This window comes from Lagenorhynchus albirostris, chromosome 11, assembly GCF_949774975.1.
Source record: "Lagenorhynchus albirostris chromosome 11, mLagAlb1.1, whole genome shotgun sequence".
Taxonomy (NCBI): domain Eukaryota; kingdom Metazoa; phylum Chordata; class Mammalia; order Artiodactyla; family Delphinidae; genus Lagenorhynchus; species Lagenorhynchus albirostris.
In genome coordinates this window covers 59,871,495-59,941,699 of record NC_083105.1, presented here as the reverse complement: position 1 = coordinate 59,941,699, position 70,205 = coordinate 59,871,495, and the positions used below count along the sequence as shown (strand labels likewise).

At 53.3% G+C, this 70,205-nt stretch overlaps 4 long non-coding RNA genes across 4 annotated transcripts; 2 read left to right on the top strand and 2 right to left on the bottom strand.

Moving 5' to 3' along the window:
- Nucleotides 1-18,947: 18,947 nt before the first annotated feature.
- On the bottom strand, nucleotides 18,948-26,239 carry LOC132529530 (uncharacterized). The gene is made up of 4 exons (XR_009543493.1): nucleotides 26,178-26,239; nucleotides 25,544-25,638; nucleotides 19,971-20,336; nucleotides 18,948-19,090 (listed from the first exon to the last, which is right to left on the bottom strand). It is a non-coding gene; the product is annotated as an uncharacterized LOC132529530 (long non-coding RNA).
- Nucleotides 26,240-28,635: 2,396 nt separating this feature from the next.
- LOC132529476 (uncharacterized) lies at nucleotides 28,636-40,751 on the top strand. Its single transcript, XR_009543477.1, has 3 exons — nucleotides 28,636-29,059; nucleotides 40,005-40,093; nucleotides 40,453-40,751. It is a non-coding gene; the product is annotated as an uncharacterized LOC132529476 (long non-coding RNA).
- Nucleotides 37,550-41,223, bottom strand: LOC132529475 (uncharacterized). Its single transcript, XR_009543476.1, has 3 exons — nucleotides 39,979-41,223; nucleotides 38,949-39,154; nucleotides 37,550-38,005 (listed from the first exon to the last, which is right to left on the bottom strand). It is a non-coding gene; the product is annotated as an uncharacterized LOC132529475 (long non-coding RNA).
- Nucleotides 41,224-57,541: 16,318 nt separating this feature from the next.
- On the top strand, nucleotides 57,542-59,382 carry LOC132528863 (uncharacterized). Its single transcript, XR_009543315.1, has 3 exons — nucleotides 57,542-57,638; nucleotides 58,058-58,168; nucleotides 59,173-59,382. It is a non-coding gene; the product is annotated as an uncharacterized LOC132528863 (long non-coding RNA).
- Nucleotides 59,383-70,205: the final 10,823 nt, after the last annotated feature.

Sequence of the window (70,205 nt, the reverse complement as noted above, 5' to 3'; positions counted from 1 at the left end):
ATCACCAGCTCAGGGCTGTACTTGAGGAGACTCCCCATCTCTCTTCTGTCCCCCGTCATCCCTCCTCCCTGACCCATATTCTCAGGTTTCACGCCCTAAGAACAACTTCCCCTCAGTGTAACAGCGCACTTAGTGCCAGGATTATTTATAACAGTTGAGATGGCAACAGGCTACGGGGAACAGCCCAGCCCATGGACACCGTCTCTTGCAAAGCTCAGTAAATGGACCTGGATCGCTGTTTACCACCTGGCGTCTCGGCCTTCTCTGTGTTTCCTGCTGGCTTCAGGGGGACATGGGTGGTTGGGGGAACAGGGGCCTGGATAAGGTCAAGGCTGTCCTCAGAGGTTATTATAAGCCAGGCCCCAAATAAAGTGACCCCCTCGCTCTCCTTCTGTCCCCCGCCTCTCCGTTCTGGCCTCGGGCCAGCTCTCCTCTTGAAAATGAGCTGCTCCTAAGAGCTTGTTCTCTAGCAGGGATCCCACCACCTCCCCAGGAGTCAAGCTGGGGAAGGCATCTAATCTGGATTGGAATGGGGGTGGGGGAGGCTCTGGGGTCTTCTTCCAAGGAAAGGTTTGAATTGGCTCAACTCGGGCTAGAGTGGAGGCAGGGGGTTGGATGAATTCACTTCCTGAAGACGGGAAGCTTTCCAACCATCTTCCTCCTCCCCAGCTGTAACAATTCACTAGTCGTCCTAATCTGAAGGCTCTGCTCGTGTTTGGGGCTGGAGGATCCGAACCCGTTGAATGGCTCCTCTCCCAATTTCATTTATTTGGCTAGAGTCACTTGAAGGAAAAGCATCATTAGATCTCCTAGTCCTTCCCGCAGGCCTGATCCAACCCCTCCCCAGACACTGGGGCACCTCCACCTCCTTCCCTCCACACCTGTGACCACTCACTGCACTGGGGAGGCTCCCAGCTGAGTTCCAGGGAGAGCCCAGGTGAGAAGCTTCTAGAAGGTAGGGAGGGATCAGGGTTAAACCCAAGGCAGGGCAGGCAAGGGAGCAGCCCCTGTCTTTGGGGGTCAAATAGTATCCCTTTACAAGCCAAATGAAGAAAAAAAGTTCTAAGGGGAACACATGACTCCATAAAATAAAGGGACATAATTGGGAGTGATATCTAATTTATCTATTGAATGCCTCCTACGTACTCTTTTATCACTTAGATGGACAGAATATAATTGGTGAGCTGAACGCCATCCATCTCAGGGCCTGGGCTTCCTGTGCTGGCTACACCTATTACTGTCAGATTATGACACTGTAATACCAAGATCAATGACATTTTAAATGTGCTCCAGTTATGGGCAATTGCTGACAATAAAAACAGTGACAAATTGATGAAACTTGGGCAGCGATGATCTGGTGTCAAAAATAAACCATAAATAATCTGCTTTCCAAACTGGAAGAGGTGCCTGGGACTCCAGCTTAGGGGGAAAAGGCCCAGGGAGAACAGAACCTTCCCACTCACAGCATCTTGGCCACTCAGGAAGCCCCACCTGCTTTGGCAAACTCCCTGCAGGCTGCGAGGCCCCGACCGGAGATGCAGAGGCAGTCTTGGGTCAAAGCCTGGAGTACCTCTAGAGAGAGTGCCCATCACCGAGACTTTGGGAAGTGCCTGTGTGTGGCTGCCAAGACAGGGGCCACACAAGTCCTCCAAGACGTCAGCGAGTGGCCTTGCGGGATCCCGCCCACACTGAGGGATTGGTGGCCGAGTCACAGAGTTGGACTTAGTTAACATTAAAGCTGGGAGACACTTTGGTCTTTCCTGGTGGCGCAGTGGTTAAGAATCCACCTGCCAATGCATGGGACACGGGTTCGAGTCCTGGTCCAGGAAGATCCCACATGCGGAGCAACTAAACCCGTGCGCCACAACTACTGAGCCTGCGCTCCAGAGCCCGCGAGCCACAACTACTGATCCCGCATGCTGCAACTACTGAAGCCCACGCGCCTAGAGCCTGTGCTCCGCAACAAGAGAAGCCACGACAACGAGAAGCCCGCACACCGCAACGAAGAGTAGCCCCTGCCTGCCGCAACTAGAGAAAGCCTGCACTCAGCAACAAAGACCAAACCCAGCCAAAAAATTAAAAAATAAAAAAGCTGGGAGAAACTTTGAGTCTCTTCCTGTGGAGGGTCTGACTTTGTCCTCCAAACTGGCTGGCAGAGGGGGTGCATCCTCCCTACTCCTCCTCGACCTGCCCCAGGCATTCTTTCCCCAGGCCACCATCCACCCTGCTCATCTCTTTCCAGAGAGGTTTGGTGTCTTTCCTCAGGGGAGGCCTTTACGCAGACGTGTTCTGGGTGCCCAGGACCAGTGCAGCAGAAATGAGTTAGAAGCGTGTTCCTTTTGGGATCATGAAGAAGAGATGGAAAAATAACATGGAAAAAAACAAAACCCAAAACACCCCCAAGCCATGATGTGTGTCTCCTTCTCTGGTTTTGACTTACGTTAAAGGTTTCTTAATGAAAGGGAGCTCCAGGCCTGCAACCAGCAGAACTTTTGGGGGGGGGGTGCATTAAGACAGACCCTTCTCCAGTTCCTTATTTTTAAGGGATTGCCTTACTTTGTGGTTTCGCTCTCACACATTTCCCTCATTTTAATAATCACAACTTCTTAGTATGGATACTACCACCAATACTATTACAAGGTTTACTATTGGAAAGCATTTATTGAGCAACTACTGCATGCCGAACTCTGTCCCAGGTGTTTTACACCTAGGGTTTTTAATTCCCATAGCAGTCCTATGAGGTGGATGTCATTTCCACATTTAGAGGCTTAGAGATTTGGTGACTTCCCTGAGATGACGTAGTGGGTAAGCAGCAGAACAAGAAAGGAATCTAAGATGTAGACTCTAAGGCTCATCTTTTTTCCAATGTCCTCCTCACAAACCATTTTCATCCCATTTTACAGATGAGGCCCCAGAGGCTAAGGGGCTCCCTTAAGAACCTAGCTAGTCACGGACAGAGCTGGACCTAAACCTATCTTTTCTGACTCCCTCTATACCATATCCACGCTCTTTCTAGATGTCCCACAGCTGTCTCCTTCTTCAGGAGGCTACTACTCACTTGACCAGGTGCTCCAGCCTTGGCCCCTGGAGGTGGCAGGTGGCCACAGTCTGCCTGACTCCAAGCAAGCAGAGTGAATCCTCACTCTGCCACTCGACAGCCGTGTGACCTTAGAGAAGCCGCTTCACCTCTCTGAGTTTCAGGTGGTTGTGAGAATTTAAGTGACATAATCCGTATAAAGCATTTGACACCAAAGCCTAGCACATAATAAGTGCTCACTAAATGTAGTCATTAGAGATATAACCTGGGACAATGGCAAGGAAGTTTGATAAACGAAAAAGGCAAATAGAGAAGGGACTTACCGGGAGAGAGGGGCACACACGGAAGCGTTCCTCACCTGGGGTACAGAGGCCGCATAGTGGGAGTCTCACAGGATGCGTAAGAAGCCTCTCTGAGGACCACAGAGGTTCTTTGATGGCAAACATCAATTTTTATATGAAGCCATAAAAAATATACTACGTAATAGAATGCAAAATATGCATAATTTTAAAGCTAAAACTTAAGGTCTCAAAAGAATTTGGTCCTCAGCGAGGGCCCTTCAAGCTGAGCCCCCAGACCACTGGGGTCCAATTCACTCCTCTCTCTCTAATATCAAAGGGACTTTGGGAGAAAAGTTTGAGAATCTTTATGTCAGGGACAGAGCCTGGACAAGGGCCAGGATTTCCGACTTGGTCATGCTTTAAAAGAGCAAAACAAACAACACCACCACTATTTCCACTGTTTAACCCTCAAGTTTATCATTAAGAACATGAAGTATCCAATGTAAATTTATGATAACTTATTTCTGATTCCTTCCTGTTTAATAATTACTAGCTGAACCACTAACCATCAACCCAGTGAATAGTCACACTTTATAGAAGGTAGCAAAGCAGAATACTTAAAATTGGTTGGATTCTTAAGGAAAAACCCAGAGACTGCCTGTCACTTAGATGGACAAAAGCCTTTAAGTTTTGTGACCGTGGGAGGGATTTGCCCATCCAGGTCTCGTGGACTCTTTCCTCTCTTGACCCCCACTCTAGTCCTCTGTAGGTGCCCTCTGTTGGCCCGGCCTGGGGGCTGCCCAGGGTTCAAGGCTTTCATGCTCCCAGAGGGCCTTGGAGTGGCCCTTGACTCGTTAGAACATCCACAGGACACACCTACCTAGGGCTCTGTAACCAACCCAGCAGTAGCCACTACCATGGTTAACTTCTGGTCTTTATAAAATTTTGTTTTCTTCTTAATTGTGTAAGTAATACATGCTGACTGTAGAGAAATGTAAGAGTCCAGATAGGTGAAAAAGAAGAAGAAAGAAAGTCCCCAGAGCTTCCCCACTAAGGAAGATCCTCAATTTGCCTGGCAAGTTACAGGACTTTGGGAACCATGCTGAGTCTCCCCCTGTTTAAGGTGGAAGTCTACATAATGTGACCCTCTGTTCAGGGTGGGGATTCAGGGAGGTGGTATTCTGCAGGGTGTGTTGCTCTGATAAAAATCAGAAGCCTGCCCAAGTTCATGGTGGAAGGGGACTGGTCACAGCCCAGTTTGAGGATCGTTAAATTGGTCCTTGGGTGACTCTAGGGGTTGGATACAGGGGACGGGGGGCCTTCCCAATGGATCCCACCACCCCTTCGAATGGCAGGCTCATGGAGAATTGGACAGACCAGACCCTGGCCAGCCCTTCCAAGACTTTTCCCTACACTTATTCCACTACTTCATGGCATTAAAAATTCCTTGAATAAAGAGCAAGTCTAAATTGCAGGTACTCTCAGGAAAGGAAGTCGAGTGACTTAGATCCATGACAGCTCCATTTCTGAGAGAAGGAAGTGCTTTACTCCACCAGACCAGACAAAACTAAAATGACTCTTTGGTCCCAACCCCCAAGAGAGGGGCAGTGGGGTTGGTAAAATCATTCCTGCCCCCAAACCCAGGAATGATGGGGGGAAATGCCGCATAGCCATACCCAGGTCCCAAAGAACTCTGAGGCCAGGTGAGGGGCTGAAGAGAGGAACAGAGACAGATAAGGATGGAGCCATGAGCTGCCAGACTTAGTTCAGGAGACTGGTGCTAGGGCAGGGAAAGGGCGGGGCAGGGAAGGCTTCCAGGGGAGGGGAGTGTGTCAGAGGAGGAGAAAAAGAAGACTGAGCAGGGGACTGGGTAAAGGTGAATTGGCAGCAGAGGGTGGGTGATGGCTGGGACTGGGGCAGGGGTGCCGGCTGAGGAAGGCAAGGGGTGGCAGCGGCTTTGGGAGGGTAGCCTTTCGAGGTGATGGTCAGAACTCTGGGTCTTAAGAGCAGGAAAGCAGGTTATATTTCACAGCCTTCTCCAAATATCGAGATTAGATCTGGTCAAGAATAAGTCCCTAGGAAGCAACTGTGAATGCCCCGCCCACCCATCTTTTTGATGAGTATGGAGTGAGAGCAAAGTTAGGAGTGTGGGCATCTGACAGGCCTTTACGATTCTAGAAGCACTTATTACACCTTCTTCCTCCTCCTCTGCCTTGGTTAATGGGCTGTGGGTACCCACTGCGCACAGGGCAGTGAGACTCTTGTGGGTAATGCAGAAGCTGGGTCCTGCCCTCCTGGCCTTCTGAGGAAACTGCTTTTCTAAAATTTGGTTTGTTTTTTCAGCCCCAGCAGGACTGAACCCTTCCCCCCTCCAATCTCTGGGTCCCTCCAAATCCTTCATAGCCTTCAATCCTGAGAACCGGAAGTCTGGCCTGCTTCCTCACATCAGCCCTCCTGTGCACCGCAACCTCATTGCCTCTGGCCCAGAAAGACGACTCCTGGATACATCTTTCCCTGCAATCCAGCTTCTCCTCCTGGGACCCTCGTCTTGGAGGCTGGCACCATTATTGGGTCGGTCACGTTGGGCCAGGAATCTGGGAGTCATCTTGGGTTCTTCTGCCCCTAAAACCTCTCTGATTCGATATTTATTGAGCATCTTCATGGAGGCAGGCCCTGTTCATGGTGCTGAAGACCAACGTGTACAAAACAAATCCCTGCCCTTGCTGGCTTGCAGATCAGTGACCTAATGTGTGGGTTCTACCTTCGGAACATCTGTTACCCTCTTTCCCACTGTTATCATCCTCGGTCGTCCGCGTCACTTGGAATCCTCTGCTTGGTCGCCAGAGTGATCTTACAAACCCAGATCTACCCTTGTAATGCTTTGCCAAAAACCTCAAATGAAGACTTAATTTTTAAAAATTCAGAGTGCAAATCTCAAGTTGTAAATTATATCATAAGAGTTGGATAGTTTTTCAAAAAGCAGTGAAGCAATATAATATGCTATTCTTGGATCTGTGTGTGTGGTAAAAAATACAAAAACAAATTCATGATGGTGGGGCCTTTGATAGGAAGGAGAATGGTACTGGGAGTGGGGTAAGGGAGCTTCAATTTTATCTGTCATGACCTGTTTATTTTCTTTTTAAAAACTCCAGAGCAGGGCTTCCCTGGTGGCGCAGTGGTTGAGAGTCCGCCTGCCGATGCAGGGGATGCGGGTTTGTGCCCCGGTCCGGGAAGATCCCACATGCCGCGGAGCGGCTGGGCCCGTGAGCCATGGCCGCTGAGCCTGCGCGTCCGGAGCCTGTGCTCCGCAACGGGAGAGGTCACAACAGTGAGAGGCCCGCGTACCGCAAAAAAAACCCCACAAAAAAACAAAAACAAAAAAACAACTCCAGAGTAAATTTGAAGAAATGTTGATAGTAGCTTAACAAAACCTTAAGTCTGGATGGTGGGTACAAGAGTGTGACATTATTCTATTTTTTGTGTTATAAAAAAACTTGTCAAAATTTAAACCATAAAATCCTCAGGGGTCCCTCACTGTCCCCACCTGTTTAGCCTAACATCTTGGGCCTTCATGAGCTTGTGCCAACCTCCTCTCTACAGTGAAGGCAGTTCCCCAGAGATGCCACAGGTGCCCTGGCCCCTGGGCCTTCACCCAGGCCTCTCTCTTCTCCCAAATGGCCTTTCCTGATTTGCTACTTCACTTCTGCCCCATAGCAAGCTGGTTAGGACTGGGGAGGTAGAAACATTATGAGGAGGATAATTCTTTCTTGTCCTGGTTTGTATTTAGCTGCAGCTGGAGAGACAGATCACCTGTTTCTTTTTATTTAAAATCTGGTTTATTTCAAAACTGTTATCAGTGAGGGGGAGGTGGAAAGAGTAAGACCCTCCACAGAGCCTTCCCGCCCTCCAGGCTTCCCAAATAACCCAGCCCGGAGGCAGAAGCTTCCCAGTAGAATAGAGAAAAACTGATAACCTCATTCCCGGGTCTGTCTCTGTTAGGATTATCATCTGGCGTTCCCTGCTGTTGGAAGAGCTTCTTCAGAGCAAGCCAGTGCCATCCCCTGCCTAGAGGGAAGAAACTCAGCCTGAGCCTGATTTGACCACAGCTCCTGGTGGGCTGCTGAACAGGCACAGACTGGCCCAGAACACCCTCCCGCGCCACCCTGCCCCAGACTGCCATGCATCCTTTGGGATACATTTGGTGTTGCCTCTCCCACATCCTCCTTGCTTCTGCCTCTCACAGATCAGGGTAAGTGTCCCTCATATGCCTGCTCTGGATCCCTCCCATGGCAACTGTCCTTTCCCCTTCATAGCACACATCGTCCTGAATTCTAACTGCCTGTTATATACCTGCCTCCTGCATCAAGTCTTGCTCTCCGAGAAGGCAAGGATCAAGTCTGTCTTGTTTGCAGTTGCATCTCTAGCACCTGCAACTCTGCCTGGCTCATAGTAGGTGCTCAAGAATTTTTTTGAGTGAGTGAATGGTCTCCCTCACTAGACTGTGAGCATCTTGTTGGCAAGGACTATGCCCCGATCATCTCTGGATCCTCAGCGCCTTACATAGTGCGTGGCACATAGTAGGTGCTCAATAAAGACTTCCCCATTTGAGTGACTGGACCTTGGTCTCTCCCCTTACAAGCTGGGTAGAGGGAGAGAATCTTTTCTTCTCTCTCTCTCCTCCCCCAACTGTGTCAGGGCTGGTGGTTAAAGCTGTGGGGCCCTCCCTGCCTTCAATGACCATATATTCAAACATTCTAATGGTACAACAGAAAGTGGTGGCTGAGTCCCTGGATCCAGGCATCTCTCCCACAGCCCATCCCAAATAGGGATGGACTCCTTCAGAGAAGGGGTGCTTCAGGGCCCCTCCCCCCTCACTTCAATCTCCTGTATCGTCGAAGAGCCCACTGTCTACCCAGAATTCTTCCTGCTACCACACACGTCTTGTTTCATCTATTCTTGGGGAAGATGTGCTGTATCCAGGTGTATCTATCTGCTCCTCAAGGAGAAATAAAATATATTGGGTTGGCCAAAAATTTCCTTCAGTTTTTAAGTAAAAATAAAAGACACAATTTTTCATTTTCACCAAGAACTTTATTGAACAACGTAGTCACTGTTTTGTGCCACTACCTTCTGCCATTTTTCAGGCAACTTCATAATTCCATCTTCCCAAAACTTTTTATCTTTTTTGTGCAAAGAACTGTTCCAGGTGCCTTTTACAGTCTTCCAGGGAATTGAAATTTTTTCCACTAAGAGAATTTTGTAAAGACCAAAATAAATGGAAATCCAAAGGTGCAATGTCTGGTGAATACAGCGGATGAATCAGAACTTCCCAGCCAAGCTGTAACAGTTTTTGCGTGGTCATCAAAGAAACATGCATTCTTGGCCTTATCCTGATGGAAGATTACGCGTTTTCTCTTGACTGATTCTAGATGCTTTTCGTCGAGTGCTGCTTTCAGTTGGTCTAATTGAGAGCAGTACTTGTTGGAATTAATCATTTGGTTTTCCGGAAGGAGCTCATAATAGAGGACTCCCTTCCCATCCCACCACATACACAACATCACCTTCTTCGGATGAAGACCGGCCTTTGGTGTGGTTAGTGGTGGTTCATTTCGCTTGCCCTACAATCTCTTCCATTCCACATTATTGTACAGTATCCGCTTTTCATCGCCCATCACGATTTGTTTTAAAAATGGAACATTTTCATTACGCTTCAGTAGAAAATCGCATGTAGAAATACGGTCAAGAAGGTTTTTTTCGCTTAACTTATGTGGAACCCAAACATCAAAGCGATTAACATACCCAAGCTGGTGCAAATGATTTTCAACACTTGATTTGGATATTTTGAGTATGTCAGCTATCTCCCGCGTGGTATAACGTTGATTGTTCTCTAGTAACGTCTTGATTTAACGCTGTCAACTTCAACTGGTCTACCTGACTGTGGAGCATCGTCCAGCGAGAAATCTCCAGCACGAAACTTCGCAAACCACTTTTGACACGTTCGATCAGTCACAGCACCTTCTCCATACTCTGCACAATCTTTTTTTGCTTTTCAGTTGCGTTTTTACCTTTCTTGAAATAATAAAGCATAATATGCTGAAAATGTTGCTTTTTCTCTTCCGTCTTCAATATTAAAATGGCTACACAAAAAATTCACCAACTTTGATTTTTTTTAAATGCACGCTGATATGACAGCTGTCACAATACAATCTAACAAAATTGTTTTGAAAGAAGCTAAAGACAACTAAGCGCTATTAGAGCCATCTTACGGAAACAAACAAACAAACATTTTGGCTAACCCAATACAATCTGTCTTACCCTAGGACCAGTGTTCCCCCATCTGGAACTTTCTTTTCACATTTGCATCTCCATTCTACTTCCAAATCCAGTCTCTTCCAGGAAGTCTTCCCTGATTAAGCTAAACATGTTTTAATTTTCACCCCCTTCTTTCTATATCCCAATAGCACTTGCAGTTTGTACTTGTTCCCTATACTGTTTGTGTGAGTTTTGTCTCCCTAACCATACTGCATAATCACGCACTATTTTAAGCAAGTCTAGTAGATGATCATCGCAAATAGACAAGAAGAAAACAATACATATGAAAAAGAAAGCAGAGGGCTTCCCTGGTGGTGCAGTGGTTGAGAGTCTGCCTGCCGATGCAGGGGACATGGGTTCGTGCCCCGGTCCGGGAAGATCCCACATGCTGTGGAGCGGCTGGGCCCATGAGCTATGGCCACTGAGCCTGTGCGTCCGGAGCCTGTGCTCCACAACGGGAGAGGCCACAACAGTGAGAGGCCTGCGTACCACAAAAAAAAAAAAAAAAAAAAAAAGAAAGCAGAAGAGGATTTTCTTTTTCATTTTTTGTTTTAACCTAGAATTTGTCATCTGGTGTTTGCGAGCTCCTTAGTACAATGAGAACAGCACTTGATTTCTGTAAAACATGCGAGGATGCATAAAGTCCCTGTAAACACACTGGAATAAAGACCATGTCTTTTATTTGTATTATTTTTCTAATTCCTCCACTCTGAAGAGTTTGCCGAAGTCCTCGGTTTAAGCCCTGAGTGTTAATTGGTTGATTTAGCTTTGGATTGTAGTCCACTGAGATCCCTGGATCCTTTTAAGCCAAAGAGTTATTGTGCCCTGCGATGGAGAGATAGGTAGCAGAAGGGCCTTTAAATGTGACCCGTGTGAGGAGGTGGTTCTCCTAGGCCTCAGGCTCCAGGCTCTGTGTGTAAGGTTGGGGCGGCGGGGAGGAGAGACAAAACATATATACTGAGCTGGCAGCTATGGGCAGGGTTGGGAGGAGTGGGGAAAGGGGAAGAGGGGAGTCTGGGCCAAGGCCAGAGGTGGCTCCCAGGGGAGTCCTCAGAGCAGGCAGCTGCACGTCGCTCCGACCTAACCTCCTGACGGATGGGTCTGCCGCTGAGGCACAAGCTGTCAGGCCAGGCCGCTGCCAAGGCAGAACAGTGGCGCTTCTGTGCGCGCTACTCAGCGCCTGGAGAATGCGGCCCTCCCGGGAAACCGGGGAGTAATGGAGAAAGCAGACGTCCCGGGACAGGAGCCGTGAGGGGCGGGGGCCCGGAGCTGCTGGGTCACAGGAAGCGTATCTGCCTCCCTGAAACAAGGGCCACAGGAAGCCAGCAGAGGTGGGGTGGTAGACAACCCTGGGGGGGAGGCGGGCGGGGTTGGGGTGGGATGGGGATACTGGAATCAGCGCTTGGGATTGCTGTAGCTGGGAGTTGCTGCTGGCCGGAAGAAGAGAGGCAGAAGGAAGGACGCTGAAGGAGGGCTGGGGTGAAGAACTCAGTCGTTTGGCCAAAAGCGCCCTCCCCTTTAATAACAAGTGCTTTCAGTTGCACGATGTTAGTTTCCTGGTCAGACGCTCAGAAACCTTCCCACCTCTTCCCCCACCCCTCCGCCTCCGCCGTCTCTGCTGGCATCTTCGGCAGCCTCGCCGGGCCCTCCACACGCGCGGCATCCCTGCGGCTCACGCTCGGGACCTGGGGATCCACGAGGCTCCGCGATCCGCCCCTGGCCCGGCCCCGGCCCCGCCCGGCAGCCGCCTCCCCCGCAGCGTTAATTAAAACTTGCGAGATGGAGAGGCTGGCGCGGGCGGCTCCGTTTTATTTGCAGCATCTTTCATGCTGCTGACGATCGTAAAGGGCTTTAATATTGAAATATGGGCCATTTTCCCAGCTCCAGCCCTCGCCGCGCGCTCCCCACACCCCCACGCCCAGCCACCCTGCGCTTGATGAAAGAGCCCCTACAAATCCATTAAGAAGAGATAATTGAAAATTCCGGGATAATATTTAAGGCCGCGCGCCGATGCGGGGCGGAGGGCCCGGCTGCGCCCGCGGTGCCCGTCATTGCCGGTGCACGCCTGTTTCGCGCTCCAGGCCGCCAAGGCCCCCGCGGCCTTCGCCTCGGTGAGGCCTCCTCACTGTGCTCGCCTCCCTCCCAGCTCTCAAAGGGTCCTTGGCTCTGAGGAAGACTTGCCTCGAGAGACTCCTAGTTCCACCAAGAGTGACAAGTCACACTTGCGAAAGATGGCTCAGGGGCACGAGTGCTGCGACACAGCATCTTGCCCCACTGGTCCAGCCCCGATATGACGCATCGGCCTGAGGCACTGCTTGGTGGCTCTGGGCATTGCATTCCCTTCTGTCTGTAACGTCCCTCCTGCATTTGCTGTTCCTCCATCAAAACCAGCCCAGCTCCATCCAAAGTAACGGTGCCCCACGGAGTGGAGTGGGCCAGAGAATAGTCACACCAAGACTGAACTGGAACTGACTGATCATCGCTGCAGCTGGTGATGAGGATACACGGGTTTATTATACTGTTCCATCTTCGTGTATGTTCTCAATGTTCCACAACAAAAATTTTTAGAAAGCAGCTCAAGTGTTTTTTTTGTTTTTTTTTTTTTTGCGGTACGCAGGCCTCTCACTGTTGTGGCCTCTCCCGTTGCGGAGCACAGGCTCCGGACGCACAGGCTCAGTGGCCATGGCTCACGGGCCCAGCCGCTCCGCGGCATGTGAGATCTTCCCAGACCAGGGCTCGAACCCATGTCCCCTGCATCGGCAGGCAGACTCTCAACCACTGCGCCACCAGGGAAGCCCAAGCTCAAGTGTTTTCCTTTTACCCTTCCCTTTCCGTCAAAGATGGGCTGGCTACCTGTTGTCCTGTACTTTACTGTCCCTTAGCACATTGTGTTCTCATTACTGTTGAAAGTCTGTCCCCCTACTATGCTATGGCATCCTGAGCACTGGGATCAGGTCTAATTTCCTTCCTTAGTCCTTGCTCCTGGCTCAGGGCCAAATACCTAACATGTGCTCAGTAAACGATATTGAATTGGCTGCTGTCTGGGTCCCTAGAAGTCTCCAGGGTTTCCAGATCAGGATGGGAGGGGGAGTACAGAGCATGGAAGAGGGGCAGGATCTGTGACGCTGGGTTGGGGTTAACGTCTGTTTCCACAGTGACTGGCTCCAGGATGTACCCAGAGTGGGAGGAAGGGATGGGAGAAGGGCTGAGGACCCTGCTGTGCACTGTGGCATAGGAATCCTTATGTTTCTACCCACGTCCTTTGGGTGGTGGGTGTTCTCAGACGCTGTGGTCAGACGCTGTGCGAGTCTGGTTCTGCTGTGAGGTAGGTTCTACTGTGATTATGAGTGCCTGTGTGTGCACACACGCCTGCGCACTCGTGTGTGTCTTGGGTGGGAGAAGAGAAGAGGGGAGGAGGTTATTTTGTGCAACAGGCATGAGTGGTTCAGGCATTTCCATCAGTCCCCACTTGGCTGCCTGCCTTCTGCAGGGCCCTTTAGGGCCTTTCACACCTCTTGCCCCAGGGCTCCCGACCACCACGACCATGGGGTGGTTGGCCAGGGATTGTGCTCACAGGAAGGCACCCCTGAGGGAGGGGCTGTTCCTGCCCCGCTCCCACCCCCACCTTGGCCCCTAGGTCTGCAGTGGCAGGGATACCCTCCGTATGGCTAAGATGAGGCGCCTCCTTTCCAACGCTCCATTTCCAGCTCAAGGACTCCTTGTTAGAACCACGAAACATCAAAGCTGGAAGGTGCGAAAAGACATTGGGTCTAGTCCTCTCTTAATACCTCTGGGACAGCTGAGGCCCAGAAAGGTTATGCGTGGGAGGCCACTGGGGACAGAGCCAATGCTAGATGGAACCCCAGCAAATTAGTGGCAGAGCTGGAATCCCAATCCCTTGACCTACTTAAATGCACACAATTAGTATCTGAAGTGCCTTTTGCAAATATTATCTCACTGAATATTCACAAACCTATGGGGCTGTATTATAATTCTCACCTACAAACGGGCAAAACGAGGCTCAGGGAGATTAGCGATTTGTCTTAAGTCACACACTGGTAAACAACAGGGCCAGGATTTGAACCCCAGCTTGAATGGCTCCAATTCTGGTGCTCACTTCTCCAATGACCACTCCACCACCCACCACACACACACACACACACACACACACACACACACACACACACACACGGCCACACCGCACTGGTTTCCCAGACACTCACTCTTCGTCCCTGGGACACCTAGAGTCAGAGGTCATTTCTCTCTACAGCCCACCTCCCCTGCCCAGGCCAGTGCTCTTTGCCGCAAATGAAGCAGATGGTGGTGTCCCCACTATGGTCCTGGGCATAGGACTCCACCAACTGAATCCATGCAGAGCCTCGTCTCCTGCACGCAGCCCTGCTCCTGTCTGTGGCCATTGAGGCCTCCGCCATAAATCCCCAGGTCTCAGCTCATAACCATTAGCAAGCAATTGGGCTCATCAGGCTGCGTTTATGAGATTCAGGGCAGATAAATGGATTGCCGGAGGTCAGGAACAAGGGATCTCCTCACCCTGCCTTGCTCCAGAGGTGTCCCCACCATCCAAAGGCTGGCAGGTGCCACTTGCAGCTGCAGGAAGGAGAGGGGGCATTGCCACAGTGGAGTAAAGACGTATCCCCCGGCAATCCACGTTCACAGGAAGAAAATGGCCTGGAGATGTAAAGCCTCAGATGGCTCACAGCCATTAAGGCTGGAGTTACACACACACACACACACACACACACACACAGAGGCACATCCACAAACATGTACACTCTCACACTCCATCTCTGATTCAAATCCAAACTCTTCAGCAACTGCCCCCAACCCCGCCCACTCCAGTGCTGGCCTCCTGTCCCACCTTTTTTTTTTTTTTTTTTCTGTCCCACCTTTGGCGTGTTCTCTGGGTCAGCGCTTCTCAAACACCCCTGCGCCTACAAATGACTAGGGGTCTTGTTCAAATGCAGATTCTGACTCCGTAGATCTCGACTGGAACCTGAGATTGTTTTTCTGACCGGCTGCCAAGTGAGGCCGCTTCTCCAAGGGTTTTAAACCATGGTCCTCCCATATCGAAGGGGTAGGAGTGGAGGAGATGGAAAAGCTACCCACCCCCAGCCCCTGGAGATTCTGCTATGCACACCCGGGCGCTGAGCCACTTCTGGAATCCTGTTCTCCTGCTCTTCACATGTCTCCTTCTTCCCCTTCAAATCTCAGCCCAAATTCTCTGCTTCCCCTGAGAAACCTTCTCTGACCCCACCCCGATGTAATGGGGCCCCACTTACCTTAGCTCTCTTCAGAGCAGTTATCTCAACTTGCATTTATGTATTTACTTACTTATTTTGGGGGGGTCAGTCTCACCCCCTGAAATGCAGGGTCCCAGAGTTCAGGGATCATGCCTGCCCTCTTCACCCATGAATTCTCAGCACCCAGTGCTAGCATGTAGTAGATACTCAGTCTATCTTTTTTTAATTTTATTTTTGGCTGCTTTGGGTCTTTGTTGCTGCGCGCGGGCTTTCTCTAGTTGCGGCGAGCGGGGGCTACTCTTCGTTGCGGTGCGCGGGCTTCTCATTGCAGTGGCTTTTCTCGTCGCGGAGCACGGGCTCTAGGTGCACGGGCTTCAGTAGTTGTGGCACGTGGGCTCAGCAGTTGTGGCTTGCGGGCTCTAGAGCACAGGCTCAGTAGTTGTGACTCACGGGATTAGTTGCTCCGCGGTATGTGGGATCTTCCAGACCAGGGCTCGAACTCGTGTCCCCTGCGTTGGCAGGCGGATTCTTAACCACTGTGCCACCTGGGAAGTCCCCTCAGTATATATCTTAACAAATGAATGAATGAATGGATGGATGGATGGTTGAAGCACTTCCATGATGACAATGGTGTGGGAAAGAATATCTGAGGGGCTGAGGTCATAGGCAATTAGAGAAAGCTTCTGGAAGGAAGGAAAATGGGAGGAAAAGAGCATGGTGTGAAAGACTTGGTAGATATGACCCATGGAAATGGGGGAGGCAAGTGCATCCGGGTAACAGGTTGGCCCCATTGGTCCCAGCTGACATGACAGAAGTGGGGGAGGGTCTGGAGGGAGAAGTCCTGGGGGTGGAGGCCAGTGGTGCAGGGTCTTGAAAACCATGACAGGCAACAGGAAGGCTGTGGTCTTCTCCAGACCTCATGGGCAGGGACCTTCATTTATTTATTCTTTTCTGTGCTTGACAAATCCTTCCTGAGCCTCTGTCACGTGCCAGGCGCTGTGCTGGGTGCCGCACATCCAGGGATGAACACACGGCTCTGATTCCAGCCCTCACGGGGTTGACAGTCTATGAGGAGAGACTGAGGTTAAACAAACTAAACTGTTAGAGTTGGGCTAAGTCCACAGAGAAGTGCGTGATGAGGGACGTGACGGTCGGTGGAGAAGCTTTCCTAGGGAATGACAGCCACCCAGAGTCCTGAGGGGTGGACTGGTCCTCGCCAGCCCCCTGTCAGCCTCAGCACTGGTCCTGGCCTTCCCCGCATTCCACTGCACTGCTCCTTTAAGAGGAGCGCCTCTTTCCCAAGCAAAGGAGGTTCCGGGCACACAGCCGAGCCTGCCAAGGTTATGGGTTATAAATCAACACTGGCATTCCCTTGGCAGTGGGCTCTCCTCTGAGCTGCCCAGATGGCGGACAGGCCTGGGGCTCCAGGGGCAGCCAGACACACGGGAGGGGGAAGGAGGGCAAGGTGGGGACGCAGCTGGGCCCCGGGCCCCAGTGGCAGCTGCTCACCTCTGTCTAAGGGCCTTGGGCCGGAGAAAATGCCAAGGTCCTTCCCTGCTGATCACAGGGACCTTCTGACTCCTGAGTCACAGGCTGGCACGGGCTTCGGGGTCATTGCCCTCACCCCTGCCAGCGACCCAGGCCTCACGGACACCCTCTGAGACCAAGGGCCATGGGTTTTCCCTTTTGGATGACCTCTTGGGGTCCCCGTCTGCTCCAGTACCCAACCTGAAAGTTCTACTTGTGGTCTGACTCTCTTCCCTCTTGCTGTAGCCAAGATGTGCTCTTTTACCTTCTCCAAAAGACAGCGGCTTCCCGTTTGGCGGGGGTGGGGTGGCATTGGGGCTGTGATGGTGTCCCTCCTCAGCCTTCACTTTAAATCTCCCCGAAAAGCAGGATAAGAAGATTTCTCAAGGTCAGCTGGAGAGGGTACAACTCCGCCCTCTTGGGGGTTGCCATCCCTCAGCCACCCTCACAGGTGCTGTGACAGAGGGGACATATGTCACTTCCACCCCAGGGGATGGTGACAACATCTCAGCGCCACAGCCCCACAGAGCTGGGCTCAGCAGGCCTTGACAGAACTGGAAAGGCAGCCTCTCTCCTGGGCCCGGGCCTGGGCCTGGGTCTGGGTTGCATGCGGAGGGGTGGAAGCAGAGCCCGGAGACCCCGCCCACAGAGGGATAGACAGGCTTGACTGCTCTCCCCATCCCCACCCCACCCCCAATATCCAACAGCGTTTCTAGAACAGTGGGAAATTCCTGGGTTATAGAACAATAGAGATTTCCTGGGGTGTTCTTGTCCTCCAATTCTCCTGTGAAAAATTGGAGCTCACAGGGGCTTAGAGACCCTCTTACACACTCTTTGTACAGATGAGAAAACTAGACCCAGAGAAATAAACACAGGCCTTTTAGCATTCAGGTTATTTCCGCTACCCCACGTTTGCCTCCTGAATAGAAGCCCCTGAACCACCACTAAACAGGATACATTAGCCTCCAACTGTAACAGAGCAGATAGAGGTTAGATAACAAGCAGAACTTTCTCAGAATAGTGGATTACAGAGAAGGATGAGAAACAAAATACACGAATGGAGTTCTCCAAAACAGTAGAGTGGGAGCGGGGAGTGATGGAATCAGGAGTTGGGCTGGAATTTTGCAAAAAGGAAATATAGAGAATGGAGGAGACGGCAGCTGGCATGGACCCAGGAGGGGTGTGGGGCTTCCAGGGTTCCTCACTGAGGACCTCCAGCCTCCACCTGTGCCAGGCCTCTGAGTATCTACAGAGTTTAAATTCAGGCCTTACCTCAGCTGATTCTCTGGGCTTATTCCTTGCTCTCCAGGGATGGCTTATCTGGCTGCCAGAGTCATTTGCCTTCTCTAATTTGTGTTTAAATTAAAGTTCCCACAAAACAGGGGCTTAATGTGTTGTTACCAAGAGCTCCCGGGCCCCCTGCCGCTCCGGAAACTGAGGGGGGCTGGAGGGAAGAGGCCGTTGTGCACGCAGAGAAGCTGATCCCACTGGGTGCAGGGACCTGGCGTGGATGACCCAACCGAGTCTGGTCCTTGTTGCTGTCCCCAAAATGGGGACATCTGGGGGCAGGGCAGAGCAAATCATGCTCACAGAGGGCTTGGGAATCAACAGACCTGTCAATGGGCTCCTGGTAGGCGTTCACCCTTTTTCAGGACCTTGGGGAGAAGGCAGGGAAGGCATGCAATGAGAAGAGGGCGGGGGGTAGAACATAAAGAGAAAGCTTAAGGCTCCTTGTTTTTTTTAGCTTATACATCTGGTTTATCTCATTTAGCACGTTTCTGAGGCTCGCTCATGTCATAGCAGTTATAGTATTTCAATCCTTTAAGGCTCAATTTTTTAATCACTTACACATAGTGTTACACTGTGTACCTGCACTTCCTAAGGACCTCATAACCATAAGATCACTTCACGGTCTCCACAACCCTCTCTGGGAGTGTTGTTTTTATCAGCCCCATTTATAGCTGGGGAAACTGAGGCACAGGGAGGTCAAGTAACGTGCCCAAGATCACACAGCTAGTAAGAGGTGGATCCGAGATTCAAATTCTTAGCCTGGCTGCAGATTCCAGCGCTATGCTGACACTTGAGCGGAGATTTGTCTGTTACCCTGCCAAGCCCTTGATCACAAAGTGAGGCTTCTCTTTGACTGACAGAGCAACTGAGGTGGGGTGAAGCTCCTTTCTGCTCCCTCTTTCCCTCTCTGAGCCACAAGCTTCTCACCTGTAAAATGAGGACAGGCACTTGGAGGGATTAAGGAGCTGGGAAGTGTTGTCAGAGGTCACCACAGCGTCGTCGGTCCTCAGTTGTAATATCCTTCCCTTTGGCCCAACAAAAAGCCCTCCTGCACCACCTCTTTTTTTTGTTTTTTTTAACATCTTTATTGGAGTATAATTGCTTTACAATGGTGTGTTAGTTTCTGCTTTATAACAAAGTGAATCAGCTATACATATACATATACCCCCATATCTCCTCCCTCTTGCGTCTCCCTCCCACCCTCCCTATCCCACCCCTCCAGGTGGTCACAAACCACCGAGCTGATCTCCCTGACCTGCACCACCTGATTCTGCTTTCCAGGGAGCTACAGGCGGTGATTCCTCATCCTTCAGTGGAAACCGTCGGTAGAGAGCTGTCCCCCATTCCTTGGTCCAAAGCCTCTCTCTTCCAACGGGGAGCCCCTGGAGAAGAGGAGGAATAAAGCTCACCTGGGGACCCAACCTGCCTGCTCCCCCTCCCCCACCTACACCCAGGTGAGCCAGTCAGGGTCCCAACAGCAAACACGTGACACCTTCAAAAGGGCTCCACTGAAGAGAGTTTAATGACATGGCCATTTTCAAGGCATAGTTGGAATTAAGGGAACCATTCAGGGTTGATGAAGTACCAAAAGGGTTGAAATGGTGCTGACAAAACTGGGGTCGGGGAGAGCAGCCACCCAGCAAAGCCGGGGCCATTGGGGAACCACAGCCCCTGCCAGGACTGCAGGCAGGCCGGTGGCAGGGAGGCGGGCAGGGGACAGGGAGACAAATACCGTGGCTCCTCTCTCCCCTCCCTGCCAGGACCCGTGCTGGCCAGGCCCGAGCACAGATGGGAAGTCGGGAGCCCAGGTGATGCCGTCTGCACAGGGCAGCCTCCAGGGCCAGGGTGGCCCAGAGAACAGAGGAGGCGAGCCACATCACCCAGCCCGCTGCACCTGGGATTCCCTTAGGACACTGAGGCCTTAACTCTGCTGCTTTATGGCCACCTTTGTCACTGCCTGCAGCCCAACAGTGACCCAGCTCAGAAGGAAGATGGGACCCAGGCAGAAAGAAGCTGGAGGGGAGGGGGCTACACTGAGCATAGGGAGAGGCCAGGAGGAGGGCAGCTGTGGGGGGTAGTGATGTCAAGTGGCGACACGAGACTACTCAGCACTTGGTACAGATCACTGTAATCTTGCTCCGGCCTCCCCTCTCCAGACTGTAGCCCCTGTGGGGTGGGGATTTTGTCTTGTCCATCCTATACACCTAGCACGGTGCCTCTTAAGTACATAATCAGAACTTACTGAATAAATAAGGGGCTAACCGGTCAATGAACAAGCCTATTCACAGCTCAGGTGCACACCCTGGGCCCCCGTCGGGGAGCACTGTTGAGTGAGGCACACATAACCCTCCCACAGGAGCTTTATTTCAACCATCCAGCACCTCAGATTTTCCATGCCGCCGCCGTTCAGTCACTGGCCGTCCAAGCCCACGTCTGCCTCTGAACTGGTCAGAGGCTGCGCTTTAATGGCCCCCGTTCAAATGTGCAGTGACTTCATTTAGCTCCTCTTGATGAAGGAATCGGGGAAACAGCAAGGGACTTCATTTCTCACAGCAGCCTTCCTGTGAGCTTTCTCCAGAGGAGTCTTCATCCATAGCAAACCGTCTGTGGTATTCCCGGCTGGAGCCCCTGGCAAGAGACGGGAGGCGAGAATGACAGTGCCAAGGAGGCAGCTGAAGGATAGTCACCCTGGGAGCCACAGCTCTGCCTTGCTTTTTCCAATGGGCCATAAAGACTGAGGAGAAGGGGAGGGAGGCAGACAGGAAAACACACTCGACTTCCCAAGTATAGTCACCGCGCCAAGCCCACCTGGCGGGGCGATGACGCACAGACTCCGGGGCTGGGCGGACGGCTTCGTAATCCCTGCCCTGCCATTTGCCGACTGTGTGGCCTTGGGTAAGATGCTTCATGACTATGCCTCAGTTTCCTCATCTTAAAAAACGTACGTGGAGAATACTAATACCTAGTTCGTATGGTGGTGGAAAAGAAATGAGTTAATAGTCATGAAATAGTGAACAGAGGACATGGTCCGTAGTCAGCCCTACATAAATTTCATTACATGAAATTGAGCAGAACACTTGGGTTCTAGTCTCAGAAACTTTTTTTCTGTAATAAGCCCAGCCTTGGATGCATCTTATGTCTGCTCTGAGAAGTGAACAATTGCATGTGAAAATTAAAACATGTTAAAGTTTGTTATTTGTCGTCAAGCTCGTGTACGTGCCTGATTGAGCAGGGGTTGGTGGGGGGTGGCGGGTGGACGCTAAAGGGCTGTCAGTCGTCAGTTTCTAATTATCTGCCTTGCTGAGGTCCCCTTCTTGTCAACATCATCGTCTCTTTGGCTGGTTCAAGCCTTTGCTTGACAACATCCAGGCCTCTTGTGGTCCCTCCCACACAGCATGGGCTGGAAGGATAAGGCTTTTGAAAGCAAAACTGGTCCTTCCCTTCCTACCCACGAGGCAGGTATAGCCAGTGGACACAAGCTTCCAGAGAGGAGCTGGCAACTCCACCTCAGCCCACTTTGCCTTTGGGCAAAGGGAGGAGAGGGGCCGAGCCAGGGCAGGACAGGGGAGGGTGTCCAGCTCCTCTGTGCTGGGGCCTCAGAAAGAAATGTATCTGTCTTTGTCGTGGAGACCTGGGAATAAAAAACAAATCCATCCCAGAGTCCAGTACGAATGTGCTGCCACTTACTGCTACCAACATGATTTCAAACAGTTACTTCATCTCTTTGAGTCAGTTTTTCTCATCCTCAAAATGGGGATAATCATACCTAATTCAAAGAGGGAAAGGGAATTACCCGGCAGTCCAGTGTTTAGGACTTGGTGCTTTCACTGCCGTGGCCCGGGTTCAATCCCTGGTTGGGGAACTAAGATTCTGTGAGCCAAGCGACAAGGCAAAACCAAACAAACAAACAAACAAAAACACGAGTGAAAATCAGTGAGATATATTACTCCCTTGGTACATGGCTAGTCCAATACTTGGTAGATATTATTAGCTGATGCTTTTCATTGTCCGCACACCATCCCCTCTGAGGGATGGAGAGCAGTGCTGCTTTCCAGACTGGAAAAGCTGGTGGCAGCAAAAGTGACTGACAACTCTGCTTTGTTCACATTTTCTTTATGGAGCACATAATAGGTACATCATTTGTTCATTCATTCATTCAGCAAATGTTTGCAGAACTTGCCGTTATTTTGCTCACTTGTGTTTATCTTACTCTCACCACTAAAACTGCAAGGTTCATGAGGGAAGGGGCAGTGTCTCTTGGGTTCCCTGGATGCTTTGTGCCTACTTGCTAGGTGAGCGGAGGGTGGAGCTCAAAGCCCGTCTGCGACACTGAGATGCACCAGGCAAGGAGGTGGTGGGGGGCAGTGGGGTGGGGGGGCAGGAGGCCTGCATTCTAGGCTCCATCACACCTCCCACAGACCTTGGAGCCTCCACAGACCTTCCTTCAACTGTGTGATACTGGAGGATCGCTGGAGACCAGACTCAGGGAACCGCTTCCCCAGTGGGAAGACATCCATTCATCTACTCTCTGTCTCTGAAACCCCTGGAGAAGGCTCTGAGTCCCCAACTCTGAGGAGCACAGCAACAAGAAAAGAATGAAGAGAGAATGGAAGGAGCAGCGCCCCCTCAGTAACTTACAGAGGGAGGAAAATTCCAGCTTATTATGTGTAATTAACACAAAAGAAGGCATGTTCCCAAGACCCTGCTTTCATGGATATTGGGTATTCCCACGTATAAGACACACCCATTCTTCTTTTTTTTTTTTGCACAACCAAACGTTTTATTTTGTAATTTATTATTTTATTTAGTAATAATTTCAATTTTTATTGTTATCAATAATTAACAATAAAACTAATATCTTTTTTTATGCCTCCACATGTTTTTTTTTTATTGGAGTATAGTTGATTTACAATGTTGTGTTAGTTGTGTTAGTTTCAGGTATACAGCAAAGTGATTAGGTTACAATATATACACATACAAATATATGTATATATACATATACATACTTTTTCAGATTCTTTTACATTAGAAGTTATTACAAGATATTGAATATAGTTCCCTGTGCTATACAGTAGGACTTTGTTGTTTATTTTATACATAGTGTATATCTGCTAATCCCAAACCCCTAATTATCCCCTCCCCTTTTCCCTTCGGTAACCATAAATTTGTTTTCTGTCTGTGAATCCGTTTGTTTTGTAAATAAGTTCATTTGGGGGCTTCCCTGGTGGCGCAGTGGTTGAGAGTCCGCCTGCCGATGCAGGGGATGCGGGTTCGTGCCCCGGTCCGGGAAGATCCCACATGCCGCAGAGCGGCTGGGCCCGTGAGCCATGGCCGCTGAGCCTGTGCGTCCGGAGCCTGTGCTCCGCAACGGGAGAGGCCACAGCAGTGAGAGGCCCGCGTACCACAAAAGAAAAAAAAAAAATTCATTTGTATTAGATTTCACATATAAGCAATATCATATGATATTTGTCTTTCTTTGACTTACTTAGTGTGATAATCTCTAGGTCCATCCATGTTACTGTAAATGGCATTATTTCATTCTTTTCTATGGCTGAGTAATATTCATACAAGCACACACACACACACACACACACACACACACACACACCCCACATCTTCTTTATCCATTCATCTAAGACACATCCATTCTTGCCCACAGACCTCATTCTATGTGATCCAGGCTGTCTAGAGACATAAGAGTTAGGGGAGAATCATAATATCCCAAAGGTAAAAAGAACCCGAACATCCATCAGTGGAAGAGTGGGTAAACAAAAGTACAATGGAATATTATTCAACCACAAAAAAGAATGAAGCGGGCTTCCCTGGTGGCGTAGTGGTTGAGAGTCCGCCTGCCGATGCTGGGGACACGGGTTCGTGCCCCGGTCCAGGAAGATCCCACATGCTGCAGAGCGGCTAGGCCCGTGAGCCATGGCCGCTGAGCCTGCACATCTGGAGCCTGTGCTCCACAACGGGAGAGGCCACAACAGTGAGAGGCCCGCGTAGCGCAAAAAAAAAAAAAAAAAAAATGAAGCACTGATACATACTACAACACGGATGAACCTTGAAAATATTATGCTAAGTGAAAGCCAGCCACAAAAGACCACACAGTATATGATTCCCTTGATGTGAAAGTCCAGAAGAGAGAAATCTATAGGAATAGAGCGCAGATCAGTGTTTGCTTAGGGCCGGCAAGGGTATGGAGGAGTAAAAGGGGGTGGTAACTAAAGGCTATAAGATTTCTTTCAGGGGTGAAGAAAATGTTCCAAAATGGACTGTGGTGATAGTTGCACATATCTGTGACTATACTGAAACCACTGAATGGTACACTTCAGTGGTAAATTGTACAGTATGTGAATTATATCTCAAGAAACTTGTTTTTAAAAAGAGAGAGAGAGAGAGAGAGAAACGGAGACGGAGCAGTTGAGACGGAGCAGGAAGACCAAACAAAGCCCAGGCACAGTCTGTCCTGGCTGCCCCCCAAGCCAAAGCCTGCAAGTCACACAGGCAGTGTTAGGGTAGCCCCCAAGCCATGACTCAGGAAGATAAATTGGCCCCAGAGGTATGGGGCTGGGTCCCTTCTCCCCTGACAGCTCCCTCTCTGTGTTTTTTCTGGCATGAGAAACATTCTGTCTTCTTGTATAAATAGGGGAAATTTATGACAGTTTTCCCCCTTCTCCTCCCTGGTGGGCTACTAGGAAGGGGCTGGATGGGGGGAGGAGGGAGATACAAATGTGGAAAGACTAGAGGGAGGCAGGGAGCTAGGCTCTGGCCCCAGCTCTGCTTTGCATATTTGACCATCTGGGTGAGGAGGCGGCTGGAGCAAAGGTGCAGCCCGGTAGTTTCCAGGCCCAGGGAGGCGGGTCTCCAAGGCAGACATCCAACTGGAGGGACCCAGGGGAAATCAGGGAAACATGGCCTGGCTATTCCAGAGCTTTTTTGGAGGAGACACAGGCCCCCTGCCTGGTTTGGGTTCTTTCTGTCCTTGCGATTTGTTGAGGCAGCTGATATGGTGGTTAGAGAACCCCATATGGGATTCAGAAAGTGACAGAAAAACTAAGTGTGTGACCTTAAGCAAGTCACTGCCTCTCTCTGGGCCTTGGCTGTAATTAAAAAAACAGGAGAGGGGATTGAACTTTCAGGGGTTTTCAAACTGGTTTTAACCACAGGGTCCTTTCTTCAAATAAAACCTTATGTAGCAACCCAACATCTAACATGAGTGTCCTGCTGAGGTCCTTAGGTTGAAGTGAGGGTGGGGATGGGAGATACCCAGGCCCCTGTGGTGACATGAAGGGACTTGGCCAAGCATAGGATGATCTCCAAGGTCCCCTTCATCTCTGTCCTCAGGTGGGAAGGTATATTAGGAAGGATGATAGCAAAACTGCTATTAAAAAAAGGGCCCCGGGCTTCCCTGGTGGCACAGTGGTTGAGAGTCCGCCTGCCGATGCAGGGGCATGGGTTCGTGCCCCGGTCTGGGAGGATCCCACATGCCGCAGAGCGGCTGGGCCCGTGAGCCATGCGTGCTGAGCCTGCGCGTCCGGAGCCTGTGCTCCACAACGGGAGAGGCCACAACAGTGAGAGGCCCACGTATCGCAAAAAAAAAAAAAAAAAAAAGGGCCCCAAACACAGCCACATATAGAAAACAAGGTTATTTTTCACACAACGGTCTGGAAGGGAGCAGTCCCAGACAGCAGGTGGCTCTGTTCCACCTGGTCCATCAGGAACTTGGGTTCCTGTCCTACTCTTGCTCTGCCCTCTCTTAGGGATTTCTCCTCAACTGCATGGTCAAAGCTCAGTCTCAGGCACATCCGGTCCAGCTCATGAAAAGGAGAACTTACCCAATGTCTCAAGGCTCTGATGACATTACTCGGCTCACCTTCCCCTCTGGCCACACCTGGCAGCCGGGAGATGGATTGTCCAGCTCGGAGGTTCTCTACCCTCACAGAACAAGGAGAGAAGGATTAAGTGGACAACTATAGCAGTTTTAATCCAGGGCTCAAACCCCCCAGCTGAGCCGCCCTCTTCTTCTTCCCCTCCCAGAGGAGGAGAACTAGAGTCCACAGTTCAGAAAACACTGATTCCCAATGAGGCCCACCATCCACCCCGAGATCAGAGCCCCAGGAAAGCGATAGCAGGCTTCCTCCAGAGAGACTACCCTTCTATCCACTTTCTTCACAAGGATGTGAGAAAAGTTTCTGTTGCCTCTGCCCCCCTGCCACTCTCTCTCTCAGTCGCACCTCATTCTCTAACCCCTGTTCCCAGTCACTAGGTGTGACCACAAATAAGGGGGAGCAGGACGGTCAGAACTATAGGAAGGGAAGGTGAGACCGGGCTGGAGACCTGTGCCTTGCAGGCAGCCCAGGTATGGTTTTGGTGCCACGCAGACCCAACTGCCAGATGTGTGACCTGAAGTGGGGATTAAGCTCTCAGAGCCTCAACTGACTCTTCTGGATATAAGAATGAGACGCTCACTTGCAAGAGTTGCAGCTCCCCTCTGCCCTCCCCCGACAGCTCCAGCGGGATCAGATGAATTTTCACCTAAAAAGACCATCAGCCAGTCCCCCGTCAGGCCCCCGCTGCACCTGGATCTCACGGCCCCGCCCACCCCAGGAGGCACGGCAGTGGCTGTGCCGGAATCAGAAATAAAACCCTCCTCTTCCTCCTCCCCCGCCCCCACTTCCCATCACTCATCTGGGAATCCAGGGCGAAGAAGGGAGCTAAAGTGCAGAGCGTTCATTTAATATTAACAAATTGAAATGAATTCTTTGAATGCCAATTAACTTGGAGCAGCCCCTTATTAATAGTAATTTAGATTCATACTTGGGAGAAGCGGGTACGGGGGCTGGGCCGAATGTGCCCAGAATGTCAATGTGACGACGGAGCTGGGGACCAAGCGGGGAGGAGCCGTGGCAGTGTTACTTCTGCCGAGTTCGGCTGTTTCCCTCAGAGGAACGGACAAAGTCAGCAGAGGCGGATCTTTGGGAAACAGATTTCTCTCATCATTTGGGTTTTGTACCTGCGATGAATCTGAATGGGCTGAAACCACATCACACCATTTTGATGATTTACTTCACAGTGTCGCTAGAATGTCCTCAGAGCTGGGGTTTACCGCAAACTCTCCTAAACCGGATCCCACTGACCCAAAGTGATCTAGTCTCTAGGCCAGCTCTCTCTCCTTCTTTGTGTCCGTTCAAAGCCAGAGCTGGAGATCAAAATGGGGTCCCCCAACCCCTGCCACCTCCACCTTAATTAGAAATAAAAGAGGGGACTAAACATTGTGTCTCGCTTCTGGGAATCCTCTCCCAGGAGGCAAGAGTCCCAACAGGCTGACCCCGAGCCAGCAGCTTACATTTAAGGGAGCAAAAACTATCTGCTGGTACTTTTCTTAGAATTCAGGGACAAGATGAGAACTAAAAATTCAACTCTGTATACCAAAGACTTCCCCAGAATAGAGCCAAGGAGAAAGAGCTTGGTCCCAAACTAAAAAGTCAAACAGAAATTCTGCTTTCCCTGAATTTGCTGGCTTGGGGAGTCGGACTAGAGGTGCCCAGAACCAGAACCTCGAGTGTAAGCTCTGACCCAAGTAGGACATTTTCTTCTTCCCAGGCGTCCCACCTAGCCTGGATGGGTGAATCGAATTTGAAGCTGGGAACTGTGGAAACTAGGGGTGGGAGGTCTGAGATGGAGGATGCAGGAGGGCAAAGGGGGCTGAACAAGGGTAAGGAAATGTACAAAATGGTGAAGTTTATAAAATTAAAACTTTAAAGATGGTTTAACATACACAAAAGATTAAATTTAAAGAACAGGTCAGGTTTTAAAAGGAGGTAAAATACATCAAAATTGAAAGATTAACATCAACAAAAATTGAAGACAATGCATACAACACTTCAATTGTTCTTTAAAATAGGAGGGATCGAATGAGTCAAAAGAGACCTCATTCACACTCCCATAGTTTCCCAAACAACAAATTCATTTACAAAACAAAAAGAGAAATCAACACAAAACTAAGGCTTGGTCCACACCAGGAGAAAAAACAAAATCGTGTCGATTCAGTAACAGCTGAACAACTAGTGACGGAGGAAAAAAACAAACGAATAAACTTGAAATATGTTAACTTATTATTTGTAAATATTGAAATTGGAAGATGGGATGGAGAAAGGCACGAACTTAACATCATCAGAAAAGTGAAACTTGCAAAAACATAGGGTGTAACTCATCTGCGAACTCTCCTTAAGTAGAATGCTCCTCTCCAAAAGAACAGAATATAAAATTGATCCCAAAAGTACCACTAATCCTCCAAGTAAAGTATATTAATCTGAACTTAATCTTTCCACAAATCTGAAATGATACGAAAAAATACAAAAGGATTATATTTTTTCAACTAAGAGAAAAACAAAACCGGATTTAAATTGTCTAATGGGGCAAGAAGAGGGACGTTTTTTGCAGGTGCCAGAAAGGATGGGGCTGGGGGTGTTTGAGGGATGGAGGACCCGCTTACCTTGCTCTGGAGCAGCGGCTGCCGGACAGAAGTGGGTGCGGGACTCTGCGAGTGCATGCGTGTTGGGGGAAAGGAGGATTCGGGGATCCCGCTGCTCTGAACGAATGAGGAGGGTGGAAGGACTGGGGGTCACCCATTTCCCCACCTCCGCCCGCCTCCCTCCCTCCGGTACCCAGGCCTAGAGAGCTACTGAAAGTTACAAATTGCTTCCATTATTAGCTCATCCCGGGCGGCCTGGTCATTGGCCAACCCCGGACCACGTGGTCCCTCGTACCAATCGATCGAATTTCTAGTTGCAATTCTCTGTCTGTCCCTTGGCTCTGGGCAGGGAAGCGGGGGCGGGGAGCAGTGGCGCGGGCGCTGGGGAGGGGCTAAGAAGAGGGGTCACTTCGTCCCCTCACCCTCCCTCTCTGCCTAGTCCGGGCCGTGAGTGTCGCCCCAGAACGGGTTGAGGGAATGTTGTGGGTTGGGACACACCCGGGAGGGCGCAAACTGGAGGAAGCGAGAGACGTCGCCAGGCACCCAGGGTCCTCTCCTTCCAGTTCCCCGAGCCTGCCCGGTCCCGCTGGCTTCTCCCTCTATAGCGCCCAATCTGCCCCGGGCAGTCCCGGGCTGGCAGCCTGACCCAGTACCCCGGGCGCCTGAGTGTCATGCCTCCGGATCACTGCTAGGGCCCCCACCTTGGGGAAGATGCACGCGAGTACCGCTTCCCCGAGGCTCGCTCTGAATCAGGCGCCTGCGCTCTCAGGGGCGCCCACCCTACCCCGACGGCCGAGTTTGCGCACCTCCTGAGACAGTTTGAGAGAAGGACAAACTTTTGAGTGGATAAAAATCAAGAGGAACCCGTCTGGAGCAGGTGAGCTGGGTCCGGGAGGGGTGCGCTGTAGCCTGAAAGCAATCTGCCTTTCCCCATCTCTGTCTCTCCTTACTCCATCCCGGCTCCCCTGCTGGCAGATACTAATCCCCACCGATCAGAGGAGTGGGACCAGAGCAGCTTTCCTCCCCCGAGTTTGGGGACTAAGGTGGCAGCTGGCAGAGGGACGAGGAGTGTTGCTTCTGAAACTAGGGAGGATGGGAGAAACTGGGGGCCTAGAGACCCATAGCGTCTGAGGGTGATCACTTCTTTCCCCAAACGCAACTTGCGGGAACTTCAGAAAAGTTTATCGAAGAGAGACGGAGAAGGGAGCAGAGTTGGGGTTCTGAGGTTTAAAGTGAGGGGGAGGGCCCCCTGCTTCTTATACTAAAGGAAGGATGAGTTTGTTTCCCAATCAGGGCTGATTACGGGTGTAGGAAAAACCCGGGCACGTCCCAAACCTGCGCATCCAGCAAGCTCTTAGAGACGCTTGGAGATCCCCAAAGGGCTTTCCCAGGAAAGCGAGAGACGTACTAGCCGAAAATAGTAGTTTTCGACTCTGCCGCGGTGGGGGCGGGGTAACGCCCCAGAGTCTCAGCCCGGGACCTCCTGGGGCCCCTGCTGCCCCGGGACCTTTTGCTGATTTTAAGTTAGGAGTGACATGAATTTCTTCTTCTTTTTCTTCTCCTTTTAATTCCAATTTGACTCAGAGACCCATTGCCCTAAGATGGAATCCCGGGAGGGCTCCTCCCCGGCCCCAGCGCAACCACCTTCCAACTTTCTGCAGCTCCCGCAGTAGGGCCAGGAAAAGAGCCCCCTACCCCCTTCCTGGGTCTGGCATTGCCCCCCGCCCCCGTCCCAAGAGAAGTCCCGGGAGGAAGGGATGGAGGAGGCTCTTCAAAAGGGAGTCAAAGAGGGTTGGTTCAGAGGGCGTGACTGAACTTGGGGACCCCGGGTGGAGAGTTGCGGGAGTGGGCAGTCCAAGGCGGGGACAGGGGCTGGCCTGCGGGGTCTGGGAAAGCGGGCGAGGGTCGAGGCCGCGGCAGGTGCACTGGCAGGGCCAAGGGAACTCTGGAGCCCTGGAAAGGGAGGCCCAGCCTGGGCGGAGGGTCTCCGTGGAGCCTGAGGTTTGCAGGTCTGGCCTGAGGAGCCAGGCAGGAGGCGGCTGCAGCATTTGGACGGCTTCTTGGAAAGGGCCGGGAGGGACTGTGGATCCAGGAGAGAAAATTCCCATGTCGAGCAAGTGGTGTCTCTGGCCTCTACTTGGCCCACATCTTTTGGTCAAGAGCGGCCAATCCTCCCAGGCCTTTGTTTCCACTGCGCCTGAGGTTTTGCTGTGAGTAATCCAGGGGCTGCCCCGGCACTGCTCCCGAGGGAGCCCTGGAACTAGGCCCGCCTAGCTGAGAGGTCCAGGAGGGCCGCAGGGGGCACTGCCTAGGGACTCGGAGGTCTCCAGGGCGGGGGCCTCGTCAGGGATGTGTCGAGGGGCAGATGTAAAGGCAACTGATACTCAAATATAAGCCCTTTTCTTTCCTCCCATCCCGAGGCCCTGCGCACCTCTCCAGCCCAGAGGAGTTGGATGGAAGGTCTCATCCTGCCCAATCTCAAAATTAACATGGGAGCCGACTGGGGTTTCTTTTGCAGGCTGCCCCCAGCTCTGGGTGCACTAAGAGAAGGTGCCTGGTTCTGGACTTTGCCTCCTCCCTCTTTGATGAATCCAGTCCGTCTTGCCCCTTCCTCCCCAACACCACGCACACACAGTCTGTGGAGCTGTCTCTCTTTTACTCTTTTCCTCTCTTCCCCTTTCTCTTTTACTAGGATTGATGGAGTGACAACAGCTTGGCAGGTGTCCCCTAAGCCTGTAGTGGGGAGCTGTGGACCTAGCCCTGACTTCTCAGCTAGCAGGGAACAGCCCCATTCCTGGGCCCTTGAAATTGAACCCCACATTGAGGGAAGTTGAGAAGGAATGGCATGAAGGGTGGCTAGGCTGGCACAGGACGGAAGCCCCACCCTGGGGAGGGGGCACTTTTATGCCTTATGCTTGTTGCAGAGAGAGGATTTAGAAACAATGGAAGATGGAAAGGAGGTCAAGGAAACAGCACAAAGGACTGGAAAAGTTGAGAACAACAAAGAGAAACGACTGGTGAGGGAAGAGAAAATTCGAGAAAGCCCCAATACTGGGGGCAGCGGAGGGAACTCGGGAGAGAGCAGGGGAGGGAGATGAAATGAAGGAATGCTGATAAAGGACGGAATGAAGAAGCAAGATTAGTTTGTTGTATGAGAGAAGAGAAGGAAAGAGAAAGAAAAGAAAGAAAGGAAAAATGAAAGAAGGAAAGAAAGGAGAAGTGAAAGAAAGAAAAAAGGAAAGAAAGGAAGGAAGGAAAAGAAAAGCAAATGAATGAAAGGAGCTAGAAAGTAAAAGAAAAGGGAAGGAAAAGAAAGAGAAGTTTTAAAAAAAATAAAAGAGAAATGAATGGGAGAAAGAGAGACGGGTAGGAAAGGAGGAAAGCTAGGAAAAAAGGAAAGAAGGAAGAGAGGAGAAAAAAGTGGAGGGAGGGCAGGAAGAAGGCAAACGAAGGAAGGAAAAATGAGAAATATACAGAGAGAAAGGAAAGAAGGGGGAACTGGGTTAACAGAAAGGGGGTCTAGACGGGAGGAACAGTGGCAGGAAAGGCGCGGAGAGGAGGGTGAGCGGGGAGAGGCCCAGTGGGGCTGAGGCGGGGGCTCCCAGGTATCCTGGCTGCCGTGACCCTGACCTCCCAGGTTCCAGTGCCCACCCCAGGCAGGCTGCAGGCCGGCGCCACAGGAGGGGCGGAGGCGGAGGCCAGCCTCTTGCGACTCACTTCTCTCCGAAGTAGCTGACAGAGCTGGAGGAGTTCGTCGTGCAGCCGCACCTGCCTGGGGCTGGCCTTGAGGCTCTGCAGGTCAATATCTGGCTCCCAAAGCAGTGCTGGAAGCAGAAGCAGCAGTTTCGAGAGGGGTGAGTCGCGGACCCACCCTGGCTCTGTCTCCTGACCTGCCTCCGCTGTCTGCAGACTGGGCCGCTTTGTTCTGCCATGCTCTGGCTCTGTGACCTTGGGCCTCAGTTTGTTCTCTGTGTCAAATGAACCCTTTGCACTGGAGGGTTCTTCTGGCACTTTGGTTAGCCTGCCTGTATGTGTGCAGGTGAGAGAGGCGTGATGATAAGGCCCGGTGCGTTCTGGGAAGGACATCTTCATTTTCTTCCTTGGTGAGAAGAAAAATCTTCCTCCTTTGCCGTACTTATCTCCATCCCTGCCCCAGAAAGTTACCTTCCAGGGCAAGGGATTTCTCTATGCCAGAAGGGGTTGGATTAATCTATAAAGAGCTTGGTGTGAGGTTTATAGATGCTGGAGGAACCAAAGAAAGCATCGCACGCTGAGAGAGAACGAGGACATGCCTTCCTGGGGCAAGCGGACTTTCGGTCTGCAGTGTATTTCACAGAACTCACACACACACAGAGATTAATTGGCAAAATGACTTCAGATTCAGCCTCTAGAGGAGGTTGACTTGGGGTGGTTGTGTGTCTGCAGCCTCTTGGGCCTGTGCTCCCCCATCCTGTCCATGTGCTCCAGCGGCAACCACCCAGTTAAAGCCAATTAGATAGCTCCTTTGTTTCCCCAAAGTGGGATGGGGCAGGTCGCTAAGGTCAGCACATCTTCCAAGGGCAGCATAAGCCTTGAGGATTCAACCCTCAAACCACCGGCCAACTTTAGCATCACTCTGTTAGCTTTCCTCCCCGTTCTCAAGCTCCTTTCCTTCTTTTATCTCTCTCCACACCCCCCCCACCCACTTGCTCCCTTCCTTCCTTCTTCCTGTTTTTCCTTTTCTTTCTCTCTCCCTCTTCATCTAGTCCAGGCTGGGGCTCTTGTACTGTCTTCGTACTCAGAGGTTTTGCTCTGAGACCTTCAGACAAGGTAACATGTGCCCTGACCTCAGGAGTTCATTACCTGGATGCAAATATTAGGAACGGAAGATGAGAGGCAAAATGGGGAGGAAGCTTTGCTAATCAACTGCAGGATGAAGCGACACATTTTCTGTATCAATCATGATTATTGCCCTCACGTTCCCGTGGCTTACCCCAGAAAATCCTTCCCCACCTCACCCATCTGCAGGCCACAGTCGGCCTGCCCCTGCCCATAGGGGTGGAGTTGCTGGTGCCCCCAAGGCTGTTGCTCTCCCGGGGTGAGTGAGGGCCTGCAGGAGCTCACCTTGGTGCAGGTGGGATGACGTCAGTGAAACCAGGTCAGAGCCTCAAACTATTAAATAAGCAAAGCCTGTTTCCCTATTCCCAATGCATTTAGGGGTCCTCTTTCCCTTGAATGGAGAAGCTGGTCGATTCTGGCTCTTGGCCGTCTCTCCAAGGAATGCCTCTGATTAGCTGGGCCTGCTGCCGCCATCCACCTCTGCTCGGCAAAGAAGGGAGGCCTCTTATTCCAGGCCTTGGTGGAGGGGTTCCAGACTGTCTGCCCAGAGCAGCCTCCTTGACCCCAGCCTGGCCCCGCTGGGAAGGAGGGAACCCAATTCACTTCGCAGGATCCGGAATCTTGAATCTCCACGGGCAGAGCCAACAGCTGCGACTGCATCCTCGAGCCTGAGCCTGACGCTGGAAGCAGCTTCTGTCTTTGGGGGTTCTCCTTGCTGCCTCGGTCTCTGCTCTGTTCGGCTCGCTATTGTGTTTTTCTCTCTCCTTTAGGGGCTTTGGGGGACAGGGAAAGGCAATGTTTCTCCTCGGGCCCCTGATCCTTCCGCACGCCCCCGCCAAACCTTAAAGCTGCCGACGGTAAGGAGCTGCGGCTTCTGGCCCTGCTCACAAGCTACTTACTCAAAGCAAATTCACATTCTCTTCTGGGCAGGAGGGAGGACAGATGCTCCTTCCTCAGTCCTCCCTTGCTCATTGATCCATTTTAAGGGCATTTGGGGGTCAAAATTGAGACCGGATGGCTTCTGTTGGTATAAAATTAGCATTTTTTATCACGCCAAAGGCCCAGATTTCTCAAGTCAAGGAATAGGAGGGCTTCACCCAGACCCACACCTCTTCTCTGGCCTTCCCTGATGATAAAGGTTTGTTGAGGCGGAGGAAGAGAAGGGAAATGAGTAGTTTGTTCTGTCGAGAAATCAGTCAGTAGCTGCAGCTGTTCCTGCCACTGCTATTTATTTAGTACCTACTATGTGCGAAGCCTTGTCCCTACCTCTGTTTCTCATGACGGTCAGTCATGAGATCCTTGCCACTGTGAGGCTTTAGTGCATGTGGACAAATACATAAATAAATGAACTGATGGAAAAGAAAGTTTGGATTTTGATTGCCGCCTTCCATATGCCCTGTCTCGGAGCCCGTGCTTTCCCAACTCCGGCTACCCAGACCCAGCCGGTTGGAAAATAGGACGGCCCCAGGGCTCATTTGTCTCCCCCACTGGAAGACTGTTAGAAAGGGAGCAAGAGTTGTGCAGTGGGAACGGCAGACACGAAAGCCCTGAAATAAAGGGGTTGGGGTGGTGGTCAGAGGGGTCCCCCAGAGGTATCTTCCCATCTTTGAGGTGTGCACTGTCGGTGAGGGGAGATATGTTTCTCTGGGTGTCTGAGCAGGTCTGCAGGTTTGCCTTGGTGTCATCACATGCCTGAAGGGGACAGCAGGGTGTGCATGTGCAAGTGAGCTGAGGGGGGCTGGACAAGTGTTTCAGCACCAGGCTTGTGTGCACTGGGCCCAGACGCCTGCACTGGAGCAGGTGCATGGGCGGGGGAGGTGCACAGATCCGAACGTATCTCCGCATACATGACTCTCTGTGTATTCGAGAGCGTGTGTACCCGCTGAATTATTATAAAATTACACTGACCCTTACAGCAAATCCATACCGGCCCGGCCTTTCTCCCCCCGACCTCTCGACCTCTGGGGTGCCTGAGGAAAGAGCTGACCGGGTCACCGCCTTCCCCAGTCAATGAGTCTCTCTCCATTAGCATGAAACATGAATCTACTGGCAGCTTGACAAATTATAACTAGCAGCCAGAGTTTTGCCAACTGGCTGGCTTGGGCACTGTCTATTTATCACTGAAAATGGTAAATCATAAGAATCCAGATGACTTAATTATTCAAATCCACCCAGACCCAGAGAAGCTGCAGTCCCGTCAATCTCAGCCTTGGGCTCAGGGCGAGGGCAGGGGGAGAAGGCTGATTGCTTAGGAGCTGGGAGACTCGGGTTCCAGCTCCTCTGCCCTGCCCGGCAAGGGGGGGCTTTCTCTGCCACCCATTCCCCTCCCTGCCTTCCTGCCCACCTTCCCGGGCAGAAGCCTGGCTGATTGTTTTCGCTGCTGACCCTCCCGAGGCTCTCCCCTCCCCGCCTCCTGCTGCCTGGTCCCCAGGCTCCTGCAGTGTTTCTCTGCCTCTCTTTGTGTGGGTCTGTTAGCTTGCTCTCTCTGTTTCAGTGCCTTCATTTTTATTTCTTCTCTTTCTCCTATTCTCTTCACCATTTCTTTCCCTCCCCGCTCCCTATGGACGCTGACCCACAGGCTCGCTCACACACACACACACACACACACACACACACACACACACACACACACACACACACACACACACACACACACACACACACACACACACGACCTCTCTGATGGAGGTTTGCCTGTACCCTGGCTCCTTTGTTCTCCGTGGCCCGGAAGTGCCCAGCTCAGGATCTCCACGCACCCTCCTTAACCCAGCGCCCTGAGTCGTGGAAGGTCTGAACCCTCTCGACCTGGGAGCCACATGGAAGCACAAATGTCAATGGATGGTCTGGGCTCGTTCTGCCTTTCACCCACCGCGGCATGTACACAACTTTCCTGTCCCTTTCTTCTGTGCAGTTCTGCACGGCTTGGGCAGTCAGAGAGGTGCCCCAGCAGGAGGCAGGCCTGTGTCCCAACGAGGCCCACCTCAGGCTGTCCCCTTGCTCCCAGCGTGGAACCACCACAAGCCCTAAGGGAGGGATCCCTCCACGTGAGTTTTCCCCAAAGGAGAAGGAAATCTGTTTACAGAACAAATCCTAGACCCAGAGGTCTGCACACCGAGCTTCTGGGGGCTCTTTGATCTCTGGGTCCTTTTATCTTTGTGTCCCTCACAACCCAGTATAAATATGCACTCCTATTTCTTCCAGTCCTGGGCCCCAAGGGAAGTCTGTGTTCTCCCGGCCAGTGAGGGGTGGTGCTGGGTGGATGCAACATGCCCTAACGCTGGGGTTCGCTCATGAGAGAGGAGGTGGTGGACGGCGGGGAGGGTCCCCAGAGCTCCCCTCTTTGAATGGTGTCCTGGCTTGTTCTTCGGGGGGGCTTGTTCCACCCACGAGGACCCCAGGGCCCTGTCCCCAGAGGCTCCTCGGAGCACACTCCTGTGTCTGCAGACGCTTGTCAGTTAGGCTCTGAGTGGCTAGGTCAGCGCGTGTGACTGCACTTTCGGGAGTCCTTCTGACAGGACAACAAGTGACAATGTCCCCACCAACAGGGCACCTGAGGAAACAGTCCCCTCACTCCCCGCAATTCCATTTCAAGGCCTCTGAGCAACGTTGCTCTCAATAGAAATTGGCCTTGCCCTATCACAGAGCTCTGAAGGAGGAGCTGCTTGTTTCCGCTACTGAAAATGAGTAAGTTCTTCCTTGAGTCTAGCCTTCTCTTCCTTCTGGGTTGGAGGATGGAGATGATCGGGAATCTTGGGCGGGGACTCCCCACCCTCCAAGAGAACATTTATGACCTTCAGGGGACCCTTCTACACCCGGGCTCATCCCCACTGCTAAACCACCACATCTTCCTCCTTCCTTCCTCCCCACCTTTCGAATCCAGCTTGTTACTTGACGACGAGGGCAGCGTCCACGGGTGAGGCAGGAGGGGAGAGGATCGAGATTCAAAAGCAGGCCAGCAGCTGGGCGGCAGGGAAATCAATAAGGGAGATAGATTAAAGACAGGTTTCTCTCCCTTTTTTTCCGGCTGGCTCAGGGTCCCTGCCCCAGCTCCTAAAAGCAGGTGGAGGACAGAGGCCCTGGCCTCTCTCTGCCCTTCTAACTCAAACAGGTTCCTAATCCCTGGGTAGAGGGTAAACAGTCTCCGAGCACGGCCAGGATTAACCGCAGAAATGCTGCTAAGGTATTTTGGGCACAGTTCCCTACCCCCGCTCCCACCCCATGTTACTAATTAGCCCAACAGCTTGGGGGAGTAGCTAGGAATGCCGTTGTGCAGCCCCGCAAGCCCAGGGCTGAGCTCTGGACACTATCTCTGGTGCTGGACCAGCTGAGGGGGGCAGAGGGATTCCCACCCCCTCCCCACTCACTGACTCCCAGATCAGCGCAGGGCAGACAGCGGATTTTTCCTCTGCACCCTCCCCGAATCCCCCGGCTTCCCCTTGGCTCTTCACAGTTGGGAGGCAGGTGGGGGACAAGAGGGAGAGTGGAATCGGCTCCGGAAATCAAACGACCCAATAAAAAATTAATTGTCTAATTAAAACCATGAGGAAGCCCCTTGCCAGAGTCTGGCTCTGAGTCGTCAGGGCTGTAAAGGGTGGGAAATGAGTCTCAGCTCCTAATAAATTCCTGATTTGCAGCTTGGTCTGTCAGCGAAGGAGTAGGAGAGCTGAGCGTTCTGCCGCGCTAGGGCCTCCTAGAGGTCATGCCATCCCTCCCTGTGCCCCCAGCCCCGGTGATCACACCCACACCACCACACACACCCGGCTCGAGACCAGAGACGGGAGCCTGTCCCAAAGGACAGAGAGGCCACCGCCCAAGGCGGGCAAGTATTCCCGAGACTGACCCTCAGGCTCCCCAGTCCAGGGCTCACCCCCTTCTTCCAGGTCTTTCCTCAGGAAAGCAAACGTCCAGGAAACTTCTGCAACTGGAGAGTTCTTCGTGTAGGTTAACCGATCGTTGTTAGAAACAGTTGCTGTGTGGGTGCGTTTTGACCTCATCCCCTCCACTTCTGTGAAAAATAACATTTTTACATAAGTCACGAACCAACAGCTTCCCTCTCTTAAACTTGTGCTGATTTTTGCACGAATGACAGGGAACCATGCTAAGAAATGAATCCCTCTCCCCTAAAAAAGGGCTCTGCCCAGTTGGCCAAGTCCCCTGGAAGAATGAACACAGAGCTAGTCCAGAAAGGAGTGCAGAGTTAGGCAACTCTCGAGGGTAGATGGCGATCCGAACCTTTGCCCTGGATAATTGTACCAATTGGGTCAGCCCCGCCTCTATTCCCCTTGTCCCTCAGCAAAAGCAAGGGCACTGTCCTCAGAGGCATTAAGTCATAATAGCAGGAGGAGGGGGAAGCAGTTAGCATACAGCCGTCAACATCCTAATACATTCTTTGATTATACAGAATACAGTATGGGTGTATACCTGTGATCAGCTTCTCTAAACAAACACGGAAGAACAAACAAGGGCTGTCCTTCGGAACAGTCACCTTAGGAGGAAATACGCTTATCCCATCTGTACCTCTCTTGATTAAACCATTTCTGCAAAGACTGCTTTAAAATGGACTTTCTAGCCATTTTACAAAATACTCAAGAAAACCATGATTAGCTACAAATTGTTTTTTGACTGATTCCAGAGAAGCAAATGATAAAGATCTTTCACCAATAAGGACATTTAAAGACTGAGCCACAGGGCTTCCCTGGTGGCGCAGTGGTTGAGAGTCCGCCTGCCGATGCAGGGGACACGGGTTCGTGCCTTGGTCCGGGAAGATCCCACATGCCGCAGACCGGTTGGGCCTGTGAGCCATGGCCGCTGAGCCTGCGCGTCCTGAGCCTGCGCGTCCTGAGCCTGCGCGTCCGGAGCCTGTGCTCTGCAATGGGAGAGGCCACAACAGTGAGAGGCCCTCGTACTGCAAAAAAAAAAAAAAAAAAAAAAAAGACTGAGCCACATACCCTGAAGACAATTCCCAAAGAAGAGTTACAGAACTTTTGTCATCGTGGCCTTGTTGGGAGAAGGGGGTCGCCCCAACGTGACTACTTGGAGGCGGTGGTGCTTTCAGTTGCATTTCTCTCTGGCCACATCTGGAGTGTATTATTTATCATTCCTGATAATCATTCTTTTGCTCATCTGGTTGTCATTTTTCATCCTAAACAGTGAACTAAGAAGGAGAAAAAGGGAAGGAAACAAATTCCTGACCCCCATCTGGGTCAGGATCTCATTTCAGATTTCAGCAAATTCCCATGCACAAGTGTCACCAGGGTGGCTAGGCCTTTCTGCTTCCAAGAACCCCGAACCTAGAGACTGGAATGTCGGCACTGATTCTGGTTCACCTCACGGTAACTGCAGACCTACTAAGTGTCACTGGGTCTTTACACGTGGGTTATTCTTTTCAATCCGGGGGTGAAAGACAGTTTTCCTTCCCCGATGGATGGAGTTTGTCATTTCTTTTCCCTGCTACTTGGCCTCAGACTGCACCCTGCTTTGTGGACCTGTTGTCTGGGAGACACTCTGGTTTCCTGGTGCCCACGTCTCATGAGGACGTGACTTTGGAGACTATTTTGTCCGTCTCTCTGTCCCCGGGCAAAGCCTCATGAATATTCCTGGTCCTCAGGTTAACTAGCTTAGACTGGTAAACAGTCTAAGCTGACTCAAAAAGGGCACGATGGTGGCCCACCATCACCGCGCGACCTTGGGCGGCAGGGAATGCGGCGACCGTGCACGTCAAATTCTATGTGAATGGCTCCACCTGGAGTTGTGCTCCAGGAGTGCGGTGAGTGGTTGGTCCCTGGAGCTGAGCAGTGCTGCCACCCAGCAGCCCAGAGATGCTGGCAATTCGGTCAGCTTCGCGCCGCATTCACAGATGAGAAACGTCAGTTCTGACAACTAAAGTGTCAACACCTCAGCCCCCCGAAAAAGGGCTCAAAGTGGAGATCCCCTCCCCTCACGGATGTCTGGGAGATCTAGGCTCAGGCGACAGCTCACCAATCTTCTCTCCATCAACTTCAAAGGCAGCTCCAGCCCCAGGGAGGACCGCGAGGGTACAGAGCAAAGCTGATCCACCCCGAGCTCGGTGTCAGGTGATGTCGCGGGAGCACAGGTCAGCCTGGGCCTAGAAATGGCGGTGAGAGGTAGGATCCCTCCTGGGCTAGAGTTTGGGGAGGGATGGGAGCGGGTTGTGGAGCCGTGGTCACAGTCCTCACAGTGTAGAGGGAATGTTTACAATTGCCCAAGCCCCTCCCTCCTGGGCCCTCACCTGCAGGCAGAGCCGCCTTAGCCTCCTCACCCAGGGCCAAGCCTATCCCACCTGGATATCCTCCTGCAACCTCTGCCAGCCCTGCCCTTCTCTCCTTCCAACCTCTTTCATACATTCCTTGCCCAAAGAGTTTTTCTGAATAGAGCCCACCGACCTTGGTCATTTTCGCAATATCCCCGCTCAAGCATTCTCTCGACCTGCAGGGTCATTCAGGCCTCACCTCACTGGGACCGGGCTCCTTCGCGTGTGTGTCCAATTCCCCCGATTACGCCAAGACATCCCGACTTAGCAGTTCCCGACGCTCAGCCATCAGAGCCCCAGAGGAGCCACCACATCAAAAGCTTAGACACTAGGACTTCGAGGCGTTAGCTAGTCGACAGCCAGCCTGTCCTGAGGAGACTCCATGCTGGGCACTGCGGTCCCAAAGAGCCTCGGGTCTCACGCAACCAGGAAAGACACATGCATCCCAGATTAGTAAATAACAATAATAGCCCTTACCATGAAGGTGTAGTGAGACCTTTTTTTGTTTGCTTTCGTTTGTTTCTTTGTTTGTTTTGGCCGCCCCCACGCACCGCATGGGGGATGTTAGTTCCCCGACCAGGGATCGAACCGAACCGGTTCCCCCTGAAGAGGAGGCACTGAAATTGCGAAGCGTTAACTGCTGGACCAGCAGGGAAATCCCGGGTGAATCTTGTGGACAATACATTTCAGAGGTGGGAGAGAGTGCTGTCAACTAGGGTCCCCCCGGAAGACTCCCAGAGGAGGTCAGATAGGAGATGCCCTTGCAGCCCCTCAGAGGCCTCGAGGCTGCAGAGGAATCATCGCATGGGTTGTTTTGTTTCCCAGAAGGCTGGCGGCGGGAGAACGCGCTCCAGCTGGAAGCTGGAGCAGGGCTTCATCACTGAGCAGCTACTCTCTGCCAGGCACTGTGTGGGGCACTAGCAACCCAGTTACAGTGAGGGAGTCCATGCCTTCAAAGCTGACAGTCTAGATGGGAAAAGAAACCGTAAGCAGATCTTTGTAAGGCAGTGAAGGATGGACCTCCACCGGTGATACACCTCCCTGGTATCGTGGGGTACCACGCCCACACATAAACCTCTCAGGGGAAAGGGGAGAGGAAGGGGGCAGGGAAGGCATCCCGAAAGGGAGGCTAAGGTAAACTATAAGCGAGTGGTACCCTTCTTCTCCCCACACCTTCCCAACTGAAGGTCACCTTTCACCTCAAGAAGAAACCATTGGCTTCTTCAACCAAGGTCACAGCGTGCTGTCAACATCCCAGCACTCTCTCACCCACCTGCCCTCTGGGCAGAGTATTCAAACATGAACTGGGATTCCAGCCGTATCTGGGGCACCTTCCTATCCCATCTTCCCCACTGTCCATCCCAGCCTGCCAGCATCATGGCCAGGTGCTCTCTGATTCCCAGGACCCAGGAAGGAAGAGCCTATCGTCTCCTAGAATTACATGCTGTGCAGCCTTCCTCCGTGCCTTTGGGGAAGATGCCCCTGCTTCCCCTTCATTCTCCATCCGGACCCAGCTCCCACCTCCCACGGCTGCAGCTGCTCCCTCCTCTCCCCACTGGAAGAATGCCCCCCTCCCCCACATCCCTCCACAGGGGGAGAGTGGGAGGGAGGCAGCATATGGCCCCATTCTCCTTGGCCTGGGCAGACTATTTTGGAAATGAGAAAACCCCCTTGCCCTGTCCTCCCCTCTGGGGAACACCCTCCCTCCCCTCTCCACATTCCCCAGAAGTTCTCAGACTGAGATCCGTCCTACTCCTACGTGCAGTTATGTGGTGAAATCACTGCTTTCCTGCCCTGAGGCGCCAAAGCTGGGAAGGGAGCCTACTCAGACCTTTGATGTAGGCACGTTTTAAAAGGCCCACCTGTCCCCTCTCTCTCCCCAGCCCCCAGCCTGAACTGCTGGAGCCCCTCATCACAGCTTTAAATCCCAGGCTACCCCCCAACGTGGCCCGGATCAGGTCACCCACATCCTCTCCCGCTGGGGGTAATCAAACCCAACCGTACTCACTTGGGGACATCTGTCTCTGGTGAATAAGGAGAGATCCCAAACTTGAGTGGTTCTGTGACACTTAAAAGCTTCAAGCAGGAAGATCTGCAATTTCTCTTGGAGCAGGGCCTGCGGAGAGGGTCCCTCTGAAACACTCGTTTGATGTTGTGCTTTCATGGTTGCGGTTTGATCCAGATGTTCCCCACTTGTGGGATTTTCTCTTTGGGAGGGAGGGGCCCTTGGCTGTGAAGATATTTCCATTGTGTGCACATTTAGATCGAGGTGGCTGGGTGCGGGTGCTCTTCCAGTTGATAACACACCCTGCTCTGGACAACCCTGCCCTTTCCCTCGGAGATCACATCCTTTCCCTTCGCATCCAAAGACAAGCAGAGGGCATTCACGTAAGGAGGCATTCCCGGCTCCTGTAGGCTTGCTCTGTCGCTGCCTAGACAGGGCTCTACCTCTCTGTTCTTCTGGCTCCATAAAACGGAGATGGAGTTGGTTCGCAAAGTTGGTTCCCAGATCATGGAAAAGAACAGGAGAGGGAATTCAAGAACCAGATTTCTGGCCAAGGAACAAACAATTATCAAAGAAATTGTGAATGGGATTTGCACTGAGAATGATGAGTCAGGGCTCCTAAAGAGGAAGTGGCGGGCTTCCCTGGTGGCGCAGTGGTCAAGAATCCGCCTGCCAATGCAGGGGACACGGGTTCGATCCCTGGTCCGGGAAGATCCCACATGCCACAGAGCAACTAAGCCCGGGTGTCACAGCTACTGAGCCTGCGCTCTAGAGCCCACGAGCCACAACTACTGAAGCCTGCGTGCCTAGAGCCCGTGCTCCACAACAAGGGAAGCCACCGCAGTGAGAAGCCCGCGCACTGCAACGAAGAGTAGACCCCGCTCACCGCAACTAGAGAAAGCCCACATGCAGCAACGAAGACCCAGTGCAGCCAAAAATAAATAAATTAAATAAATAAATTTAAAAAAAAAAAAAAAGAGGACGTGGCCATCCCTCTTTTGGATAATCCTACAAGGGTGGAAGTAAACGTCTCCAGATTCACAGACCCCTCTGCTCCCTCCGAGCTTGAAAAGGTTAAGGCCATCCCTCCCCAACGTCTTCACAGAAACCCTGGGAATCTTTCCTTCCACCTTAAAGAGTCTTCAGAAGTTCTTGCTGTCCAGCCTCAGTCACTGCTTGTTGTAGCAGGAGGTGGCTTCCCTGGAGGAAGTGCCTTAGTCACACTCAGTGGTCCTCTAAGACCTCTCAGCGTCCTTCTAGCTGCTTCTGCCTCATGGAATCAAAAGAAAAGCTGTCAACTCTATCAAAAATCAGGTTGCTCCCGGAGCTGTGCTGGTGACCACAGAAACACTGGGATCCTTGCCAGCCCTGTGGAGGTCACAGTCTAAACCAGGCACGTGGATGTTGAGTGATAGAGGCCAGACGGACCAGAGAAACTCCAGCCCTGGAGCTGGACCAAGGCACCAGCCCACAGTGGACCCTAAAGGACTTGCATCAGCCACAAGATTGGGTAAGTGAACTTGACTTAGGGGGAGGGGCCTTCGTGGGGACAGACAAAGCCTAGGAGGCTTGGTGCAGGAAGGGGACATTCAGAGGAGACAAGAGAGTGTGGGAGCCACTGAGTGGATGAGGAAGGCTCAGTGCCGGGGAGAACCATGAGAGACAGGCCAGCGGGAGAAGAGAGAACTGGTTCCCCATTGGACTGGAGAGAGGGGAGGGGTGGACAGAGAGGCGGGCACAAGAAGCACAGAGGAGGATGGAGAACGCTGCACCCACTGTCCCACCTGGAGAATTGGGGCGGCTGTTCCCAGCTCCCCGCGCTCTGTGTAACATTGGGGAAATGCATGTTCGGAGGATCAGCTTCTCCCCCGCCGGAGGCCCCGAGGGTCAGTTCTCAGACCTCGCCCTCCCCTTGGACTTTGATCCAGTCACGCACAGATGGGTCAGGTCATGATGGCGAGGGGGCAAGTGGCACTGGGTCTCCCTGGCTTGAATTTTTTCTTATCCCCCCATGTCCTCTCTCTCTTAAGCAATAATTTCTCATTTTGCTTGGTCTTGTATAGCCCATATGTCTCTAGCTCAGAGAACTAAGAAACACTCCATCATTCTTAAGCTGGGCCTTGCCACCTGCAGGCCCCTCCCCTCCCACACATATGTTCACACAACTGGGGCAAGTGGTTAGCTTCCACGCATCCCTCTGGACGCTCTCCCCGTACCATCCTTCTCATCTTTCCGGCTAGAATTAGAACTTTCTCTCCTGCAGGGGGGTGGGGGGGGTATGGTCAGGGTGTTTCACAGCTGGATAGCAGCTGGGAGAGCCCCACGTGTTCTGTGCACTCACAGTGGCTCCCTGGAGGGGACCAATGACAAGGGGGAAAGGCGCTGCGAAATAGAGTGCAGGAGGGGGCACCCATGCGGTGGGACTCTCTACCTGGTCCGGTCTGGCCTGAGGGGGAGGTCAGATGCTCAGCAAGGTGTCCTGGGTCTCAGGGAGGTGCTGGAGGACCAGCCCCTTCAGGCCATCTGAAGACTCGGCCTCCCCATCTCCTTCTCCTCTGCCTCTCCCACTCACTGTTACTGTGGGATCCACAAATGCTGCCCTCATCCCTCCCTGTGGCTCCACGTCCACCACCCTAAACCCTTTCACCCATGCCCAAATCATCCCCCTGCAGGGCTGCTAGAGTCTGACCCCAACTCTACTCCAGAGACAGCCCTGTTCCCCCACTCCCACTGCTGCTGTGGACGGAGAAACTGAGATGGGACCAGAAGAAATGCTCCCGTCTCCTCTCATGAGAGGCTAGCAGAGCCCCAGCCCGTTCCCAGAATTACCCTTCCCAGGCTGACATGAAGAAGCTGATGGGGGAAGGGCCACCATGCCTGAGACTGGGGCCAGGGGCAGCAATTCCCCCCGCTCTCTCCTTATTAGTCCGTGTAGACCTAAGGGCTTTCCCCAAATGTGAGGGTTCTGCTTTGGTGCCATGGAAGATACGCAGCACCTGCTTGCTTACTCTCCTCCTCTTCAGCCCATCACTGCCAAGACAGAGTTGTCTGGGCAAGCGCCACCCCCAGGACAGGGCTGAGGAGTCTGGGTGGGAGGGCAGAAGTGAGAGACACTTCCTTCGTGTCTCCTGCCAACCCTGCCAGGCTAGAGTGCCGCGATCTGGGCCCTGTATCAAACCCACTGGATCAGTTCACTGAAAACCTCCCTGGGGTATATGTGAGGCCTCTGGACTCACTGGAGCTGACAGGGAAGATCATGGCCAGTAAGCAACTGACACGGAGCATCCCCTATATGCTTGGCACGGGCCTGACTCTTGCTGCTAGAGACCCAGAGAAGTACGTATTACAAATCCTGGAGACCCTCATGTTTGTACAGAACCCCATAATCTTACCTTCACCCCCGCTCAGACATGTGATCATACGTGGACCTCAGACATGCGAGCTAGACAGAAGAAAGAACTTCCTTGAGCGTGGGTTGTCAACGTTGCACAGTAAAATCATCAGAAGACCTTTCCTCTTGGAAGGCGGTGAACCAGGAGAGCCCCTGCCTTGCTGCACCAGGGGTGAGGTATCCTGTCTGCAGGCAGGGGCGTGGCCGACATGACCCCTCAAGATCCTACCCAGGACGAGGCAGAGAGGTGGAGGTTCCAGTTGAGGGGCATGAGGAGGAGGGGACACACAGAGGGACGGACAGACAGAAGGAGGGACTGGAGGGGTGAAGCGGGCGTGGGGAGCAGGGCTGGAGAGATGGATGGTCTTGGCTGGACTGGCGGACGACGCCAGGATGGATGGCTGCTGAGTTTTGTTTACTGGCAGCCCCCGGCCCGCCGTCGCCGGGGGAGGGGGACGGCGGCTGGCACATCAGAGGGCTCTTAGGGAAGCTCACGGAGATGATTTAGATGGGAATGAATCAGCTCCATATGGATTAAGTGTCCCTGCATATCCCAGGATCTTACAGACGAGGGGACAGGGCAAGGGCGCTGGGGGGAGGGGGAGGAGGGAGCAGCGTGGAGCTGGCGCTGGGAAACAGGCCTGGAGCCAGCTGGAGGCGCCCTCCCAGCACGGCGGGCCCACCTGGCACAGACGCCGTCCTCCCCAGGTCTGTTCACACCACCGTCTCTCTGGCTTTGTACCCGGCTTCAGGAAAAGTCCCTGCCCGTTGCAGCATCCTCTCTGGGTGAGTTTCTGTCTGTCTCCCCTTGCCTCTGTCTCTCTCACTTTCTCTGAGTCTTCATGTGTCTTTCCGTCTTCATTCTTCTGTCCCTGTCCTTTCCTGGCCTTCTTCCTCACACTGTTCGTGCCTCTCCTTCTACTCCCCACCCGCCTCTTTCACTAGAGGTGTGAACGGCGTGCAGCGGACACACAGTTCCTGTTCCCTCCAGCCCTCAGCTCTGCTTAGCTCTACCCTCCCTCTGCTGCAGGCATGCTGCCCGCTCTCTCCTGGGACCCTCAGGTTTGGAGTCGGATGGGGGAACCAGGAAGGTGGTCTGAAAAATGACTTTTTGGGGAAGAGTCATTCCCACCCGGCCCTCAGCCCTCCCTTCTCCCAGTGCCAGAGGCAGCTCGGATGGGGGCCCACGCTCGGCACACTAGGGCAGGTTGAGCAGACGATGAGTCCGCGGGTCATCCGTTGGCTGTGGGGTAATCGGAGCCACCAGCTCCCGCAGCCCCGCCCGTGCCCCGGCTGGGGGGCCCTGGAGCTGACTTTGGTTATGAAGCTGGCTGCCATGTGCATGACCTGGATCAGAGCACAGGGTAGTCATATATGACAATTGCTTGAAATATCACAGCCGCTCTCCCCCCACCCCCACTGGTGATCTATGGGCTGCGTGCCCTGTAAAAATTATTTATCGGGGCCTGTGAGTGTCCTGATTTAGTGCTGCTGCCTCTGGGGCCGAGGGGCCTGCCTGTCCGCCGGAGCCTAAGCGTTAAACAACGCTAAAAAGTTAAACGGCCAGCGTTGGGGGCTCACTCGAGGAGGCGCCATAAAGCTGTCGGAGCTGCTTAAATCAGCAGCGAGGATTCCCGGGGACATCTTCTCACCATATGCCACAAGCCAAGAAGGCTCTCCTCACCCTTCTGCGCTCACCCAAACCCAGCGGCCCACATAGGCCCGGGCCCAGAGCAGAGGAGGTCAAGGCCGGCCTCCTGCAGGCCTTCCTCCAGCATCACCTGCGCAGGGTCCGAGAGGGTAAGAGGCCATGTGTCCAGCCCTCTGCCTCTGGCCAGCGGTTTCCTCGTTCAGATCCAGATTTTAAGGACTTCCCGCAAAAGGCAACACGGCAGCCTCTTCCAGTGGCCTGTGCTGGGCAGTGCTTCCCTGGTGTCTCACTTCAGTCTGTGTTTCTGTGGAGCGAATCCGCAGGAGCTCAGTGGCTTCTCGCTCGGGTTTGGCGAGGGTGTTCTGTCCAAGCCAGCCTGTGACCTCTGGCCTGCTTTGTGACCCCACCTCCTCCCACTCACACAGCTCTCTGAGGATCAGAGCCCCACTCTTTGATCACTCCCCTCAGGCTGGCACCCCCGGGTGCTCACAGACAGTTTTCCTGGCCGAACCCCAGTCCATGCTGCCACCGCCCGGCCGCCGCCAAGTAAGCGAGAGGGAGGTGGGTCTCCACAGGCTGCCTATCACGCCTTCTTTCAGCGGCAGTAAAACTCACCTCTTAAAACCTCTGCTTGGGTCCCTAATATTTGCCCGGCTATATATCTCCAGTGATATATGGACAGAAATTGCTCGTAAACGGCTATAAAACCTCTCAGTTGAGCCGGGGTGGAGGCGAGCGAAGGTGGGCACGGCCCAGACTGCAGGAGGATTGGAAGCCAAGACACTCCACTGAGCATCCCAAACGACCCCAGGTCCCAGGGCCGAGGGGCCAAGTGTGAGGCCCTCAGGGGAAGGAGGGAGGGAGGAGACCCAGAGGAAGATCTTCAAGGCCCTCAGGAGGTATTATGGGGCCGTCTCACCTGGCTGCTCCAGTGATGTGCTGTGTGGCCTTGGGCACGTCACTCAGCGGCTCTGTGCCACGGTTCCCATCTCTAGGAGGATAACGATACCCACCCAGGCTCGTTGAGGAAACTCACAGAGAATTAACCTGTCCTTTGTAAACGAAGGAGGTTGCATATATTGGGCGTTACCCCCCAGGTGGCTACTACATGCTGGATCCTTCACCTAACCATCTCTAAGCCTGACCACGGCCTGCCGCGTAGATATTGCACGCTGTGGGTGCGAACCCTGAGATTCACAGAAGTGCACACAGGGAGTCAGTTCCCGGGAACCGATCCCAGGGCTGGTGCCCTTTCCACACATGAGGATGAAATCCCGGCAACAGGAGGGATAACAGCTAAGACACTAGGGGGACTTCCAAACAAGGACGTTGGGGGTGTTAGGAGGCCTTTTCTCCTGGGTCCCTCCCCTTCCCCAGGGTGCAGGCCTTTCGCCTTCCAACACTTCTAGTCCAGTCTCCCCAGGGCCCAAGGATTCCTGCTGAGTATTCCCAAGCACTATACCCCATCTCCTGGAGAAATTGCTCCCAAAGTGGAAGGGGAAACCAGGGCCTTTGTGGGAGGCCAGCGCCCTCCACCCAGGAGACCAGGAGACACGGGTCCTGGGTGGGCCAGGGGAGGAACAGCCTTCTTGAGGGCAGGTCAGCAGGTACAGATGGAGACAGCCACGGACCCGGAGTCCCTAGCCCAGCCCCCCCATCAGCCCCAGCCCCTGCGCATCCCAGGCCCTAGAGGCCTCTTTTCTCCGTGACTTACCAGCCCTCCTCTGCCCTCCACCCTGTGTCCCCTCTGGTTACCCTACACTCTCCCTCTCCCACAGCATCCCCCTTAGAGCCACTGCTCCCCCTTCCGGTTATTCCACCCCCTGCACCCCCCACCCCAGTGTCCCTCCAGCACCCGGCCGCCCCTTCCCTCCACCATGAGCCCTAGTTCTCTTCGTCCTCTTTCCCAAGTCCCTTTAATTCCTGGTGTCTCCCTGTGGTCACCCATCCTTTCCCTCCCTCCTGGTGTCTCCCTTGCTCCCCGGATGCCCCTTCCTCCCATGATCCCCAGCCCCTACACTTCCCCTAGTGAGCCTCTTGTGTCTTCTCACCTGCCCTCCAGGACCCTCAACCCCCGGGCTGCCCTTTGTCCCCTTCTTGTGATGAAGCAGGACAAACAGTAGGAAGGCCACCCTCTGCCCCACACCTCCCTTTCCCTGGTGGCTCCCACCCCCAACCCCACTTTTCCTTAAGTTTCCAGATCAACCTTCCTCCAATAATAATGATAAAGCAGGAAGCCGGGCCGGAGGACAGTGCAGATTTTTCTTCTTGACACGGAGTTTCCGATTAAAGGCAAAAGGACATAAATCCTCCTGCGTAATTGCTGTGCTCCAGCTCGGAGCCACTCAAAGGGGAGGCTCCCACCCCTCTGCCCCTGCCCCTGGGAGCCCCACCCCCATCCTGAGCCGGGCTCAGTCCCCAGAGCCTGGGGCTGGGCTGGGAAGGGGCAAGGCAGTGGCAAGGCAGAGGCATAAACCCAGCAGGGGCCTGCCTTTCCCTTCCAGGGGTCCCAGCCCATGGCCCGCCTCTAAGCGCCTTTCCCCCGGCCCCAGGCAGCCCCTGAACCCCTCACAATGACAGCATGCTTTATATTTTGTCAAAGCTTCTCAGCATGCGTGATCTCATTTGATTCTCGTGAAGGACTTGAAAATTATTAAACAAATATCAGACGGAGGAAGGGGCCCCGAGTGATCAGCCAGTGCAACTCCCCTCGGTTTAGGGAAACTCAGGCTGTTTAAGGGACTGGCCTGTGGCAGAGCTGTCCCAGCCCCTCAGAACTTGCCTTCTCACACACCAGGAGGGGCTGACACTGCTGAAGTCTATAACATTGGGGCCCAAATATCCCCCTCCCAAGGGGTGTTCTCACCCACCATAGAAGCTTTTTAAAAATCAAGAATGCTTGCTTCGGGCTTCCCTGGTGGTGCAGTGGTTGAGAGTCCGCCTGCCGATGCAGGGGACGCGGGTTCGTGCCCGGGTCTGGGAAGATCCCACATGCCGTGGAGCGGCTGGGCCCGTGAGCCATGGCCGCTGAGCCTGTGTGTCCGGAGCCTGTGCTCCGCAACGGGAGAGGCCACAACAGTGAGAGGCCCGCGTACCGCAAAAAAAAAAAAAAAAAAAAAGAATGCTTGCTTCATCCCCTATGATTAGGGAAAGAAGACACTATTAGTGTGTGTGAACTGCTCAAGGCTGAGGGCTAAGGGCAGAGCCTGGAGTCCCCAAACCTCCTGCCTCCACCTCCACGCTCATCCTCAGAATTTTACCCCCAGAGATTCTAACCTCTGGTGACTCTGCAGCTTGGACTCTCAGCCTGGCCAGGGAATCTGTCTCCCCCACAGTCAGAGCCGCAGAGCCCGCCCAGAGCCCTCCTCAACTCTGCCCCTCCCTTCTTTTCCATCCCACTGCCCACTCTCCTCCTCCACGAAGCCCTCCTGATTTGAAACCCTTGCTTCTCCTCTGTTTCTCCCTGCACTGAACAACCCCTTCCAGCTATTCCTTAATCAGGTCCTAGACGTGAGTCTCTTCTCTCATCAGACTAACGGACTGGGCCTGTGTGTCCTCCCTCTGAACTGCCATTTTCCAACCCTCCCATCATCTTCCCCTCCCATACCCTCCCCCGATCCACGCCCAAAACATCTGTACGGTAGACATGTGTACAGATGTGTGTCCGGGGAACCCAGCAATCCTGTCTCCTTTTATATCAGTGGACATTTCCACAGAAGCCCCAGGATGCCCACGTCAGGTGTAAACCATCATGGCTTCTGGGCTTCCCTGATCCTATGGGGCCATCCAGTCTGCTGTCCTCCCAGACCCCCCTCTTCCCCCGAATCTCAAGGGAGGAGGGTCCTTGAGCTGAGACCAAGGAAAAGAGAAGCCACATCTGTCACATCCTCATTCTGCTTACCCATCTCTGAGTAAACCTGGGCCCAACCGATTCAGGCAGGGCCTCCCAAGGTCTAACCTCTAGGCCTCCTGCTTGAGCTCCTTGGACATCCTGACAAGTTGGCAGATGACCAGGTCCCTCTCCCGGGCCCTGACATCCTGCAGGCACCACCCAACCCACATCCGTGCCCTGTGCACCCACACTTCCCTCTGCCACAGCGAAACTGAGTGGGATCAAGGTCATTGAGGGCTTTGGAGTCTGCAGGAAGAACGTCCTGTCTAGGTCAGGAAAGAAAACACGTGCAGGGGTGCAAGAACGCCAGCTTGGGAGGCTTAGGCGCCCCTGCAGAGAGCCTGGGTTGGGGTTCCTGTGCCATGCTTGGCGTGGCACTGTAGCACTGCCTGGGCCAGGTAGTCCTGGGTGTTACCATAGGTTTTGGGATGTTAGTTTAGATTCTGGTGTAAGGTTTAGGGTATTCATGGAGATTATGGTGGGTTTTCTGGTAGGGTTTCTCTGGGATTTCTGTAGGGTTAATCTAAAAGGCCAAGAGCCCATGCTTCTTCCTGGGCCTGGACAGGGGAGAGAGTCAAGGCCGTAAAAGAAGCAGGGGCTGAGGTAGCCCAGGTTTCCAGAAGAGGGGGATAATCTGAGGTTGCAGGCATCGAGGCTGTGCTCCACCCCATCTTGGCGTTCAGCTCCCGAACCCTGGCCGACAGCCTCATTTATTGACAGAGAGGGCCTGGGAGTGATTGCTGGCCGGAGACGAGGCATGCTCCTGGCTTTCTGTAGGGACGAAGGACCAGGGAGAGGGGCCCCGGCAGCAGGATGGTCTTCCTGGTTGTGTGTCCCTAACATCACCCAGGATCTTGGATCCCACCTCAATCCGAGAGCCACGCTTGGGTGTTGCTGGGCAGGGGGAAATCTGGAGGAAAAAGATACAGACCCTTCTCCCTGGAGACCCCAGTCTTCCAGGGCTGATAGGCCTTCAGCTTGGACCCAGGCAAATAAATGGAGAATTGTCCTTGCAGCGTAACAATGGGAAACTTCCTGAGAGATGGGGGTGTGGGGCAAGGATTGGGCAGAGAGGTGGGAAGGGAAGGGGTCCCCAGCAGGAACAGGCGGAGGGCCATTTCAGAGAAGAGCAAGGATGAGGGGGAGCTCTAGCCCCAGAGACTTAGGGAGGGGAGAGAAGAGCCATCACTCTGTATCCATCATTCACACAGCAAACGTTCAGGCACGGCACCAGGACGCACAGAGATGAATTAGGGAGACAGGGGCAGCAACTGGAGAGGTTCCCAGAAGCTTGGTTCCTCCCCTCAACCTCGCCGAGTTCTCCAGGTCCGTTCTAGCTAAGCTTCTACCTCCATGCCTCTCTAACCCTAAAGATGTCCATTATCCATAATTCTAGCTTCCTACTTCCTCAGGGTCCCACCCCTGCCCAAGCCCTTGCCATAGTCCCTGCCACTCAAATATGCCAGTCTGGGCAGACTTCGGAGCGTCTTCTGGGCCACAGTGACAGCAGGAGGGATTGGGGTTAGACATTCTAAGCACCTTCCCAAGCAGCAGGGAGGAGGAGATCTGAGGAGCCCAGCGGGAGGCCAAGGAACCGGGCCTGAGATCCTCAGGTCAGCTCTGCATTGCGCTGGGAGAGGCATCATTCATCCGCCCAGGGGCGGAGATGGGGCAGGGGGAGGGGAAGGAAAAACACCCACAGCCCATTAACCTACTTTTGCAACTTCATTAAAACAGAGTCTCCGACACGTAACCATAAATTGTCTTCCGAGGAGGAAGCCAGATCCAACATCCAGTTCTAGCGGTGAAGCCGCTGAGAAGAGGCTGGAATAACCAGGGTGGAAGGGACACTAGTTATGGGGAGGGGGCGTGGGTCACTGAGTGGCTTTGCAGGCTGGGCCGGTTGGGCTCCCTACAGCAGGATCTCCTAGGTGGGGAGGCCACTGGGTGAGGGGCAAGGAGGGGATTTTCTATAATATTATACAGCTGCTGGGCTTCCCTGGTGGCGCAGTGGTTGAGAGTCCGCCTGCCGATGCAGGGGACACGGGTTCGTGCCCCGGTCCGGGAAGATCCCACATGCCGCGGAGCGGCTGGGCCCGTGAGCCATGGCAGCCGAGCCTGCGCGTCCGGAGCCTGTGCTCCGCAACGGGAGGGGCCACAACAGTGAGAGGCCCACGTACCGCAAAAAAAAAAAAAAAAAAAATTATACAGCTGTTGCCCTGATCAAGAACCCTCACAGCAACAAAAATGATTTACTGTATAGCACAGGGAACTATATTCAGTATCTTATAATAAACTATAATGGAAAAGAATTTTTTAAAAGAATATAGATAGTACACATATATATGTATAACTGAATCACACTGCTGTGCACCTGAAACTAACACAATATTGTAAATCAACTCTACTTCAATTAAAATAAAAAAGAACCCTCATAGCTTCCTGGAGTCCCTCGTAACAAATCTAAAAGCTCCTCTCAGCTTTTCAAAGCCTCATTCAAGAAGCCCCGTTCTGCCCCGAAGCCCCCTTCTCTGAGGCGTGCCCTGAGCATTACACCGACAGCCTGAGTACAGCAGACTCCAGCAGCCTCCAGACAGTGTGAGGCTCTCCCCACCCTGGCTAAACAGGTGGCCTGGTCCAGCAGAACGAACACCAGCCCAGGGGTCAGTGAGGCTGGGCTCCCACTCCCCAGCTGACGGATCTGGATCCGGTCCTCATGGGAGCAGTGACTGAGTGCCCAGGCCCTGGAGGGGGACTGCCAGCGGTCCAGTCTGACTTTGCCATTGCAGGACCTCGGCCAAGTTATTTCACCTCACTGTCCCTTAGTGATCTGACGGGAATGATGACATCTCATAAAATCATTGAATCTTAAATGGGACGACCCCTGGAAAACACACAGCACTTAGGACCTGGCACATCCTAGTACATTATTATGTATTTATTGATCTAGGGCTTCACGGGCCTGAAAAGGACCTTGGAGTTCATGGAATCCGATCATTGAGTTTTACAGATGAGGAAACCAAGACCCAGAGAGGGGAAGTGACTTGGGTCAGAATCAGAACCCAGATTTCCTTTTCCCCAGTCCAAGATCTTCCACAAAATGTCCTCTCTGGGCCTCAGTGTCTCTGTTTATGTAATGAAGGTATTAGAGTAGACCAGCGGTTTCCTTCTTTTACAATTATTTATTATTATTATATTATCACTATTATTATTATTGCCTTAGAACCACTTTTTAAACACTATGCCTCATATGCAAAGGTGGACTAGGTCTGGAGAAAACAGTGCAAGAGCAGGAGGTAGTCTGGAACCTGAGCAGTGGTCCCTCCTTCTGCCCCAGCAGCAGCCCCAGAGGCCCGCCAGAGAAAGAGGGGGTCACAGAGCCCAAGCCAAGCGCCTGGCTGGATGACCTTAGGGCTTCTGCCACTGGCACTCTGGGAGGCTGGCGCCCCAGAAAGAGCAAGAACCCTTTCAAGCCCCACTGGGAGAAGAGATGGGCCTGAAAAGAGACTACGGTGATAAGGTTGTTTCTACATCATCTCTGCGCAGAAAAGCGTGGAGGGAGGGATGCAGGGAGTGGACCAGAGGCCCAGGTATACCCCACGCCGAGTACCTCCACCCTCTCCATGCCTCCCAGCTCTGGGCCCCCCCGCACTCCCACAATAGCTGCAGCCCAAGAAAACATGGTCATAAAACAGACATTTGCTTTAATTTTCACTTGAAGGGGCAATTTAGCACAGGCTGTTTGCAAGCTGTCGGAATTCTTTACGATGCTCTATCATGTCTTCCCAAAATGGTCCCCCCAAGCGGCTTCCTGGGGTCAAAGTTCATACATAACTATTTAGGGGGAAAAGGGGTTGGAGAGAGCATGGGAAATTGTGAAGAGTGGAGAATATATATTTTTAAAATCAGATCAAGTGTGGCCGGGAGGGACTTCCCTGGTGGCGCAGTGGTTAAGAATCCGCCTGCCAATGCACAGGTTTGAGCCCACATGCTGCGGAGCAACCAAGCCCATGTGCCAAAACTACTGAGCCGGCGCGCCACAACTACTGAAGCCCGCATGCTCTAGGGCCCACGTGCCACAACTACTGAGCCCGCATGCTGCAACTCCTGGAGCCCGTGCTCGGCAACAAGAGTAGCTCCCACTCACTGCACTAGAAAAAGCCCATGCACAGCAACAAAGACCCAAAGCAGCCAAAAATAAATAAAATCTAAAAAAAAGAAAAAAGGAGTGGCTGGGAAAATAAGAGCAAGAGAAAGCCAGGCCAGGACAGCCGCTGATCGGAGGCGAGTGCTGTGTGACTTTGCCCAGTCCTCTGCCCTCTCTGGGCCTCCCACAAGCAGAGGCCAGTCCTGTTCATAAAAATGAAACACTGTGACTCAGCCCCTACCTCGAGGGCCCTCACACACTTATTCATAATGACATGGATACTCGATTCACAACCAAACCAATCTCGCTGAGACCTGCTTGGGGCTCTCGCCAGCTCTTACTCCCAGAAACTGCAGCCCCACACACTGCTGACCCTACTCTGTCCTCAGGGTCCCCCTCTTGGTCCCCACCCCCCACTGGTTGTCTAGGTCCTTTTTCCCAAGGAGAAAGTGCTAGATTTTACTAGATCCTCCCAGCTGCTCCAAGGAGGGGAAAAGTCACTAACCCAACTCCTCCCAAAGCTGGACTTGGCTCCTCTTCCTCAATTTTCCCACAGTCCATCCCCTCTTCCCTCAAGAGCCCTGAGCTGAGAGGCGTCAGTAGGAATAAACCTCCCACATCATAAACAGAGCAGCTGCTCCCGGGTCTGCATGCACGGAGGTCCTTGGAGATCACAGAGTGGGGAGGGGCTGGGAAGCTGGACCCTGGGATCCCCTGAACATACTCCAGGTCCCCTTCAGCTCCCTGTGAAGAAAGTTTCCTGCCTCTAAGGTCCTGTAGAGACTGGGGCATGGGGGTTTGGGGGGCGAACTCTGGGGCCTTCATCCAACCCTCTCCCAGGGGTGACATGGGAAGCGAAGGGGAGACGGAGGCCATAATGTAGGACAGGGGTCTCTCCTCACTCAAGACCCCTCCCCCTTCCTCACACTTTTGAGGAATTTTCCTGGCCACTTTAGACAACTCCAGCCTCAGTATTCCCAGGGAAGGGTGATGAGGCAACAGGGACGTATCTCAGGCTGGGAGAGATCCCAGAGGTCAGGTCAGATGGGGGGCAGGATGGCTTGGAGACTATGGGAGCCCAGGGTGTGGGAAATCCTGCCATCCCTGCATAGCGGCATTTGCATAGGAGACTCCCCCCGAGGAGCTAACTAGAAGCTCACCCAGCATTCTGCAGCCCAGACCACCCAGCAGGGACCCAACTAAAGCCTGTTGCCAAGCACCCCCAGCTGATTGCAGGAGAGGTGAGCAGGGGTTCTCCCAGGCAGTAATCAAGGAGAGAAGAAACAGAGCAGAACCCTCACGAGAGGACCTGAGAAGGGGAGAGGACCCGAGAAGGGGAGAGGACCCAGACACACCACTCCCCAGATAACTGAGTCCCTAGATGTACTGTGTGTATGAATTAAGCTTCCACAGACTTAATCTTCTCTGATGCCAAAAAGAAGCCTGAAACATCAATCCTATTGTTCATATAAATAAATTGAGGGTGCAAGAGGTAGAGGAAGTAGTCCAAAATCACATGGATCTGTCTAGACCTGACACCAACCTGGTTTCTCCCTGGGTCAGGAACTCTCTGGACCCTCGAGTTTAATTGCCATTGAGTTAGTTACCACCCTCAGCCTCCTTACCACCTATACTGGAAAGGGCTATATGTGCACCTACCTGAGGATGTTCGTCTCCATCCTCACCACAGCAGAAATACAGAATCTTAGAGCAGGGAGGTCTAACCTCCTCATGGTACAATTGGGAAACTGAGAGGACAAGCTGCTTGGAGGTCTAACCTCCTCATGGTACAACTGGGAAACTGAGAGGACAAGCTGCTTGGAGGTCTAACCTCCTCATGGTACAATTGGGAAACTGAGAGGACAAGCTTCTTGGAGGTCTAACCTCCTCATGGTACAATTGGGAAACAGAGGACAAGCTGCTTGCTCAGGGTCACAAAGTCAGGAAGAGCCAAAGCAGGAGCTTGATCCAATTTGGATGGATGCTCTTCCCCAGAGCCAGGTTCTCAGCTGTTTACACACAGATTCCAGGTACCATGTTGGCACCAGGGAAATAAAGGTGGATAAATACAGGCCCTGCCTGGAGAGGCTCAGAAGTGGGGAAAAAGGGCCCTCCCCCCAGCCTATAGAAAGACTTATCCTCCAAATGTCAAGGACACACTAAGGAAGAAGTTGCTATAAGCTGAGGCCTTGAGTCAAGAAGGCCTCCTGGAGGAGGTGTATCTACCCCAGCAGAGATGTGAGTGGGACGAGGGCACGTCCCCCGGTGATCCTGGAGGAAATGTAAGTGCGTACGACCTTTCTTTCGGAAGATACTCCCGTTGGAGGATTATGGGAGACTGGGCTGGGAAGTCAGGCTGGGACCAGATCAGAGAAGACCTTGAATGCTAGGACAGAGAGTCTGAGCCTCACCCATGGGCACCGGGGAGTCATGGAAGGTTTTCACCCGGGTTAGGAGGGGGGGACCCACGCGAGGGAGTTTCTTAGTGAATTTACCCTGGAAGCAGCTCACAGGGCAGACTGCCGGAGAAAATGTGTCAGTGTATCTGTGTGTTGTCTCTTGGGGTGAGTGTGTGTGTGCATGTGTGCACATGTTAGTATGATGCCAAGATCAGGAAAACCTAGTTTCAAAAACCGCCCTGGTCTGCTTTTGGGGAGATGATGGAACACCGGCTCCCCGCCCCTTCCGTCTCCCTCGTAAGCCGCCCTGAATGGGCAGAAGCCTCGCCACCTCCTCCAGACACTCCTCGAGCCTGCACCCAGCAGGCCCAGGAAGAAACCCTCTGAGAAGCAGACACACACCCAGGAACAGAGTAAGCATCTCCTCGCCTGAGACTTCCCCCAAATCTCACAACAGTAGTGAAGGACACCCGGGACACTAGGAAAGGGCAGGGGAGGGGAGGGCTGACCGTTCAGCAGCCCATGAGCTCAGAAGGGCAGGGAGAGTCCAGTGGTGGGGGACAGTTCAGCCAGCAGGGACCCATGTAAACACAGAGAGGAGGGACATGCTCTGGAGAGAGAGAAGTAGAGACCCCTCGGAAGAGGGGTCACCGGAGGCCTTGGGAGCCCGCCTGCCCCTCGCCTTCCTGCACACCATCCTCACTGCAGGCACTGGCTGAAGCACGAGGAAGAGATGTCTCACCAGGACAGCTGTTCTATTTTGTCCTCCTCTGGGACCCAGTGTACCAGTGGCTCAGGCTACCTCTTCCCCTGTTCCCTTAGCTGAGAGACCCCCAGTGGTGTGGGGACCGTGACTAATGAATCCCAGTGGGGCTGTCATTACTGAGACCTGCAGTATCCATTAACAGTGATCAGCGATTATCACAGCCACTGCCCCCAAGGGGAGGGGGCTGGTAGCCAGGATTCCTGCTGCTATTCACCAGCTCTGCTCACCCTTCCCAGGTTTCTCTTCTTGAATCCCATGGAGAATCCTAATTTGGGGATTCACAGGATCTCGGAGTCAGGACAAATCTTGGAGAGGTCCCATTCCCTCTGTAACCACCTGTTTGCCCACCTCTGGCCCAGGCGCTCGAGCCCACCAGGCATCCCCCGCACTGGCGATCTGTTAAAATGTGCATCTGCCCCCTAAGACCTTGGTGCCGCTGTGGAGAAGCCTGATGGAGCTCTGCCACCTTTACAGTCCTGAGGTCTTCCCCATGCCTCCCCAAGCAGGCCCAGACATAGAGCCTCCCACGTTGATCTATGATAAGCTCTTCAACTGCCAAGTCCAGGGTCACCCAATCCCCCCGCTCCGAGAAGCCCTTCCAAATTCTACCTCCAGCCCAGCTACTCTAACTCCAGCCTCCTTCTTCTGCAGCTGTTTTCTGTGAGCCTCCCACCGGGCAGAAAAAGGATGATCTCATTCGCCTTCTAAGAAGTCTTCCAAACCTCTGCCTCCACATTTCCGACTTTTGTGCAAGTGTTTCTTGTCCCTGACTGCCAGAAAGTTCTCCTCGATATTTAACTTGAACCTTACTCTCGGTGGGGCAGACTTGGAGAAAGGTCGTTTATTCAAAGTATCCCAGCTTCCCAGGTCGCTGATGTTATAGCTGTGATGTGCTTTCGTTCCCTCTATCAGCCTTCCAGAAGCTCCCCGCCACTCCACACCCCCACCCAGTGCCCCCCGCACGCCCATCACCCCAGAGCAGCTCAGGGACTGCCTGCCTCCAGGCCTGGCTCTAGCGCAGGAGGTCAGCCCCAGCCCCAGTGGAGCGAGCGAGCAGCGAGCCCTCGTACAGCCCAGCCCTGCCCCCAGCCCAAGCTCAAGAAGGAGGTAATTAGGAGCTGTGCAGTCCCTGTCCCCCAACAGGTACAGCTGAGCCGCTGCATCCATCATGGGGGGGGAGCTGCCAGAGAAGGGGAGGGTCACGTGGCTCAGCAGGACCAACAGGAGGGCGGGGGAGGCCGTGGGGGCCAGGGATTGGCTGGTCTGCAGCGGGGGGAGTCAGGGCTGTCGGGGATAACCTGAGAATGACCTTGTGGGGACTTTAGCTCCCAGTCTCTGCTCCTCCCTAGACGCCCCCCACCTTCCCCCAGTTCCTAACCTGCAGCCCTCCCAGCTGCCCTTGCCCTGGCATTTTCTCTCCTCCTTCAGTACCACCTATCTAGGGTGCAAGGGCCCCTCTCTCTTTTTTTTTTTTTTTAAGGAAAATGGGCTCTTGTGTGCTTAATAGATCTGAGAACGCGTGTGGGAGTGGGAGGCGGTAGTTTTCTGGCCTGAACAGGGGCTGGTGACTCTATGAGAAACACTGTGGATAGGGTTCGAAGGGAGCAAGGAAAGGAGGGGGAAAGGAGAGAGGGGCCCCTGCTTGGATGGAGGAAGTGTTGGTACAGGTGCATTTTTCTCCAATTGCCTGTGTTGGTGCCAGGGCGTGAGTGTGCAGGCGCATCGCGTGGGTGCAGCCTGGGACGTGTCTTGCATACTTGTGCTGAGCCGGCTACCTTACCATGTGCTGCAGTGCACTTGGGCAGAGGTGGGTGGGTTGACCTTGACCTTCTCTCTGTGCATGTGCCCAGGCTCCTGTTCACAAGTAGCTGGGTCCCTTCCAGCACACTGCCACAATGGGCTCTCACCTTGCCTGTGTCTGACCCAGAGAGGGGAACCCCCTGCAATCTGTCTGTGCCTGGGACCCCTCAGCACATCCCCCAGCCAAGTGGGCAGGGACCCTCACGCCCACCCCCAGAGCTACAGGTCAGGGTGGCAGCTGGTGGGAGAGAAGAAGGGGAAAGAGAGGAGGGGCAGCTTCCCCAACACGTGTGAAGGTTCTTCGTTATATATGCAAATGTCCTCATTAGAGATGCAGAGCGCTTCCCTGAGCTAATGGCTGCTGCAGCCATTTCTGTGTGGAAGTGCTGAGCGGGGGACTGCGGCTGGGGGAGAGGAGAAGGGGCAGGACCACTGCCCTCTGGCTGAGCAGGGCCAAGGCTCTCATTCCGCAAGCCTGGTCCTGGGCAGCCCTGGGGGCGCGGGGGGAGCCCGTGGGAGGGGCAGGCGGCGCAGTATCAGAAAGCACAGCTCTGACACTTGGCACTGCCTGGTCCCCTACCCCCACCCTGAGCCAGGACTTGCCAGCAGGGTCCTCTGAGGAGGGCCGTAGCCCAAAGCCCCAAAGCCAGGGTCCCTGTAGGTCTGGGAGCAGGTGACCCTGGCTGCTGCTCTAGGACACCAGGCGCCTCCTCCCTCCTACTGGTGCAGCCCGACACACAGACAGACTTATGCTCAGCCTGCTTCCTAGGCCTCACTTCCTGCCCCCTGTGCCATCGAACCCTGGAGAAAACGGTCTCCTTGTCGTCTTTTTCTGTCACCCAGCCATAGAGAAAGGAGCCGGATTCTAGTCCAGAGCTGCTGCCTCTCAGCCCCATTGCACATCCATTTATAGACGAGCCACTCTTCGGGGCTGTCTTGTGCTTATTCACCTCACTGCCACCAACGTGGCACCAGAGACAAACACCAACACACAGTCAGCTCACACATGCCCTCGGAAACGTGCAGTCACCCTCATCCCAGGGGCATACGCTGTGTGACTTAGGTGAACTTGCCCTCAGACACACACCCACACCCAGCCTCCGCCGTCCTTGAGCACACGCGTCACCCCACCTTGGGGACAGAGTCCACAGACACGTCCCACGCCCTACCCCCCACCTTTCCTTTCCTTGCTTCTCTCTCCCCCTCCTGCCCTCCTCGCTGGGCACCCGTTTGCCAGGGTTATTTATAGAAGCAAGCGATAAATTCAGTGTGTTTCTCGGCGCTCAAAGCTATAAATAATGGCACAGATCATTAAACCCCGAGAGCAGGCCCAGCCGCCCCGCAAACAAGATGAACTGCCAACCACCACGTGAGAGGGAGAGAGGGAGGCACAAGGCAGGGGGCCCCGGGCCGCACCCCTCAGCCTGGTCCCCATGAACTTGGGCCTCCAAGGGGCCTGCCTGGGTGGGCACTCGGGGAGGGGAGAGCGGAGCTGGGGCCTGGGCTTGCAGGCTGGCGAACAGGCTCACCTCCACCTAATTTCCACGCTCTCCCTCTCTCCCTCTCTCCCCCTTTCCCATCCCCCTGCCCTCTGCTTCTCTCTCCACTTCCCTCACTGTTCTTTCATCTTTCCGGTGTTTTCTGCTTCTAGTCTCTCCTCTTTCCCACCTCTCCTCTATCCATCCTCCCTCTCTCTTTACCTTCTGCCCTTCACCTCTCCCTCTCCATCCGCTTGTTCTCCGCCCCAGCCCTTTCTTCCCCCCATCCCGAATCCCCAGGCCCCGGGAGGGGCCCTGATCCCACCACAGAGCCCTCAGAGGCAGAAAGTCCCCTGTCAGCAGAACGCTGGGGCTGCCTGCTGATTCAGTGTCTGTAATCTCCCAGGCGGAGGCGGCCATGGCAGGGGGGCAAGGAGGGGGGACGGGGAAGATGGATGAGGGGTAGAAGAACAAAATGGCATGGACACCAGGGACGGGCTCCAGGCTGAGGGAGGTTCTGGGGAGCGGAACCAGAGCCCCGAGCTTCAGACCAACCCCACCACCGCCGGCTGGTCCAGTGGGGCGAGAGAAGTGTTTTCTGGTACGAGAGACGGCACCACGGGAAAGATAAGGCAAACGGACAGGAGCAGAGGGGAGCAGGCAGGGGTGGCCGGGAGGTGTTGCAGAAACCAGAGAAAGAGGGGTCAGAGGAAGCCAGAAAAACAAGGGGCATGGAGAGAGGGTTGACCCCGTCCAGGCCCAGCCAGCCCCAGTTCCAGCGCGGATACCGGCCAGCCACCGTGTGGAAGGTTTCAGGGTCCTGACCGTGGCTACCACAGGCCTCCCCCCTTCACTTTTAGGAAGTGCCTCTATCCTTTGGGGCTCACCCAACTTGACTCGGACTTACTTTGGGGAGGTCTCCCTCTGCCCCCGCTCTAGGTCACCTACCTCCTAGTCTTTCACCCCTTCCCACTGAAAGTCCTACCACTTCCTGCTTCGGCTTGAGCCTCCTTCTGGAGGGCAGAACATAAGCCCAATATGTGTCATATGGTGCCCCAGAACACCAAGCAACGCCTGAGTCTTTGAAGCCTAATCAAACCCAGGAGTGGTAGTCGGCTCTCTCCTTCCCGAGCGAACAGGCAAATAGACTTCAGATGCGGCAAGAGGACCAAGATTAGACATCAGCCAGAACCTGGGGGTGCTGGGGGTTGGGAGATGCCTCTGAAAGTTAAGGGGGACCCACGGGCCTAAGGATGGCACGGCCTGGCCTTGTGGCCAGGGGTGGATGAGAAAGACTCAGGGCATTCCCCGCCTGCCCCTGTCCTCCGCACCCCGTGGCCAAAGCGGCCATCTGTCCCGCTTGCTCCCCTGTTGGCCGCTTTGATGCAGAGCTCCGTGATCTGCCCGGGAATTTATAGTAGGAGCCAGGACGGCAGCTAAATCCCCCAACCACAGAGGTAAATCAGCTGCTGCGATGGGCCGGAACGCGGGAGCTGTCGGGCTGCGAGGAGGCACAGCGGGGCTGGAGAGGCAAACACTTGTCCCTGTTCCCTGGGGGCGGCAGCCAATAAATCCCCTCGGGTACCAATTAGGGCTGGCGGCCTGACCAGATCTCGAGGGCTGTCAGTGCTGGTGGCAGAGATTACACCACGCCGGGCAGTGCCCACAGAAATACGCTGCAGCCCAGGGCTGGGCCACGAGGACTTCTCAGAGCAGCTGGGTGAGTAACAGTGGTTGGGAAACCGAAACCGGGTTTCCCAGGAGCTGAGTGGAGCAATGTCACCACCTAGGAGGGCAGGTTCTCTAAAGCCCAATTGCCTGGGCTCAAATCCTGGCTCTGCCACTGATTTACCTGTGTGAAATGGTCAAGTTACTCACTTCCTTGTGCCTCAGTTTTTCCATCTGTAAAATGGGGCTGATTAAATGAGGTGACAGGCATACAGTGCTTGGAGCAGTGCCTGACAGTGTAGCGTTAGTTGTACCGTCACACAGAACAAGCTGTCCAGGGTGGGTTAGATGTGGTCTTGTGCAGAGAAAGGAGAAGGGACCAAATGACCTTTGGAAGAATCTGGGGGTGCCAAGATGATGTTTAAAGAAAGAGGGCTCTCTTAACCCCAGGGAGAAAGTGAGAACAGCTTCTCCCAGTGGATTCCTGTGGGTAGGGGCACAGGCTCCTGGGTCACACAGGCTGGCCTTCGAGTTTCGACACCTATTAACTATGAGAACTTCAGCAAGATATTTCACTTCGCTGTACCTGACTGACCCCATCTGTAAAATGGGGCTGATAATACCACTCACCTCACAGGGTTATTGAGAGGATTACATGAGATCAGACATAATTGAAGTGTTTAGTGGTGCGCTGTCCATAGTAAGTGCTCAGTAAATTTTTGTTTTGTTATTACTGTTATTTCATCAAGGGAATGATGGCTACACAGTGGATCCTAAACCCAAGCAGTGAAGCCGACAGGGAGAGAAAGGAGGAGAGGGGGTGAAGGCTGGGGGTGGGGGCAGGGGGTCAGTAAGGAGAAAAGGGGCCGGACAATGGAAAGGGAAGATAAAAGCAGGCAGGTAAAGATGTGAGACTTGGAGGCGGAAAGAAAAAAGGGAATGGCACAGAGATGAAGGACAAGGAGAGATGGGGGGGAGTTGGAGGGAGACAGAGGAGAACCCTGGGGGTGGGGGGCTTGTCCAGATCAAGGGGACAAACGGACGGGGCCTCAGAGCAGGAGTCGGGGAAGTGGGAGGGGGAGAAGAGGCCTGTGGGGAGTACTGAGGGGCAAGGGAAGTGAGGAGAGAAGAAAGAAGAAAAGCAATGGGAGTACAGGCCGAGAGACAAAGGAGGAGGAGCAGTATCTGGAGAAACAGCAAGCCGGGCTGGTGCAGCTCATTACGCAAACATGATTCCAGGCACTGCTCAGCTGCCCCCTCCTCGGCTTTCATTTTCAGCTTGGCTTCCCCCTGGCCTCCCTCCTGCACCCTCCTGCCAGCCTCTACCTTCTCAGCACCTCGCCCGGGGGCAGATGCGGCAGCAGAGGGGTGGGCTCTGCTCCCCAGGCGGTGAGGAGGAGAGGAAGGAAACAGTCCCCAAAGCAGAACAGAACCTGGGGGTCCTCCCCAGCTTCTGGCGGCTTCCCCCTTCATCAGCATAAATACAAGACAGTGGCCGAAAGCAATGCACGAATGGAATAATAATAATAATAACAGCAGCTAAAGCATTAGCAGTCTGCAGTTTAAGAAGTGTTTTACAAGCCCGAGTCTCCCAGCACCCCTTGTGATGTAGGCAATATCACCCCCATGTATTACTATCATCATCAAGGATTCTGTAATGCTCCCAACCTGCTAAGCACTATATTCTCTTACTCCTGACAACAACTCTATTATCCCCATTTTACAGATGACAAGCTGGGGCCTAGATCCTCTGCCCCTACCCCTTTGCCTCATCTCTGATCTCTCCCGGCTTTGCTCAACCCTCTTTTCTATTCTCTCATCTCCTCTTGCCCTCCCTTGATTCCCCTCTTCCAATCATGCTGCCTCATTAAACTTCAACTTGGCATTTTGTTCACTCTCCAGGCACTTCCCCCCTCACAGTGACCTGCAGGAACTGGTGTGATTACAGATGACTGACAGCCCCTTCATTGGGAGGGGCCACCTGACAGGGAGGGACAAAAAGGAAATCACATGGCAGTGGAAGTGAACATGACAATGTCTTCAGAGCTGCTGTTTTTTTCCCCACATTCTTCTCCAAAAGACTTGAGAGGATCTAGCATGTAAGACACATAAAACAGAAAAACACACATGAAAGGGCTTCCCTGGTGGCGCAGTGGTTAAGAATCCGCCTGCCAGTGCAGGGGACACGGGTTCAAGCCCTGGTCCGGGAAGATCCCACATACCGCGGAGCAACTAAGCCCATGCGCCACAACTACTGAGCCTGCGCTCTAGAGTCCACGAGCCACAACTACTGAAGCCCGCGAGGCACAACGACTGAGCCCATGTGCCACAACGACTGAAGCCTGCGTGCCTAGAGCCCATGCTCCGCAACAAGAGAAGCGACCGCAAGGAAAAGCCCACACACCGCAATGAAGAGTAGCCTCCACTCGCCACAACTAGAGAAAGCCCGTGCAGCAAAGACCCAATGCAGCCAAAAATAAAATAAATTTTTAAAACCTGTTTAAAAGAAAACACACATGAAAGAGTAAGACAAGATCAACAAGTCGGGGTGAGAGAATGTCCCCCAAAAAGGAAACTAAGGTTGGAGAATTACCACCGAGGAAACAAAAACTTAGCCCTCAGCTCTCTAACACTGAAAATAAATGAAACCAGGGAATAGGTAAAATCCTCCGCCAGAATCCCTTCACGTGTTCACTGGTCATGAACTCAGCACCCACTGTGTGCCGCAGATCAAAGACGTGATCTACGCCAAGGACGTGGACTTTTCACTCTACAGGTTCAAGGAGGTTTTACCTGAGACGCACTGGGTGCAGCTGCTGTAGAAGAACTGACAGGACTCTGGGCTGAATGAGGTGGAGAGCAGTGAGGACTGCAAAGGTCAGAGGCCGTGGGACGCAGGGAGAGGAAGGGCCCACACAACGTTGTCCCAGAACTGAGAAACCGAGGCTGGGGTGTGTCAGTGGCAGCCCTGAGTTTCCTGCCCCTGAGCCCTTTCCTGAGTAGCCTATTGGGATGAGGTCCCTGCCAGCCCGTTAATCCATCCACCTCGCACACCATGCTGGTGACGGCTGCTCCTGGCTACTTCTGCTCGTTAGCGCATCAGCATGGGAATCATCGGGAATGAAAATAAATCAGACGAAAATAATATTCCATGCTCTCCCACAGAAACAAAATCTGCCCTCCGTGTTGGCACAATTTCCAGCCTGCGGGAAGGGTGAGCACAGTGAGAGTGACAGAGGACAGGGGCATGCAGGGAGGAAAGACATGGACCCCTGTCAGGGAAAACCCCAGATCTGTGCGGGGGGGCACCCTTCCACAATCACAAAGATGCTACCCCTTCCCCAGAAGCCAGCAAAACAGGGCCTACACCCACACGTGTCTGTGGATGAAATACATACATGGTAAACTTAAAAGCTGGTTCTTAGGAAGGCTGACACCTGGCCTGGGCCGCGCTGGAGGTGCCTAAGTATATGGCACTGGTGATCCGCCGGGGGCACCCACTCCAATGTCTTAAAATGCTTCGAGGCGTTGTGAGTGGCTGGTGTGGCTTAAGACTGAAGCACAGTCCTGGGCAGGTAGGTGGGGCCGAGCGTTTACCAGCTCGGAGCACGCATGCTTCACCTCTCAGCCACCATGGAAAACTGGCCTCCTTTCTCCCCTCCCGCTCCCTTTCCTGAAGCATAGTTTGTCCTCATCAGGGACTCCTGGGTAAAAGAACCTGGAGTTAGGACAGAAGATCATTAAACTTCCCACAGAACAAAATTAGCTCTTTCCCACAGTGGGGGAAAAAACACCACCACTCTCAGCTCCTCCCAAACCAGGCACCACTGTCACCTTCAGAGCTTGACCAAGCCTCCAATGAGTAACAGAGACGAACAAGGCAACTCCCAGAGCAGAGTCCCTCCCTGGTAGGCCAGGTAAACCAAGAGATGGCAAAGCCTTTCCTCCAAGCACCTCTTCCAATACACGGACCTCCCTTCCACAGCTCCCTAACGCATGCAGAAGAAACCTGCCTTCAGGCCACAGCGCTGATTCCTCAGACCAACATTTAGAGCCCTCCTTAATACAGACCCACGCTGAGCTCCTACAACTTCTGCTTCCTCCATCACCTCCCCCCTCCCCAGCTGCTGATCCCGATGTGCTTCAAGGAATGTGTCCTGAACCATCCTGCTTCCGGCCCATGTTGCCTGGAATGCCCTCTCCACCACTTCCTGGAGCTCCCATATGCTCATCAAAGCTCTCCCCACCCTCCTCCAGGGCAAGTGCAAATCCCACCTTCTTTCACTCACGCAAGTTGTCTCCCTGCCCACTAGACGGGCCTCCTGGCTCTTGTTCACCCGTGTGCCTGGTACTGAGAGGCAGCCTGGGGAACGTTCGTGGAACTGAGTGGAAACTCCAAACCTGCTCCCAGCCGAGCTTTCTTTTCTGGGACTCACAGTGGTCTCAGAAATAAGGAGGCCAATCAGGGACGCAGAGGTGGCTGATGTCTCCAGAGCCCCATTACCCCGAGTCAGGGTGGGACCCTGGGGAGACGGAGGCTGCTGCGGGAGACGTTACAGGTGCTCCTAGGCTTCCTGAGACCATTGGGACGGGCACTGCTGAGGGGCTCTAGGGGCCGTTAGACCAGCGGTGGAGGGTTTCCTTTCTTCCTCTGGCTCCTCTCTCTGTCACTCTCTCTCAGTCCCTCGCAATAGTCATCATTCTCTCTTTCAATTAGACGGGGGCTTCCTTCTGCCCGAGAGGCACCTCCCCTTACAGCTCTGCTGCTCAGAATGTGATCTGAGAACGGCAGCAACAGCATCGCTGAAAATGTGCTAGAAATGCCAACTCTCAGGCCCCAGCCCAGACGGGTCAGTCCCATCCTTCAGTTTAGCAAGATCCCCAGGTGGTTTGTGTATACATTAAAGTTTGAAAGAACTCATTTAAAGAACCAGAAAAGCTAGGCCCAGGGACCAACAGGGAAGCTGAATGCTTCAGCTGTTCATTCATTTATCCTTTCAATAAATATTTAATAAGCACCTACTGGGTGCAAAGTGCGGTGCTAGGCACTGGGGAGGAAACGGTGAATGATTCAGCCCCGGGTACACAGGCTGGAGGGGGTGAGATCAATGCTCCCCATCTGGTTGTCCCAGCTCCCCAGAGTTGGGGGGCTTAGATCAGGAACAGGGGTGCATTCCACTGGAGACTCTCTCAAGACCCTGAGGCTGGTGAGGGATCCCTCCCACTCCCTAATACAAAGACAGAGAATCAGTCAGAGAGATGGAAGGGAAAGAGTGATGAGAACGAGGGAGAATGCTGAGCGGGAAGAAACGGAGGATGGAAATGAGGAAACGTGAGTCCACAACAGCCTCTCTGAACCACCCCTGCTGGCCACTGCAGAGAAACACTCGGTCTTACTTCCCAAGCTCCCTGTTGAGTGCCCCCTCCAGGACGTGCCCCATCCCAACTCCAGGCAGATGGCCTCCCACAACAGGGGTCCTCAGTGGTCCATGAACGAAGGACAACCCCAGCCCTCCAGCACCCTCCACCCCAGGGGCTGAGAGGGGAGAAGATAGGTCACACCCAGAGGAGAAGTGTCCACGGCAGGGGGACTGGTTGGAATGGCGTAGGGATGGTAAGAAGCACACAGACTCAGGAGACAGGGTGGGGCCCCAGGTGAAAGGGACTGCGGTGTCGAGAATGAACTCTAGGGAGGCCCATCGGGGGCCCCTGTGCTCAGCAGTGCAGGCAAGCCAGTGTCTTGGCTAGAATTGTACAAGTGGAGATTGTGAGATGTAGTCAGATCTGGGATCTCCTTGGATGATAAGGCTGACAGAACTTGCATATGGATTCAGTATGAGAAGCGAGGGAAAGAGAGTTAACGAAGATGGGCCTGAGCTACCTGTCAGATTAGGGTAATCCAAGGTGATCTGGGAAGGGTTCCAGAAGAAAGGGTTGGGGCAAGGTTTGGAGGGAAGGAAAGACCTAGGGCATAAAGTGGGGAAGAAGAGAGTCCCTGTTGAGAAGTCATAAGGAATGAGAGTGAAGAGATGGGAAAAGAAGGGAACAACTATTCAGGGGTCCTTAGTTCAAGCTTTTCGAGGGCAAGAATTGCATCATCTGTTTCCACTGGATCCCTTAGGGTCTTCCATTGATATTCTGCACATGGCAGGTTTAATCAGGTACTCAGTAAACATTTGCTGCTTGTTGAGAAGTGACCCAAAAGGCAGGGTAGGGTGGTATAAAAAGCACTCAACTATGTCTTGGGAGCCCTGACCACCTTCTGGCAGAGGGACCTTGGGCAAGTCACTGTCTCTCAGGGTCTCAGATCTTCAGTCCTTTCTCACCCCAATCCTCTTTCCTTGGCTCTAAGACCAAGAGTCTGGAGGGGCAGTCTGGAGGGGAATGAAGCCGAGACCTAGAGAGTGGGTCGGAACCATCTAGATATGGGTCAACGAGAGTTCACCCACCAGGGTAGCTGGGAATGAAGAAAGATGATCAAGCCAAGAGCCCCACACATGCCATGCCCACATTTTCCTTGCTGTGATGTCTCAGCATTTGGGGGGAGTTTTTGCAACTCCACAACTTCTAAATATTGAAATGCTTGGACTCAGTCATTGGGTGCCCTTTATTTTCTATCTGTTCTCACTCCTTAGGGGATCTCATTCAATGACACTGATGACCCCAAATTTATATCTACAGCCTGGACTTCACCACGAAACGCAGACCTGTACATCCCTCTGCCTACCAGATGCCTCC